The sequence below is a fragment of the Taudactylus pleione genome, unplaced genomic scaffold (assembly GCF_031769625.1).
Source record: "Taudactylus pleione unplaced genomic scaffold, aTauple2 ptg000176l, whole genome shotgun sequence".
Lineage (NCBI taxonomy): Eukaryota > Metazoa > Chordata > Amphibia > Anura > Myobatrachidae > Taudactylus > Taudactylus pleione.
The window spans coordinates 1,842,137-1,909,260 of NW_028284578.1; the positions used below are offsets into that span (position 1 = coordinate 1,842,137).

A 67,124-nucleotide genomic window follows, 5' to 3' on the forward strand; every position below is an offset into this window, starting at 1 on the left:
TCACCATAATATTCTGCTACTAATATCTCCCGTCACCATACTATTCTGCTAGAAACATCTGCTGTCACCATACTACTCTTCTACTAATATCTGCTCTCACCATACTACTTTGCTACTAATATCTGCCATCACCATTCTACTCTGCTACTAATATCTGCTCTTACCATACTACTCTGGTAGTAATATCTGCTCTCACCATACTATGCTACTAATATACGCCGGCACCATACTACTCTGCTACTGATATCTCCCATCACCATACTATTCTGCTATTAATATCTCCTGTCACCATACTACTCTGCTACTAATATCTGCTCGCACCATACTACTCTGCTACTAATATCTGCTCTCACCATACTACTCTGCTACTAATATCTGCTCTCGCCATACTTCTCTGCTACTAATATCTACCATCACCATACTACTCTGCTACTAATATCTGCCGTCACCATACTACTCTGCTATTAATATCTGCCCTCACCATACTACTCTGCTACTAATATCTGCCATCACCATACTACTCTGCTACTAATATCTGCCGTAACCATAGTATTCTGCTACTAAAATCTGTTTGCAGTCACCATACTACTCTGCTACTAATATCTGCTCTCACCATACTACTCTGATACTAATATCTGCCATCACCATACTACTCTGCTACTAATATCTGCTCTCACCATACTACTCTGCTAGTAATATCTGCTCTCACCATACTACTCTGCTACTAACATCTGCTCTCACCATACTACTCTGCTACTAATATCTGCTCTCCCCATACTACTCTGCTACTAATATCTGCCGTCACCATACTACTCTCCTACTAATATCTACTCTCACCATACTACTCTGCTACTGATATCTGCTCTCACTATAGTACTCTCCTACTAATAACTGCTGTCTTCATACTACTCTGATACTAATGTCTGCCGTCAGAATACTACTCTACTGCTAATATCTGCTCTCATCATACTACTCTGCTACTAATATCTACTCTCACCATACTACTCTGCTACTAATATGTGCTCTTACCATACTACTCTGCTACTAATATCTGCTCTCACCATACTACTCTGCTAATAATATCTGCCGTCACCATATACTCTGCTTCTAATATCTGCTCTCACCATACTACTCTGCTACTAATATGCTACTAATATCTACCGTCACCATTCTACTCTGCTACTAAAATCTGCCGTCACCATACTACTCTGCTACTAAAATCTCCCATCACCATACTACTCTGCTACTAATATCTTCCGTCACCATAATACTCTGCTACTAACATCTCCCGTCACCATTCTACTCTGCTACTGATATCTCCCGTCACCATACTACTCTGCTACTAAAATCTCCCATCACCATACTACTCTGCTACTAATATCTCCCGTCACCATACTACTCTGCTTCTAATATCTCCTGTCACCATAATACTCTGCCACTAATATCTCCCGTCACCATATTACTCTGCTACTGATATCTCCCGTCACCAAACTATTCTGCTACTAACATCTGCTGTCACCATACTACTCTGCTACTAATATCTGCTCTCACCATACTACTCTGCTACTAATATCTGCCATCACCATACTACTCTGCTACTAATATCTGCCATCACCATACTACTCTGCTACTAATATCTGCTGTCACCATACTACTCTGCTACTAATATCTGCCATCACCATACTACTCTGCTACTAATATCTCCCGTCACCATACTACTCTGCTACTACTATCGGCTGTCACCATACTACTCTGCTACTAATATCTGCTCTCACCATACTACTCTGCTACTAATATCTGCCATCACCATACTACTCTGCTACTAATATCTGCCATCACCATACTACTCTGCTACTAATATCTGCTGTCACCATACTACTCTGCTACTAAGATCTGCCATCACCATACTACTCTGCTACTAATATCTGCTCTCACCATACTACTCTGCTACTAATATCTGCCATCACCATACTACTCTGCAGCTACTGTCTGCTGTCACCATACTACTCTGCTACTAATATCTGCTCTCACCATACTACTTTACTACTACTATCTGCCGTCACCATACTACTCTGCTACTAATATCTGCTCTCACCATACTACTCTGCTACTGATATCTGCCGTCACCATACTACTCTGCTACTAATATCTGCTCTCACCATTCTACTCTGCTTCTAATATCTGCCGTCACCACACTACTCTGCTACTAATATCTGCCGTCACCATACTACTCTGCTACTAATATCTGCCGTCACCATACTACTCTCCTACTAATATCTGTTTTCACCATACTACTCTGCTACTAATATCTGCCCTCACCATACTACTCTGCTACTAATATCTGCTGTCACCATACTACTCTGCTACTAATATCTGCTCTCACCAAACTACTCTGCTACTAATATCTGCTCTCACCATACTACTCTGCTACTAATATCTGCCATCACTATACTACTCTGCTACTAATATCTGCTCTCACCATACTACTCTGCTACTAATATCTGCTCTCATATACTACTCTGCTACAAATATCTGCTCTCACCATACTACTCTGCTGCTAATATCTGCTCTCACCATACTTCTCTGCTACTAATATCTGCCGTCACCATACTACTCAGCTACTAATATCTGCCATCACCATACTACTCTGTTACTAATATCTGCTCTCACCATACTACTCTGCTACTAATATCTGCTGTCACCATACTACTCTGCTACTAATATCTGCCGTCACCATACTACTCAGCTATTAATATCTGCCGTCACCATACTTCTCTGCTACTAATATCTGCCGTCACCATACTACTCTGCTTCTAATATCTGCCGTCACCATACTACTCTCCTTCTAATATCTGTTGTCACCATACTACTCTGCTACTAATATCTGCCCTCACCATACTACTCTGCTACTAATATCTGCTATCACCATACTACTCTGCTACTAAAATCTCCCGTCACCATACTACTCTGCTACTAATATCTCCTGTCACCATAATACTCTGCTACTAATATCTCCCGTCACCATACTATTCTGCTAGAAACATCTGCTGTCACCATACTACTCTTCTACTAATATCTGCTCTCACCATACTACTCTGCTACTAATATCTGCCGTCACCATACTAATCTGCTACTAATATCTGCCGACACCATACTACTCTGCTACTAATATCTGGTCTCACCACACTACTCTGCTACTAATATCTGCTCTCACCATACTACTCTATTACTACTATCGGCTGTCACCATACTACTCTGCTACTAATATCTGCTCTCACCATTCTACACTACTACTACTATCTGCTGTCACCATACTACCCTACTACTACTATCTGCCGTCACCATACTACTCTGCTACTAATATCTGCCGTCACCATACTACTCTGCTAATAATATCTGCCGTAGCCATAGTACTCTGCTACTAATATCTGCTCTCACCATACTACTCTGCTACTAATTTCTGCCGTAACCATACTACTCTGCTACTAATATCTGCTGTCACCATACTACTCTGCTACTAAAATCTTCATCACCACACTACTCTACTACTAATTTCTGCTGTAACCATACTACTCTGCTACTAATATCTGCTGTCACCGAACTACTCTGCTACTAATATCTGCCGTCACCATACTATTCTGCTGCTAATATCTGCTCTCACCATACTACTTTACTACTACTATCTGCTGTCACCATACTACTCTACTACTACTATCTGCCGTCACCATACTACTCTGCTGCTAATATCTGCCATCACCATACTTCTCTGCTACTAATATCTCCCGTCACCATACTACTCTGCTACTACTATCGGCTGTCACCATACTACTCTGCTACTAATATCTGCTCTCACCATACTACTTAACTACTACTATCTGCCGTCACCATACTACTCTGCTACTAATATCTGCTCTCACCATACTACTCTGCTACTAATTTCTGCCATAACCATACTACTCTGCTACTAATATCTGCCGCCACAATACTACTCCGCTACTAATATCTGCTCTCACCATACCACTCTGCTTCTAATATCTACCGTCACCACACTACTCTGCTACTAATATCTGCCGTCTCCATACTACTCTGCTACTAATATCTGCCATCACCATACTACTCTGCTACTAATATCTGCTGTCACCATACGACTCTGCTACTAATATCTGCCCTCACCATACTACTCTGCTGCTAATATCTGCTCTCACCATACTACTCTGCTACTTATATCTGCCGTCACCGTACTACTCAGCTACTAATATCTGCCGTCACCATACTACTCTGTTACTAATATCTGCTCTCACCATACTACTCTGCTACTAATATCTGCCGTCACCATACTACTCTGCTACTAATATCTGCCGTTACCATACTACTCAGCTATTAATATCTGTCGCCACCATACTTCTCTGCTACTAATATCTGCTTTCACCATACTACTCTGCTACTAATATCTGCCGTCTTCACACTACTCTGCTACTAATATCTGCCGTCACCATACTACTCTGCTACAAATATCTGCCGTCACCATACTACTCTCCTACTAATATCTGCTGTCACCATACTACTCTGCTACTAATATCTGCCCTCACCATACTACTCTGCTACTAATATCTGCTGTCACCATACTACTCTGCTACTAATATCTGCTCTCACCAAACTACTCTGCTACTAATATCTGCTCTCACCATACTACTCTGCTACTAATATCTGCCATCACTATACTACTCTGCTACTAATATCTGCTCTCACCATACTACTCTGCTTCTAATATCTGCTCTCATATACTACTCTGCTACAAATATCTGCTCTCACCATACTTCTCTGCTGCTAATATCTGCTCTCACCATACTACTCTGCTACTAATATCTGCCGTCACCATACTACTCAGCTACTAATATCTGCCGTCACCATACTACTCTGCTACTAATATCTGCTCTCACCATACTACTCTGCTACTAATATCTGCCGTCACCATTCTACTCTGCTACTAATATCTGCCGCCACCATACTACTCAGCTACTAATATCTGCCGTCACCATACTTCTCTGCTACTAATATCTGCCGTCACCATACTACTCTGCTACTAATATCTGCCATCACCATACTACTCAGCTACTAATATCTGCCGTCACCATACTACTCTGCTACTAATATCTGCTCTCACCATACTACTCTGCTACTAATATCTGCCGTCACCATACTACTACTATCTGCTACTAATATCTGCCGTCTCCATACTACTCTGCTACTAATATCTGCCGTCACCACACTACTCAGCTACTAATATTTGCCGTCACCATACTACTCTGCTACTAATATCTACCATCACCATACTACTCTGCTACTAATATCTGCCGTCACCATACTACTCTGCTATTAATATCTGCCCTCACCATACTACTCTGCTACTAATATCTGCCATCACCATACTATTCTGCTACTAATATCTGTCTGCTGTCACCATACTACTCTGCTACTAATATCCGCTCTCACCATACGACTCTGCTACTAATATCTGCTCTCACCATACTACTCTGCTACTAATATCTGCTCTCACCATGCTACTCTGCTACTAATATCTGCTCTCACCATACTACTCTGCCACAAATATCTGCTCTCACCATACTACTCTGCTACTAATATCTGCTCTCACCATACTACTCTGCTACTAATATCTGCTCTCACCATACTACTCTGCTACTAATATCTGCCATCACCGTACTACTCTGCTACTAATATCTGCTCTCACCGTACTACTCTGCTACTAATATCTGCCGTCACCACACTACTCTGCTACAAAGATCTACCGTCACCATACTACTCTGCTACTAATATCTGCCCTCACCATACTACTCTGCTAATAATATCTGCTCTCACCATACTACTCTGCTACTAATATCTGCCATCACCATACTACTCTGCTACTAATATCTGCTCTCACCATACTACTCTGCTACTAATATCTGCTCTCACCATACTACTCTGCTACTTATATCTGCCGTCACTATACTACTCTGCTACTAATATCTGCTGTCACTATACTACTCTGCTACTAATATCTGCTCTCTCCGTACTACTATGCTACAAATATCTGGTCTCACCATACTACTCTGCTACTAATATCTGCCGTCACTGTACTACTCTGCTACTAATATCTGCTCTCACCATACTACTCTGCTTCTAATGTCTGCCGTCACTATACTACTCTGCTACTAATATCTGCTATCACCATACTTCTCTGCTACTACTATCGGATGTCACCAAACTACTCTGCTACTAATATCTGCTCTCACCATACTACTCTGCTACTAATATATGCCATCACCATACTACTCTGCTACTAATATCTGCCGTCACCATACTACTCTGCTACTAATATCTGCCATCACCATACTACTCTGCTACTAATATCTGCTCTCACCATACTACTCTGCTACTAATATCTACCGTCACCATACTACTCTGCTACTAATATCTCCCGTCACCATACTACTCTGCTACTAAAATCTCCCATCACCATACTACTCTGCTACTAATATCTCCTGTCACCATAATATTCTGCTACTAATATCTCCCGTCACCATACTATTCTGCTAGAAACAACTGCTGTCACCATACTACTCTTCTACTAATATCTGCTCTCACCATACTACTTTGCTACTAATATCTGCCATCACCATACTACTCTGCTACTAATATCTGCTCTCACCATACTACTCTGGTAGTAATATCTGCTCTCACCATACTACTCTGCTACTAATATACGCCGGCACCATACTACTCTGCTACTGATATCTCCCATCACCATACTATTCTGCTATTAATATCTCCTGTCACCATACTACTCTGCTACTAATATCTGCTCGAACCATACTACTCTGCTACTAATATCTGCTCTCACCATACTACTCTGCTACTAAAATCTCCCATCACCATACTACTCTGCTACTAATATCTCCCGTCACCATAATACTCTGCTACTAACATCTCCCGTCACCATTCTACTCTGCTACTGATATCTCCCGTCACCATACTACTCTGCTACTAAAATCTCCCATCACCATACTACTCTGCTACTAATATCTCCCGTCACCATACTACTCTGCTTCTAATATCTCCCGTCTCCATAATACTCTGCCACTAATATCTCCCGTCACCATATTACTCTGCTACTGATATCTCCCGTCACCAAACTATTCTGCTACTAACATCTGCTGTCACCATACTACTCTGCTACTAATATCTGCTCTCACCATACTACTCTGCTACTAATATCTGCCATCACCATACTACTCTGCTACTAATATCTGCCATCACCATACTACTCTGCTACTAATATCTGCTGTCACCATACTACTCTGCTACTAATATCTCCCGTCACCATACTACTCTGCTACTACTATAGGCTGTCACCATACTACTCTGCTACTAATATCTGCTCTCACCATACTACTCTGCTACTAATATCTGCCATCACCATACTACTCTGCTACTAATATCTGCCATCACCATACTACTCTGCTACTAATATCTGCTCTCGCCATACTTCTCTGCTACTAATATCTACCATCACCATACTACTCTGCTACTAATATCTGCCGTCACCATACTACTCTGCTATTAATATCTGCCCTCACCATACTACTCTGCTACTAATATCTGCCGTAACCATAGTATTCTGCTACTAAAATCTGTTTGCAGTCACCATACTACTCTGCTACTAATATCTGCTCTCACCATACTACTCTGATACTAATATCTGCCATCACCATACTACTCTGCTACTAATATCTGCTCTCACCATACTACTCTGCTAGTAATATCTGCTCTCACCATACTACTCTGCTACTAACATCTGCTCTCACCATACTACTCTGCTACTAATATCTGCTCTCCCCATACTACTCTGCTACTAATATCTGCCGTCACCATACTACTCTCCTACTAATATCTACTCTCAACATACTACTCTGCTACTGATATCTGCTCTCACTATAGTACTCTCCTACTAATAACTGCTGTCTTCATACTACTCTGATACTAATGTCTGCCGTCAGAATACTACTCTACTGCTAATATCTGCTCTCATCATACTACTCTGCTACTAATATCTACTCTCACCATACTACTCTGCTACTAATATGTGCTCTTACCATACTACTCTGCTACTAATATCTGCTCTCACCATACTACTCTGCTAATAATATCTGCCGTCACCATATACTCTGCTTCTAATATCTGCTCTCACCATACTACTCTGCTACTAATATGCTACTAATATCTGCCGTCACCATACTACTCTCCTTCTAATATCTGTTGTCACCATACTACTCTGCTACTAATATCTGCCCTCACCATACTACTCTGCTACTAATATCTGCTATCACCATACTACTCTGCTACTAAAATCTCCCGTCACCATACTACTCTGCTACTAATATCTCCTGTCACCATAATACTCTGCTACTAATATCTCCCGTCACCATACTATTCTGCTACTAACATCTGCTGTCACCATACTACTCTGCTACTAATATCTGCTCTCACCATACTACTCTGCTACTAATATCTGCCATCACCATACTACTCTGCTACTAATATCTGCTGTCACCATACTACTCTGCTACTAATATCTGCCATCACCATACTACTCTGCTACTAATATCTCCCGTCACCATACTACTCTGCTACTACTATCGGCTGTCACCATACTACTCTGCTACTAATATCTGCTCTCACCATACTACTCTGCTACTAATATCTGCCATCACCATACTACTCTGCTACTAATATCTGCCATCACCATACTACTCTGCTACTAATATTTGCTGTCACCATACTACTCTGCTACTAATATCTGCCATCACCATACTACTCTGCTACTAATATCTGCTCTCACCATACTACTCTGCTACTAATATCTGCCATCACCATACTACTCTGCAGCTACTGTCTGCTGTCACCATACTACTCTGCTACTAATATCTGCTCTCACCATACTACTTTACTACTACTATCTGCCGTCACCATACTACTCTGCTACTAATATCTGCTCTCACCATACTACTCTGCTACTAATATCTGCCGTCACCATACTACTCTGCTACTAATATCTGCTCTCACCAGTCTACTCTGCTTCTAATATCTGCCGTCACCACACTACTCTGCTACTAATATCTGCCGTCACCATACTACTCTGCTACTAATATCTGCCGTCACCATACTACTCTCCTACTAATATCTGTTGTCACCATACTACTCTGCTACTAATATCTGCCCTCACCATACTACTCTGCTACTAATATCTGCTGTCACCATACTACTCTGCTACTAATATCTGCTCTCACCAAACTACTCTGCTACTAATATCTGCTCTCACCATACTACTCTGCTACTAATATCTGCCATCACTATACTACTCTGCTACTAATATCTGCTCTCACCATACTACTCTGCTACTAATATCTGCTCTCATATACTACTCTGCTACAAATATCTGCTCTCACCATACTACTCTGCTGCTAATATCTGCTCTCACCATACTACTCTGCTACTAATATCTGCCGTCACCATACTACTCAGCTACTAATATCTGCCATCACCATACTACTCTGTTACTAATATCTGCTCTCACCATACTACTCTGCTACTAATATCTGCCGTCACCATACTACTCTGCTACTAATATCTGCCGTCACCATACTACTCAGCTATTAATATCTGCCGTCACCATACTTCTCTGCTACTAATATCTGCCGTAACCATACTACTCTGCTTCTAATATCTGCCGTCACCATACTACTCTCCTTCTAATATCTGTTGTCACCATACTACTCTGCTACTAATATCTGCCCTCACCATACTACTCTGCTACTAATATCTGCTATCACCATACTACTCTGCTACTAAAATCTCCCGTCACCATACTACTCTGCTACTAATATCTCCTGTCACCATAATACTCTGCTACTAATATCTCCCGTCACCATACTATTCTGCTAGAAACATCTGCTGTCACCATACTACTCTTCTACTAATATCTGCTCTCACCATACTACTCTGCTACTAATATCTGCCGTCACCATACTAATCTGCTACTAATATCTGCCGACACCATACTACTCTGCTACTAATATCTGGTCTCACCACACTACTCTGCTACTAATATCTGCTCTCACCATACTACTCTATTACTACTATCGGCTGTCACCATACAACTCTGCTACTAATATCTGCTCTCACCATTCTACACTACTACTACTATCTGCTGTCACCATACTACCCTACTACTACTATCTGCCGTCACCATACTACTCTGCTAATAATATCTGCCGTAACCATAGTACTCTGCTACTAATATCTGCTCTCACCATACTACTCTGCTACTAATTTCTGCCGTAACCATACTACTCTGCTACTAATATCTGCTGTCACCATACTACTCTGCTACTAAAATCTTCATCACCATACTACTCTACTACTAATTTCTGCTGTCACCGTACTACTCTGCTACTAATATCTGCCGTCACCATGCTACTCTGCTACTAATATCTCCCGTCACCATACTACTCTGCTGCTAATATCTGCTCTCACCATACTACTTTACTACTACTATCTGCTGTCACCATACTACTCTACTACTACTATCTGCCGTCACCATACTACTCTGCTGCTAATATCTGCCATCACCATACTTCTCTGCTACTAATATCTCCCGTAACCATACTACTCTGCTACTACTATCGGCTGTCACCATACTACTCTGCTACTAATATCTGCTCTCACCATACTACTCTGCTACTAAAATCTTCATCACCATACTACTCTGCTACTAATATCTGCTGTCACCGTACTACTCTGCTACTAATATCTGCCGTCACCATGCTACTCTGCTACTAATATCTCCCGTCACCATACTACTCTGCTGCTAATATCTGCTCTCACCATACTACTTTACTACTACTATCTGCTGTCACCATACTACTCTACTACTACTATCTGCCGTCACCATACTACTCTGCTGCTAATATCTGCCATCACCATACTTCTCTGCTACTAATATCTCCCGTCACCATACTACTCTGCTACTACTATCGGCTGTCACCATACTACTCTGCTACTAATATCTGCTCTCACCATACTACTCTGCTACTAAAATCTTCATCACCATACTACTCTGCTACTAATATCTGCTGTCACCGTACTACTCTGCTACTAATATCTGCCGTCACCATGCTACTCTGCTACTAATATCTCCCGTCACCATACTACTCTGCTGCTAATATCTGCTCTCACCATTCTACTTTACTACTACTATCTGCTGTCACCATACTACTCTACTACTACTATCTGCCGTCACCATAATACTCTGCTGCTAATATCTGCCATCACCATACTTCTCTGCTGCTAATATCTCCCGTCACCATACGACTCTGCTACTAATATCTGCTGTCACCATACTACTCTGCTACTAATATCTGCCCTCACCATACTACTCTGCTGCTAATATCTGCTCTCACCATACTACTCTGCTACTTATATCTGCCGTCACCATACTACTCAGCTACTAATATCTGCCGTCACCATACTACTCTGTTACTAATATCTGCTCTCACCATACTACTCTGCTACTAATATCTGCCGTCACCATACTACTCTGCTACTAATATCTGCCGTCACCATACTACTCAGCTATTAATATCTGCCGTCACCATACTTCTCTGCTACTAATATCTGCTTTCACCATACTACTCTGCTACTAATATCTGCCGTCTTCACACTACTCTGCTACTAATATCTGCCGTCACCATACTACTCTGCTACAAATATCTGCCGTCACCATACTACTCTCCTACTAATATCTGCTGTCACCATACTACTCTGCTACTAATATCTGCCCTCACCATACTACTCTGCTACTAATATCTGCTGTCACCATACTACTCTGCTACTAATATCTGCTCTCACCAAACTACTCTGCTACTAATATCTGCTCTCACCATACTACTCTGCTACTAATATCTGCCATCACTATACTACTCTGCTACTAATATCTGCTCTCACCATACTACTCTGCTACTAATATCTGCTCTCATATACTACTCTGCTACAAATATCTGCTCTCACCATACTACTCTGCTGCTAATATCTGCTCTCACCATACTACTCTGCTACTAATATCTGCCGTCACCATACTACTCAGCTACTAATATCTGCCGTCACCATACTACTCTGCTACTAATATCTGCTCTCACCATACTACTCTGCTACTAATATCTGCCGTCACCATACTACTCTGCTACTAATATCTGCCGCCACCATACTACTCAGCTACTAATATCTGCCGTCACCATACTTCTCTGCTACTAATATCTGCCGTCACCATACTACTCTGCTACTAATATCTGCCGTCACCATACTACTCTGCTACTAATATCTGCTCTCACCATACTACTCTGCTACTAATATCTGCCGTCACCATACTACTACTATCTGCTACTAATATCTGCCGTCTCCATACTACTCTGCAACTAATATCTGCCGTCACCACACTACTCAGCTACTAATATTTGCCGTCACCATACTACTCTGCTACTAATATCTGCCGTCACCATACTACTCTGCTAATAATATCTGCCGTCACCATACTACTCTGCTACTAATATCTGCTCTCACCATACTACTCTGCAACTAATATCTACCGTCACCATACTACTCTGCTACTAATATCTGCCGTCACCATACTACTCTGCTACTAATATCTGCTCTCACCATACTACTCTGCTACTAATATCTGCTCTAACCATACTACTCTGCTACTAATATCTGCCGTCACCATACTACTCTGCTACTAAAATCTCCCATCACCATACTACTCTGCTACTAAAATCTCCCATCACCATACTACTCTGCTACTAATATCTCCTGTCACCATAATACTCTGCTACTAATATCTCCCGTCACCATACTATTCTGCTAGAAACATCTGCTCTCACCATACTACTCTGCTACTAATATCTGCTCTAACCATACTACTCTGCTACTAATATCTGCTCTCACCATACTACTCTGCTACTAATATCTGCCATCACCATACTACTCTGCTACTAATATCTGCTCTCACCATACTACTGTGGTAGTAATATCTGCTCTCACCATATTACTCTGCTACTATTATTCGCCGGTACCATACTACTCTGCTACTGATATTTCCCATCACCATACTATTCTGTTATTAATATCTGCTGTCACCATACTACTGTGCTACTAATATCTGCTCTCACCATGCTACTCTGCTACTAATATCTGCTCTCACCATACTACTCTGCTACTAATATCTGCTCTCACCATACTACTCTGCTACTAATATCTGCTCTCGCCATACTTCTCTGCTACTAATATCTACCATCACCATACTACTCTGCTACTAATATCTGCCGTCACCATACTACTCTGCTATTAATATCTGCCCTCACCATACTACTCTGCTACTAATATCTGCCATCACCATACTATTCTGCTACTAATATCTGTCTGCTGTCACCATACTACTCTGCTACTAATATCCGCTCTCACCATACTACTCTGCTACTAATATCTGCTCTCACCATACTACTCTGCTACTAATATCTACTCTCACCATACTACTCTGTTACTAATATGTGCTCTTACCATACTACTCTGCTACTAATATCTGCCATCACCATACTACTCTGCTACTAAATCTGCTCTCACCATACTACTCTGCTACTAATATCTGCCGTCACCATACTACTCTGCTACTAATATCTGCCGTCACCATACTACTCTGCTACTAATATCTGCTCTCACCATACTACTCTGCTACTAATATCTGCTCTCACCATACTACTCTGCTACTAATATCTGCCGTCACCATACTACTCTGCTACTAATATCTGCCGTCACCATACTACTCTGCTACTAATATCTGCTCTCACCATACTACTCTGCTACTAATATCTGCTCTCACCATACTACTCTGCTACTAATATCTGCCGTCACCATACTACTCTGCTACTAAAATCTCCCATCACCATACTACTCTGCTACTAACATCTCCCGTCACCATAATACTCTGCTACTAACATCTCCCGTCACCATACTACTCTGCTACTGATATCTCCCGTCACCATACTACTCTGCTACTAAAATCTCCCATCACCATACTACTCTGCTACTAATATCTCCCGTCACCATACTACTCTGCTACTAATATCTCCCGTCACCATAATACTCTGCCACTAATATCTCCCGTCACCATATTACTCTGCTACTGATATCTCCCGTCACCATACTATTCTGCTACTAACATCTGCTGTCACCATACTACTCTTCTACTAATATCTGCTCTCACCATACTGCTCTGCTACTAATATCTGCCATCACCTTACTACTCTGCTACTAATATCTGCTGTCACCATACTACTCTGCTACTAATATCTGCTGTCACCATACTACTCTGCTACTAATATCTGCCATCACCATACTACTCTGCTACTAATATCTGCTGTCACCATACTACTCTGCTACTAATATCTGCCATCACCATACTACTCTGCTACTAATATCTGCTGTCACCATACTACTCTGCTACTAATATCTGCCATCACCATACTACTCTGCTACTAATATCTGCTCTCACCATACTACTCTGCTACTAATATCTGCCATCACCATACTACTCTGCAACTACTGTCTGCTGTCACCATACTACTCTGCTACTAATATCTACTGTTACCATACTACTCTGCTACTAATATCTGCCGTCACCATACTACTACTATCTGCTACTAATATCTGCCGTCTCCATACTACTCTGCAACTACTGTCTGCTGTCACCATACTACTCTGCTACTAATATCTGCCGTCTCCATACTACTCTGTTACTAATATCTGCCGTCACCATACTACTCTGCCAACAATCATTAACTACTACACCATATACAGAACATGGAAAAGCTCTTGTTCATAGATTTCAAGAAAGTCAATATAAAATCGAAAATTAGATAGGAAAGGTCCCCTCTCATACAGACTATGGGGTGAGAAAAAAATTGAAACCTTTAGTTTCATCACACATTACAGTAGTTTAGCTGAGGATTTTAAAAGGATTTTAAACAGACATTGGTCCAAACTTTTAATGGATGAAAATCTCAAAGAAATCCTTCCTTTATGTCAACGGATTATCTATGGAAAGGTCTCAAATCTAAAGCAGGAGTTAGTGTTGATTTATATCCCACAAAATAAAACGAGAGTAGGAAAAAGGACTTGGTTGAAATGAAAGGCAGACAAATTTTTACCATTGTCACAAAAATGGGAACGTCTGCTATGGCTTTGCTTCCAATTACAGTAAGCAAAAAAGTAAATAAAAACATTTGCTACGAGACACAGAGGGTAATCTGCTTACTTATATGAGCTTGTTGTCTCCACAATTGGCCAGGCAACAAGAACGTTAAAAATCGGAATCTGTTAGCCTATAACTTTCACAAATATGAAGCAAATTGGATTTTTTATTTGGAAACATTGGGCCTGATTCAGACCCACTCGCGAGCGGCTGTCCGCTCGCAAGTGGGTCGATGTTCTGGACTGAGCATGCGCACGACGGAGGGAGCTCCGTCGTGCGCATGCGCCAGACGCGACGAGCGAAGGAAAGTCCTTCGCTCGTTGTGTCCGATCAAAGGGGGCGTGCTGTCAATGTTGATGGTCACGACCATCACGGCCATCACAATGCACGCTCGTATAGCCTGTGGGTGGTGACCCACAGCTATACGAGCGTCCAGGAGGACGCTCCATTTTCATGGAGCCCGGCCCTCATTCAGAGCGTGCGCTCTGCTCAGAGCGTACGGCTCTGAATGAGGGCCATTGTCCTCATGATGTGTTAAATTGATTTGGAACTATCCTTCTGTAGCTCACAGGTTCTCAAACTCGGCCCTCAGGACCCCAAACAGTGCATGTTTTCCAGGTCTCTTCACAGAATCACAAGTGAAATAATTAGCTCCACCTGTGGAATTTTTTAAATGTGTCAGTGAGTAATGCATACACCTGTGCTCCTTCCAGAAGACCTGGAAAACATGACCTGTGTGAGGTCCTGAGGACCAAGTTTGAGAAACACTGCTTTAGCTGAAGTCCCTAGCAATTTGCCTTTCTAAATATAAAATATATATAGGTTTTATATACTAAAAAAACATTGTTATATATGTATTAATGTTATATAGATTGTTATATATAGATTTGTAATATTTATACATTCAGTACATTGCATATATTTTTATATCTTCCTAGTTCTAGATATTTTTTAAGATTGGAATGGATAGTTCTTCCTTAATTGACAGATATCACAGACTCTATACACAGTCTATCTATCGCAATATGCATACCTGTATCCTATACGGGATGCCAGCGTTCAGGATCCCGGCAGTCAGAATCCCGACGCCCGTGTCCAAAAAAGGGTTATGATACTTACACATGTCGGTAAGTATCCTAATCCTAGCCCTACCCCTAAAGCTAACCCTTCCCTCCCACAGCCTAAACGTAACCCTCCCCCCATAGCCTAAGCTAACTTCTCCCCGCAGCCTAAACCTAACCTCTCCCCTGCAGCCTAAACCTAACCCTCCCCCCGCAGCCTAAACCTAACCCTCCCTTCCTACAGCCTATACCTAACCTCTCCCTGCAGCCTAAACCTAACCATCACCCCACAGCCTAAACCTAACCCTCCCCCCGCAGCCTAAACCTTACCTCTCCCCTGCAGCCTAAACCTAACCCTCCCCCCACAGCCTAAACCTAACCCTCCCCTTCCACAGCCTAAACCTAACCCTCCCCTCCCACAGCCTAAACCTAACCCCCCCTCCCACAGCCTAAACCTAACCTCTCCGCGCAGCCTAACCCTCCCCATGCAGCCTAAACCTAACCATCCCCCCGCAGCCTAAACCTAACCCTCACCCCGCAGCCTAAACCTAACCTCTCCCCTGCAGCCTAGACCTGACCCCCCTCCCACAGCCTAAACCTAACTCTCCCCTTCCACAGCCTAAACCTAACCCCCCAGCATCCTAAACCTGACCCTCCCCTCGCAGCCTAAACCTAACCTCTCCCCTGCAGCCTAAACCTAACCCTCCCCTCCCGCAGCCTAAACCTAACCCTCTTCCCACAGCCTAAACCTAACCTTCCTCCTGCAGCCTAACCCTAACCCTCCCCCTGCAGCCTAAACCTAATCCACCCCCCGCAGCCTAAACCTAACCCTCACCCCGCAGCCAAAACCTAACCTCTCCCCTGCAGCCTAAACCTAGCCCACCCCCTGCAGCCTCATCCTAACCCTCAACCTGCAGCCTAAACCTAACCTCTCCCCTGCAGCCTAAACCTAACCCCCCTCCCATAGCCTAAACCTAACCCTCCCCTTCCACAGCCTAAACCTAACCCTCCCCCCGCAGCCTAAACCTAACCTCTCCTCTGCAGCCTAAATCTAACCCTCCCCCCGCAGCCTAAACCTAACTCTCCCCCACAGTCTAAACCTAACCGTCCCACAGCCTAAACCTGACCCTCCCCTCCCACAGCCTAAACCTAACCCTCCCCTCCCACAGCCTAAACCTAACTTCTCCCTGCAGCCTAAACCTAACCCTCACCCCGCAGCCTAAACCTAACCTCTCCCCTGCAGCCTAAACCTGACACCCCACCCACAGCCTAAATCTAACCCTCCCCTTCCACAGCCTAAACCTAACCCTCCCCTTGCAGCATAAATCTAACTCTCCCCCTGCAGCCTAAACCTAACCTCTCCCCTGCAGCCTAAACCTAACCCTCCCCCTGCAGCCTAATCCTAACCCTCCCCCCGCAGCCAAAACCTAACCCTCCCCCCACAGCCTAAACCTAACCCTCCCCCTGCAGCCTAAACCTAACCCTCCCCTCCCACAGCCTAAACCTAACCCCCCCTCCCACAGCCTAAACCTAACCTCTCCCCGCAGCCTAACCCTAACCCTCCCCCGCAGCCTAAACCTAACCTCTCCCCTGCAGCCTAAACCTAACCCTCTCCCTGCAGCCTAAATCTACCCCTCACCCCGCAGCCTAAACCTAACCTCTCCCCTGCAGCCTAAACCTGACCTCTCCCCTGCAGCCTAAACCTAACCTTCCCCTCCCACAGCCTAAACCTAACTCTCCCCTTCCACAGCCTAAACCTACCCCCCCTCACAGCCTAAACCTGACCCTCCCCTTGCAGCCTAAACCTAACCTCTACCCTGCAGCCTAAACCTAACCCTCCCCCGCAGCCTAAATCTAACCCTCCCCCTGCAGCCTAAGCCTAACCCTCCCCTCCCACAGCCTAAACCTAACCCTCTCACCGCAGCCTAAACCTAACCCTCCCCCCGCAGCCTAACCCTTCCCGTGCAGCCTAAACCTAATCCAACCCCGCAGCCTAAACCTAACCCTTGCCCCACAGCCTAAACCTAACCTCTACCCTGCAGCCTAAACCTAACCCTCCCCCCGCAGCCTGATCCTAACCCTCAACCTGCAGCCTAAACCTAACCTCTACCCTGCAGCCTAAACCTAACCCTCCCCCGCAGCCTAAATCTAACCCTCCCCCTGCAGCCTAAGCCTAACCCTCCCCTCCCACAGCCTAAACCTAACCCTCTCACCGCAGCCTAAACCTAACCCTCCCCCCGCAGCCTAACCCTTCCCGTGCAGCCTAAACCTAATCCAACCCCGCAGCCTAAACCTAACCCTTGCCCCACAGCCTAAACCTAACCTCTACCCTGCAGCCTAAACCTAACCCTCCCCCCGCAGCCTGATCCTAACCCTCAACCTGCAGCCTAAACCTAACCTCTCCCCTGCAGCCTAAACCTAACCCCCCTCCCACAGCCTAATCCTAACCCTCCCCTTCCACAGCCTAAACCTAACCTCTCCCTGCAGCCCAAACCTAACCCTCCCCCCGCAGCCTAAACCTAACCCTCCCCTCCCCATCCTAAACCTAACCCTCCCCTCCCACAGCCTAAACCTTACCTCTCCCTGCAGCCTCAACCTAACCCTCACCCCGCACCCTAAACCTAACCTCTCCCCTGCAGCCTAAACCTGACCCCCCTCCCACAGCCTAAACCTAACCCTCCCCTCCCACAGCCTAAACCTAACCCTCCACCTGCAGCCTAAACCTAACCCTCACCCTGCAGCCTAAGCCTAACCCTACCTCCGCAGCCTAAACTTAACTCTCCCCTCCCACAGCCTAAACCTAACCCTCCCCTCCTACAGCCTAAACCTACCTCTCCCCTCCCACAGCCTAAACCTAACCTTCCCCTTCCACAGCCTAAATCTAACCTCTCCCTGCAGCCTTAACCTAACCCTCCCCCCCAGCCTAAACCTAGCCTCTCCTCTGCAGCCTAAACCTAACCCTCCCCCTGCAGCCTAAGCCTAACCCTACCCCCGCAGTCTAAACCTAACTCTCCCCTCCCACAGCCTAAACCTAACCCTCCCCTCCTACAGCCTAAACCTAACTCTCCCCTCCCACAGCCTAAACATAACCCTCCCCTCCTACAGCCTAAACCTAACTCTCCCCTCCTACAGCCTAAACCTAACTCTCCCCTCCCACAGCCTAAACCTAACCCTCCCCTCCTACAGCCTAAACCTAACCCTCCCCCCGCAGCCTAAACCTAACCCTCGGTATTTTGGCGCCGGCATTCTGAGTGCCAGCATCCCGACAGACGGTGTTTCAACTGCCTCCCATATCTTCATATATAGTGGTGGGAATTATTTTCAGTGGAAAAGAGAACGATTCAAAGATGTCTGATAATTTCATAGTGGTGAATTTTTCTATTTTATTATCTCCAAACTAATGATGTCTTAGTCCGTCTCTGTCCTCATCCTTCTGTAAATAAGGGATATACACTATAAATTACTTTGCAGAACTGAGTTTAGCGGATTAATGATTTCCTGTCTTCCACTGATACAAAGAACACTCTGCTTATAGGGAAGACCTTGCATATAAAAAAAATGATGGTAAAGCAAAAGGCTATACTTTGTCAGAGCTATGTCAAATGTGAGAATGTGACAGAAGTGATATATCAGGGCTTTTAGTTTGGTAATTCGGTATTTGGCTTCCGTACTGGAAGTTCTAGTGTCCACAAAAGAGATAAAGGTAAGGAGTTTGGGGCAACGCCTTAGGTCATTGTACTTTGTATGATGATTATTGACAGCATAGGGGCAGAAGCAGTGTTGAACGAGTTTTGCACCAAGGATATAGGACTGGTGCAAGTGTGCAATAATAATGATGACGGTTATCCAACCAAGCTTGTGGATAGGGGCAGTTTTGCTGCAGAGATGTGTACAACCCTGAATAGGGGTGAATATATGCATTTAGTTCAGTGTACACAATGCTTTTGCAATGGCGACTAACTTGCATTCAATTCTACATCAGCCCCAACAGTCTTTCAAATTGCTTTGGAGTATGTGGGTGTGATAGAGAGTTTAGACAGATTAAAAGCACCTTTGTGGGTAATTTGATCTTGATGATTCTAAAATAATGATTCCTTATTAAAACCACTATGTGGAATATTACATCTGTCTAGAATAACTCTTGATTCTTGATAGAGGGGTTTGCCTGAAGAAGTCGGTTGAAGACTCATAAAAATGATGGATAGGTTGATGATGTAGCAGAGCTTCTGTACACACCAGCAGATGCCCTGAGAATATGAACTACCCCAGGGAGTATTTAGAGAGAAGGGGGCCCATGTACATTCCCTGTCCGGGGCGCACTCCTCTCTCCCGGCGGTTGGCAACATACTAACCACAGCAGTAGACTCTGGCCACTAGTCTGTGCCCAATGTCTACTGCGCATGCAAGATGTATGCAAGATCACCGGCGCCATTTTCCCAGCAATTTCCCTACTGGCTATGTGCAAAACGCCAAGGAAATGGTAATTTTCCAGGTGTTTTGTGAAGCACTGCTACAGCCCATGCGGGACTACGGAGTAGTAAGTATTAAAAAATATGGGTGCAGGGTGTGTTGTGTGGGCCCCCCCTAGGCCCAGGGGCCCGTGTGCACTGCACACTCTGCACTCATTATAGAAACGCCCCTGAACAGCCCAGTTACTTAACCAGTGTAGAGGTATTATTGAAGATACTGTAGGTACAGCTGTACTCACTGTTATACACACTGGTGAATGGAGCAGGTGTCATACAGCTCACTAGCCAGTGAGTGTATGAAGCTAGCGGGTAGTGGTGTAGGATCACTGGAAGGGGTCTTGGGTCACAGGTAATTGCAGATTTCCCACTGTAGTTCTCTAACATGGTGACAAGAAGGCTTCACGCATGCACTGTACTTACGCTGATGGCCATCTTGGAACAGGGAATGAAGCCTCCCTGGATGAGTAACATGGAGGCTGCGCAGTAGCACGCTCCACTTTCAACAAAATACACTACCATTTGATGGGTTGTTTGTCAAGAACTGACTTTCCTCAGCAACATATGTAGCTGTGGAAACTGTCAAGTTTTTCCAGAATTACAGATGATGTTAAGGGAGGTTAACTATTCCAACATCTAGTTATTCTGCAAAATGGTAGTAACAGTGTGTTTCTCAATTTTCAACATGTTATTTCTGGTGTTATATCAGTAAGTTGTAATAGCGAGCAGAGTGAGTATAATTAAGAAAATTCATTTTGGACTGGCATTAACTTTTATACTCATCAGGACACAAGGATAGATATTGCCATTGGAGTAGAATATATGATTTCAAACAGTACAGATAAGGGTAGTTTGGAAAGCTGGTAATACAATCTCCTGGAATTCATAGGTCCTAACACCGAAACTGCTAGTGATGTCTCTCATAAGCAACCTACTAAAGGTCTAATCCTGACATCAGAAAGGAGGAATAGCTGGGTTGATCGTCAATTTGGTCAATTCCACCTGCATTTGGCTTGCAGGGTGCCTGGAATAGCTGCAGCGTAGAGAACCGCAGTCCAAGCGCTCAAGCTGCTTCCTGGTCTCAGCGGCCCCATCCCTCATTGTATCATTATAACGCCCCTTTTTTACGGGGAGGCAGGGCCAGCACAAGGAGCTGTATGGCGCTGTATGGCGCTGTATGACACTGAATATAAATGATGAAATCTGGACTCACTGTTTACATAGATACTGTATCATTTACAGAAGTTGATACACATATTAACATTATGTATGTATTATACCAATATAATAAAAAAGTGATATTAAAAGTAAAACATGAAGCATCTTCTGTAAATGAGTTGTAGAAATATAATCTCTGCTATAACTTAAACATAATTTAGAGTATATTATCACCTATATAGAATGCTATACATTATAAAGCTATAATCGGTATACATGTATTATGTGGACATTATAACATCTCACCCTGATACTGCCAGTCTATGCCCGACATTTGTGTTGTAGGCTCTGTTCTCTACACATCAAAATTTAAACCACCGACAGCTAACTGAGGCCCCTGATGAAAACCATCACTGCAAGTAAGAGAGCAGAAGTTTTGGGGAAGTTATTTCCAGAAAGAATGGGTGTGCATTGGGTAATGTGAGAGAGAAGAGGGGAGCGCTGGGAAAGATTTAACGTTTTATATTTAACACAAGCAGTAGGGAGCCCACAATATTTCCAAGGTTTTAGTAATGAGGAACAAATGTAAACTCTGGATTTTGACTTTAATTTAACCATTTCTGTAGCAAACCAAAGTTTTGGATGATCACAATGAAAGAGAAAGGTATGCCATGAACATAGAAAAACGGACTTAGGTTTTAGTTCGCAATGAATCCTCAGCGTAAGTCATAGTTTAACTACTTTAGACAGTTCTTATATATTTTGAATGAGCTGTGGTAGTTTCACTGTGGTGCAGATGCAGCCAATCAGAATGCTAGGAAATCACATGGTTACATTCAGGAAGCAATAAGTCTGAAGAAGAAATGACATCATTGAATTTATATTTAGTAAGAGTTGGGGGACTGATTTAATGTACTTTGTTGATATTTTAATTATGCTGATTTAATGTACCCAATAGTAGTTGAAAGGTTAGTAGTAATAGTAAAGAACTACATTTATGACCAGATATCAGCCACAATATTTCACTTTGTCCTAAGGGTCAATGATTTCATTTAATTGCTTATCCATAGGTTATTTATAGCCTATATTGTATACAAGAGTAAGTATAGATCCAATGAGAGCACAAATGATCTGTCCACACACCATTCTCACTTCCATGCACAAGTTCAGCTCCCCCTCACACTATTTATTCTGACCCGGGCATATGTTAAGCCACCTATGACAGAATGCTAGGACCCCAAACCTTGGAGAACGCCATTGGATATCATGGCAGGAGATAAGATATTTACAGTAGCACTTTGTTATATGTTTTGCACAGTACCAGTCTGAGGTATGCAGGGTGTTTTAGTTAGTTGTCAATATTAAGGATCCCTGGGATTTAACACGTAGGGACAGCAGCAGATACTGTATCTGCTGCAGTCCCTCCATTTCCAACCACAAAGCAGTCACCATTTCTATGGAAACTGCTATGCAGTCGCATTTACCAAGCATCGGATTACAAAGCCTTCAGGAGCTTGGTCCTGGAAGATGATGTTATCTGAAGATGGCGTTAGTCTATATTAGGATACGGGCTCTTGCCTCTGGGATTTTTTTCATACGATGGCCGCCCATGTGCAGTACACACTGAGGACCCGAATCAGGGAGCAGAGTGATATCGTAAGCTGTCACTCTGCTTTCAGCTCTTCGCCAGGACGGACACTTATCGGACACACGTCTCCCGGCAAGAAATTAAATTTAAATTTGTGTGAAAGTTTACATTTTCTCTTTGCGAACTTAGGGCCTGATTCAGATTTGGGAATAGAGTAAGACAGAGCAAGTAACAGTGTACCTGGACAAACCATGTTGCAATGCTAGGGGTGCCAATACATACTATTTTTCCCATGTGGGGTAAATACCGACTGCTTTATATATACACTGCTGGACTGCTTTATATATACACTGCAATGTAGATCTCAGTTTGGACACAACTCTCCCAAATCTAAATCTCTCTGAACGTTTTGTGTCTGACCACCTCCCCCTGCAGTGCAGCATGGTTTTAGTATTGTTCTTATCTCAAACATGCTACAAGGGTTTACCAAGGCTCGGGATAACTGACCCTGCTCCTTGTATTTCCAAATGAAAATCTGGATGAATTGGACACTCCTCAGTTACGCCTTGGAAAAATAAAACTGTTAAGTGGTAAATGTAATGCCCAGCCTGAGTCTGACCTCACTGCAAACCTGGGCACCACAAGTGACTGAAGAAACTTGATCATCAGATTAGACACCCAGGGGCTGGCTGTACATGTTTTCTCTGTCAAGGGGGCTTCGTTTACAGCAGTTGTAGAACCACAGGTAGCCTAATGCTGGCCACATTCCCTATGACACCATCATCCATATCAGAAAACTGACCCAATATAACAGAGCAAAAATGGCCCTGATGCCCAATAACAATCAATAATTGAACGCACCCTATAGTATCAAGATAAGGCATGATGGTAAATGCAGTTTAAGGATGATCAGAAATGGCCCCTATTGACCCTTGTATGTGGTTCATCTAAAAGTCCCAAATAATACTGGGAGTATTTTGAAGCCGAGAGACCGGCCAGACGAATTTCATTCACTATGGCCACCAATGTGTAAATTTGCCATTAAGCTTATCTGCAAATTGCAAAGAAGTTGATGTAGAGAGCTAAATAATGTAATAATAATAATTATAATAATAATAATAACCATAAAACTTAAATTTAAATAATTTACATATAATACATTATAGAAAGAGAAGAGATTTTTGTTGCCGTAAGTGATCAAAAGTCAAACCACTTAGAAGTGAATGCCAGGGAAAAAGAAAAAGGTAGCACATTCTCTAACGGCCTCTAAAGCCAGATTGTAACAAATCAGTATGGGAAATACTAAGGCATTTAAGTGGCCACCGATCCCCGCGGGACTGTCCCCTAACTCTGATTGAAATCAGTCAAATCAAATTTGTCATCTTTAAAAAGTTAGGAGACATTAATGAGCTGTTATACTGAATGATTAATACAGGGGATAGAAAGTAACTGAAGGGGGAAAACATGTGCAGCTTCAATTCTAAGATTAATCAGATGAAAGGGGGCTTAATGCTAGCCTGCCCGCAGACCGTAGTACAATTCTGCTAAGCAAAGTCTCACCTCGGTCTCTCTCTCTCCTGCACACACTTAGGAAATGTTATGGGATAACGATACACTTCTGTACTTGGCTGAAAGTCATTACAGGGTCATTTATGAACTGGTAGTACAGCACGAGTGTCACATTAGGACAATGATGGGCAACAGGCAGCCTTAGGGCCACTTGTGGCCCTTTGAGCCCACACCTGCAGATCCCAACTCCTTCCTGTTTTATTGTCAGATCTATTTGTGGTAGCATGTAATACTTGTTTTAAACACCTAAGGGCATATTTACTCATTTTTGTGGCCAGCCACTGATATCATAAAATCCTTATCGACGCAATGCACTGCAATAAGGAATCTTAATTTGCATGAATGTATCATTCCTGAGTCGCTGGGATGGGAGCTCCAAAAAGACACCATCCAGACGATCAGTAAGAAGTGATAAATAAAGTGATCACATACTGTCTCCAATCACGTTACTGTACTTACTGCTTCTGCCCCCCCATGCCAGACTGCGCATGTGCACACAGAGGCCACCACAATAGGGGTAGCCAGCCCATAGGCTACAGTGGCTGACGTCATCTGAAGATGGAGTTAGCTACTGGGGCCAAGCTCCGGAATGCAACATATTCCATAGCTTGGTAAATTCGCCATTGAAACTGCCCCCATAGAATCCTAAGGGGACTGCAATTGCGAACAAAAATGGGGGATCGCGTTCCCCCTTTGATACGCATTTATTTATTTATAATGTGTCTTCCTAGGAGGAAATACAATGAGAATTATCTCTCTGCTTGTGTGTGTGCTGGATATGAATGTGATTCTGATTTTACATACTGAACACAGAACATTCGCAGAAACTCACGCTACCTACACAGTGGAAGAAAGCAGAGCTATAGTATATTCCTGTCTGATTTATTATCCTATAAATATTCAATAAACCATAAGGAAACAGGATAGTTAGTACATAGAACTTCATTCAAACAACTTATGTGGGCTCCAATTGAACAGCAATTGTTATCTACATTATCTATTTCATATCAATCAATCAATCTCATATCTATCTACATATCTATATATCGATCACTCTCATATCAATATATCAATCTAATCTCTATCTATCTATCTATCTATCTATCTATCTATCTATCTATCTATCTATCTATCTATCTATCTATCTATCTAATATCTATCTATCTATATCTATCTGTCAATCTATCACTCTCATATCAATCTATCTCCTATGGGTTGGCTATACTTACGATCGGGATGCCGGCTGTCAGGATTCCGTCGCCGGTCTTCTCATGCTGATCAGGATTCCGGCGTCGGGATTTCGGCAGCCGGCATCCCAGCCATTAGTAAATTAACCGCATCCCTCTCATATCTATCTCATATATCTATCTCAAATAAATCTACACACAAATATATATATATAGATATCAGTCTGTCATCCATGGTCGTAACATTACTATGAGCACCCTGTGCTAGCCCCGCCCCCTTTGCGCATGACATCACTACCTTGCGCATAAGGGGACGGGGACGCTGTCACTCGAAACTGCTGCAGTGTCTGGAGTGTCTTCAGGACGCTCCGGACAGCTGTAATTATGGCAGGGTTTCTATCTGTAGCATCCAATGAATGCTGCAGGCAGCACTACCGCAGTGATACTTGTGATGGCACCTATCTATCTCATATCTATCTATTTATATATCTATCTATTTATCTATCTATCTCATATCTATCTATCTCATATCTATCTATGTATCTATTTATCTATCTATCTATCTATCTATCTATCTATCTATCTATGTCATATCTATCTATGTCATATCTATCTATCTATCTATCTATCTATCTATCTATCTATCTATCTATCTATCTCTCATATCTATCTATTTATCTATCTATCTATCTATCTATCTGACATCTATCTATCTATCTCATATTTATTTATCTATTTATTTATCTATCTATCTTATATCTATCTATCTATCTATTTCATATCTATCTATATATCTATCTATCTATACATCTATCTATCAACTATCTATTTATATATCTATCTATTTATCTATCTATCTCATATCTATCTATCTATCTATCTATCTCATATCTATGTATCTATCTATCTCATATCTATCTATGTCATATATATCTATCTGTCTATCTATCTATCTCTCATATCTATCTATTTATCTATCTATCTATCTCATATCTATCTATCTATCTATCTATCTATCGCATATCTATTTATCTGTCTATTTATTTATCTATCTATCTATCCATCTATCTTATATCTATCTATCTATTTCATATTTATCTATCTATCTATCTATCTATCTATCTATCTATATTTTTCTCATATCTAATTATGTATTCTATAATTATCTCTCTCTCACTAGCTCTATCTCTCATATCTATCTATTTATCTATCTATCTGATATCTATCTATCTCATATCTATTTATCTATCTATTTATTTATCTATCTATCCATCTATCTTATATCTGTCTATCTATTTCATATCTATATATCTATCTATCCCATATCTCTCTCTCTCTCTCTCTCTCTCTCTCTCTCTCTCTCTCTCTCTCTCTCTCTCTCTATCTATCAATCTATATATCTATCCCATATCTATCTGCACAAGATATTCAAGAGATGATAAAAAATAGGAGTCACTAGACTTCAAACATAGATCATGCTTTAATCGATATCAGCTATGGTAATATCCATAATTCATACAAATCTCTCTCTCCATCATGCTCATATTAATCTATGTTTTTCATAAGTAGCTATCCATCTATTCATCTCTCTCTCTCTCTCTCTCTCTCTCTCTCTCCCTCTCACTCACTCTCTCTCTCTCTCTCTCTCTCTCACTCTGTCTCTCTATTATATATAGATGCAATGTAATATGTCTATGTAATATAAAGTGTAATAATAATAGACTGGACAATGAGCACATTTTCTAAATTTGTATTCATATTCACATTAAATGATTAAATTGTGCAATTTCTTTACAAAATGATACTTTTTTAATGGTCACTTCAGAGCTCTCAATTTATAAAAAGTTACATTGTAATCCTGTGACATCCATGTGTAAACCAGACTATTCATGTACCACACTGTAGTACACGTCTGACTGTATAGAAATGTACCTTCTACCTGTGTTACATCTGTATTCTCAACAACCTGGTCATGATGAACATTTGCTGATCGTTCTGGTTTAAAATGAAGATAGAACACGTGATGCCTTTTCCTAATCACATCCACGTCAAAATGGTTATTGCTAGATCCAAATGGACACTATGCAAACCACGTGATATGTCAGTGGGAGCACTCTGCAGTCACGTGTCCACATTGCATTATATACAGTATCAGTACCATCCAAACTAATAGTCTATACAAACACATACATACATACATACTGTTCCTAAGAGTTCCTAAGTTCCTAAGAGGACCAATTGCAACAAATAAATTAAATTTATATAGATTAAATAATCCAAATATGACTCAGTTTTATGTCATATTCCAGATTTTATATGTGCAGTTAGAACACTTAATTATTATCACCAATCAAAATACTGATTTAAAGCTGTAGTTAAAAACCTTAAATATAGAGCAAAGCAGATGGGTTAAAAAACCATCAGCCAATACCAGCCAGATATGAAAAGGTACTGAACGAATAATTGGATTGCTGATGTGCATTAATTGCGCAGAATAAGTAGCTTTATTAGTAAATAGTAAATGCCCCTCATTTCGGTTTATTTCATGTGTTCTTGTACCACAATTTACCAGTGAGAAATGCTTCTAGGAAAAGAAACAGCACAAAAGCGTAACCCGAGGAGGATGTCCCTGAGAATGACTGTCTGGTACAGTGTATAGTGTGAGGTGGCCTGGGCTGGGCTGTGCCCTCTGATACAACAAAGAGGTGCACCCTTCCTCTAACTCCTGTACTCTGAGACATCACACAATGAGCCTAATACGTCCCAGATGTCAGAGGAAGATTAGAGCATGTAACCAACATCCACAGCTACAGATATGCAAAACCTCTACTTTTATTTTTACTCATATTTTCCACTGCTGACATATAGAGACCTCAGTGTTTTTATGTGATTATAAAGAGACAGCAGGACTGACTTCAAATACAGTATGGTAATCACGTAGTAGTAGACCTCCATTCAATACACAGCAGTGCTTAATGTCATTTAGGAAAGGACCCATAGGGCAACCACCACTGTGGTGTACATCATGTGAGTGCCAATAGGTACAATCTCATAATACAGCCTGAAGAAAGATTAAATAAAAGTAATCTGAAACGTTGGAAACTACGATCATAGTGACGTATTACTTTCTATAGAGGTCCATGCAGCACTGTCTGATTGTACTATATATATATATATATATATATATATATATGCTGCAATTCATCTAAGGAGAGAAAGAGATAAAAGTAGTATATAGATAGATAGATAGATAGATAGATAGATAGATAGATAGATAGATAGATAGATAGATAGATAGATAGATAGAAAAGATATACATAATGTTATGACATCTCTATATTACGCAGTCACTTTATCCAGTAAATAAATACTAATTAGCTGATAGTGTTTGAAGAGATGTCATTAGAATCTGTAAATGCTGATTTAAACTGCTCATGTTACTAGAAATATAATAATTTCTGACAATGTACTCTATAGAAGAGATGACAGAGACATGTTACTGTAAGTAATTAGACACACAGTATAACTGTTACTTATAGTAGCACATTACATGCTGGGTAAAATCAGTGCACTAGGGGATTATCCCCCAGGTCCCCTCAGTGATGCCCCTGAGAGCAGAATTAAGCAGAGATAGCCTTGTCTGATCTTTATGGCTATCTTATCACCTGTTTATGCCGTGGCTGCTTTCCCTCCCCAGTCCCTCATGTCCTTTCATTTATTGAGGGGGGCTTGGCTGCAAATAAGTACAAAGGCATTTAAGGGACATTATAGCAGTTAACTTCAACACGATTGCCATGATGACATAAATAGGAGACTCCGCTTAACTGCATGATCCCTGGCAATGGTCACTGATGTCACAAGTATTAGGCACAATGTCTATTATGTACTATGGTGAGGGACGCTTTCTGCCATTCACATAGACACATACGATATATATATATATATATATATATATATATATATATACACAGTATATACACATTAAACAGCAAGTATTTGTGGTATGCTGCAGACAGCCTATTGCACGGCAAAGCAGCACTACATCCAACAGGACATGTATAAAGTGTGTGTATATGTATAAATATGTATATATATATATATATATATATATATATATATATACATATACACACATACAATTTCCACTCACTCGTGTATATAAACAATGAATTTGCACACACAAACACACACACTATATATATATATATTGCACTCACGACAAATCTCAAGAAGAAATTAGATAGATAGATAGATAGATAGATAGATAGATAGATAGATAGATAGATAGATAGATAGATAGATAGATAGATATTACACAGATAGACAGACAGATAGATAGATAGATAGATAGATAGATAGATAGATAGATAGATAGATATTACACAGATAGACAGACAGATAGATAGATAGATAGATAGATAGATAGATAGATAGATAGATAGATAGATAGATAGATAGAAATGAAGGCAACATTTTTTACTTACAATTATATTGTTGAATGTTATTATAGATAATACAGAATGACAGTACCTTGTAAAGAGCAATGGGAAGTTTTATAAATTCTGCCTTTCTTTTCACTTCATTATAAATGACCATCTCGGAAATGTAAGGACTGCCTGACAGCTATATGATTAACTATAATATCTATACTAAGAGCAAGCAGGGCCCTCTTACCTCTATGTCTGTCTGTTATTATTGTTTTGTTCTATAAATGTTTCCAATTGTAAAGCGCCATGGAATATGCTGCGCTATATAAGAAACTGTTAATAAATAACTAATAAATAAAGGGGTTTTCAGTATAAATATGAACTGTGTTGTTGAATCTCTATGTAAAGAAGTCATAGCATCGAATGCAGCGACTTCTCTTAGTTACATAACCCCTATTACATTCTAAATTATAATGTGTTCTATTTTGAATGTATGATATACATTAAATATATATATATATATATATATATATATATATATATACAAACAAACACAATCACGCACACACACACACACACAACCTTTATCTATCTATATCAGAAATTGTAAGGATCAATTTAGGACAAACTTAAATAATTAATTGTTGTTGTTAGAATAAAGAGTCCTGCATTCTCAAGAGTTGCTACATTTGATGCCTTTTGATTTATTCAGTATACAGTATCTCAGTAATAGTTCATGCGCAGACACTGGAAGAAGCCTCTCCCTTATGAGATACAGTAAGCGTTGATGTCACTGAAGGTCACAGAGCAATAACATTGTATATCAAAACTAAAATCACCTGCGGTAATTCTGAAATGATAGCAAGAAACAAGACTTCTGACACTACTTTTTCTATATGCACAGTAATATATCGGAGATTACTGCTCACATTTATCCTTTCTTCCATAGATGGAGAGGTGATATGTATATAAATACTTCCCAGATATGTGCATCCGTGGCTTAAGGAATGGAGTTTGGTTAAAATAGACTGTACATTTGCACAGAAATAGATACCCAGTAAAGGAAGGTGTTGTAGTAGTAGTAGTAGTAGTAGTAGTAGTAGTAGTAGTAGTAGTAGTAGTAGTAGTACTAGTAATAATAATATTAATAATAATAATAACATCAGTTACAACAGTAATAATAATAATAATAATAATAATAATAATAATAATAATAACAAGCAGTTACATCAATAACAACATTAATAATAATAATAATAATAATAATAATAATAATAATAATAATAATAATAATAATAGTATCAGTAAGTAGTAGCAATGCATGATAATAAAATACAGTGTATAAGTGTCACATAACAGCTAGGGACATTATTTCCAAACTACAACGATATAACTAATGCTCATCTGGCCGCCAGCTTATGGGAAGGAATAGAAGGAAATAACTTTATTTAATGATTGTGTTTTTTGTTTCATGTAATCGCTCTGTTATTTCGATCATATTTTTTTCTGTTACAAATGTCATATTCATTGTACTTCATTACCTTATACAATTTTAAAAAATAGTTATTAATGTTAGTGATACATTACAGTTCTGGGTGTCTTAAATACGACAAATAAATACAATTCTGTCTACAGAGATTTATTTAAATCGATTTGTTTTTATTAATATTAATATGGTTATACATATAATCCAATTCATGTACCTTGCATATCTAATTCTGTCGGCTTTTATTGAACATCCCTACTTAAAAATATACAGCTAGTGTATAAATAGCGGCATATGTGTTATAGGATATGATAATGCACGCATTGGGTAATGCATTAATGGTTATAAAGAGGGTCCCATTCACTGTCAGGTCTCTTGTTAATAATGCATGGTCATAGGATAAGGCAGGGAAATGACTTAGGATAATGCAGGGAAATTACTTTGAAAAGCAAAATATCATCAATACTATACCTGTATTTATTTAGCTTTATGATGTTCACATGGGGAAAAAAACCAAAACAATAAGGTAGTTGTGTTTAATCATTTAATAGTCGGTGGTTCTTATCCGATACGAAATTTGCGTTGCATAACAAAACCAAACAAACAAAACAAAACAAACCGTGAGAAATAATACTAAAAAAATAAATTAATAAAAACATGATTTCTGTATATTGCTGTTGTGATTGGATATGATTGTAGCTGTGACCATCCTGCAAATAGGGGACAGACCATTAGGTGTGTGTCCAACAGGCTTTTAGGATTCCAGGTGAATGAGCCGTATCCCAGCCCCCTACTCCTCTCTCTCTGCTTCTCATTGGCTCCCGGAAGAGTTTGACATCAGGAGCTGAGGTCTTTATAAAGCTGCCTGTGCATTGGCAGAAGGGTTAAACTGCAGAGAGGTGCAGAGCTGGAGCCTGGATAAAATCTGTTATTGTATCCCAGACTCTCTTTTATCCTTTGTAATCTTAAATGTATATATTTTGGATTAGCAACTGAGCCCAGAGCACTGCTGGAGACTGGAAGCTACATCCAGCTGCCTTCCTGGTGAGTTCCCTTCTCAGGGAGTTGAGTAGACACTTGACTGCGGGTATTTTGGATCCAGAGACCAATGGGGTCCAGCTGAGGAGCTCCTACAAGGCAGATTTTAGGACAGGAGAGCAGTGACGGGTCCTGGCTGTGGAGGGTATTGGAGATCATCAGACTACACTGACAATGAACATCATTGGGAGTTACCAGCACCACCACATGATGCCAGAGCCTTTCATCTTCACCCCGGGTTCCAGGTGCCACCAGGAGAGACCCTTCTTCCAAGGCTGGGTGCTGAACCCAGGAGAAGTGTCCCCGGAGTTTGCCACCCAGCCCCCCTACAGCCCTGAGTATGGAGCGGTGGGAGCTGCCCAGAGCAGCAGCCGCTTGGAGGCTCTGGGGGGTAGGCTGGGCAGAAGGAAAGGAGTGCCCCCCAAAAAGGAGAGGAGAAGGACGGAGAGCATTAATAGCGCCTTTGCTGAGCTGAGAGAGTGTATCCCCAATGTACCTGCTGACACCAAGCTCTCCAAGATCAAGACCCTCAGGCTGGCCACCAGCTACATAGGCTACCTGATGGATGTCCTGGCTAAGGACAGTGAGCCTGGGGGCACAGAGGGCTTCAAGGCTGAGCTGAAGAAGGTGGACAGCAGGGACTGCAAGCGGAAAAGGGACCCGGTGAGTATGGGTCCTCTCACATGTCTACGTTATTAACTATGGTTAGAAATTACATTATAGTTTTTCATAGTAATACTTTTAATTTCGTTTTGCTTTGCAGTGACTTATTTATGTTCTTTATCTCATTCTCCGTCTTCCCCATATATACAGATCTATCTATCTATCTATCTATCTATCTATCTATCTATCTATCTATCTATCTATCTATCTATCTATCTATCTATCTAGTATATGGACCCTATGTTCAGAACAACATAATTATATTTTACATGTTAAAAAACTAGTAGTTTAGTGGTTAGCGTATAGTGTGTGTGTACACTAAATTCAGCTGCTCCTCCTGTATGATCCCAAACCAGTGGGAAATCTAATAAATGGAAACAAACATATGTGACAGGAAAAACTTTTTAATTGCATAAATATGTGTGTGTGTGTATATATATATATATATATATATATATATATATATAAACATGCATATATATTTATGTGTGTATATCTATCTATTTATATATGTGTGTGTTTATATATATATATATTTATATACATTTATGTATGTATGTATATATATATATATATATATGTGTATGTATATAAATGTGTCTATATATATATATATATATATATATATATATTTATATGTATGTATGTGTATATAAATATATGTATGTGTGTGTGTGTAGGTGTGAAAGTCAGGCTGTTAATGATACAGTGGTGGGAATGTTATATGCTAATACTGCTCTATGATTCTTCTATCATTACTGTAGACGTGTCCAGTATTTTGCTGTTTCAGTTAGATGTTGCTCTCATATGAGAGTGAGAGTTTAAAGTCCTGGATATATAAAGTACATTTATGATCCCTAAGGGTCCTGCATATGAAAACATTATCCTCAAATATTGCTGGACGTGTAGTGTACACACATCTATGAATAATTTAGATTATTTGGTTTTTATTTACCATAAATATGAAACATAACACTAACAGCAGACAAATAGTTGAAGAGGATGTTTATGGTTCATGTCAAGTGGCTGAGCAAAGCTGTTATAAAATATATGTATTTTTAACAGAAAAAAAAAATAGTTTTTGAAAAGTGTTTCAGACTTTTACAGTATATGAATAATGTACTAAGTTGCTAAGGATTCATTTTAATGACTTTGCTCCCCCCCTGAAATTTAGACTATAATAAATCTTATATATTAATTAATCATGGTTCCCTTGTTTCTTACAGCAAAGTGAAGGATTTTGGGGAGCTGCCACCTCAGGAGAGAAGAAATTAAAGGGAAGGACAGGGTGGCCTCAACAGGTCTGGGCCTTAGAACTGAACCCTTAAACCCACCTTAAGTCAGAATGCACAGTAAATGTCCTGCAAAATGCGGGACAGAAGGAATTTGTTCACTGAGCACTCTTCATCAGGCTATATAGGCAAAGTAATTCCTTATATTTATGTACATTTTTTTTTTACAAAAATTATATATATTTTTTGGACGATAAAAGGATTTCAAAAATCTTTTTTTTTTGAAGACAGTATTGTGCACAAATGATTGCCATGTGTTTGCGTGAGAAGACTGCAAATTATAAACTGCCCTCAATGGATATATATATATATATATATATATATATATGGCTAGAAAGTGTATATAAAAATATATAAAGTTGGACCATTTGCATATTGCCACAAGGACTCAGGGATTTTTTTTTTATTATTATTAATGAGAAACAGCAGTTTTTTTTTTCTTTTACAGCCAACTTTTACATTTCGCAAAGTGACTTTAAAATTAAAAGAATATTAATAGCAGCAAAAAAGCACACATCTCAGTATTATTACAGAACAGACAGCAGACGTGATAATTAACTTGTTATTTTGAATTAAAATGTGCACATTTTGTAATGATATTGAGAAATTTCTGCACTGTGAGCTACTTTTTTTTGTCTTAGATTATATATTGTGCAATTTATATAACAAATATATATATATATATATGTAGAGGTTACTGAAATACTGTTGCTTTTTTGATCTTTAACAATGTGCCTCCAGACTCCCCCAAATTTGTGAATCCATAAATCATATTTTTATTCTAGTAAAAATAAGTCTGCTCTTTTCCGCATCTTCAAATGTCAGCTAAATGGCTCTGCAGTCTGCCGTAGGCACATAAAATGGTCTGTAAATTAGAAGCAGAGTGTTGATAATTTTTAGGTGCGCAGATTTCCTGTGGAGGGGGTGGCACCTTCCATAAATTGTACCCTTCCTGGTTTTGTGTAATGAGTGATTTGTTATTTGATGTTTCCATCCAAATTTAGCAGAATTTTTGTTCCCATTTTGTACATAATAAAACTACTTTTTAAATCTAAGAAAAAAAAATGAATGCTTTTAACTACCTATGTGTGTGAATTGACTGTAATATTTGTTTGCTACCTCATGTTTCCATCACTTTCTTAGAGTGTAAACTCATCAAAATTAATGTTCATGTTGTTTGAGACGTAAAGTAGAAAAAAAAATTAAATTACGAAAAATACCCAAGATGCCTGTGTTTAGTTTCCTAATTTGATCTTTCATGAGTATATATATATATATATATATATATATATATATATATGTATATATATATATATAGATAAATAATGTTCTTAGACATAAATAGAGAGTAATGCACCATAATATGAAAATATATATAAAATATTATGATGATGCATTCATTCTAATCGATTTTAATAAAATCCGAGCTTTCATGTAGTAGAAACTTTAATTGCATTTATTTAAAATCTTTGTTTAAAATAAGTCTGCTATTCTGTATCCCAAAGCAACCAATCAGCTGCTACCTCACACAGTTGTGAGCTGACCTAAAGAAATTAATATCTCATTGGCTGCTGCTAGTTTCAGCAGATATGTCGTATATGAACTGTCATTAGAATACTAATTATATATGATGTTCATGATCCTTGTTCATTAGCGTATATTAGTATCAGTACGTAAATACAAACACTATGAGACTAGATTATTAACATGAATGCTGGTGGTGGGGTATAACAGGGATTGCTGTAGGGTACAAGCTTTTCCAACTGTTGGAACATGCTGACATGAAGCAGCAGTGCTCTTTGTGTGGTGGTTCTCAGGGGTACATAACACCTTGTTTTTTTTTGTCTAATTTTGAAGTCTTATAACTAGTTCCAAAAACTGGAAGAAATCAGTGAAATAATTTCAGAAGTGAGTATAATAACCATCTGCACACTTATCTAGAGTGTGGGCACTACTATAAATCTTGTATCAACTTGTAACTTTAGCTGTGTACCGGCACCTTGTTTCTGAGGACCTGCATCATTTTTCATGGAATAAAAAGCGCTGTTAAGAAGCAAAATCTGAGGCGCGCACAATGGCATGATACAGTATATGTGTATTTGTATATTTATGATAATAATATACCATGAGAGCCAATCACTGTCACTCTCTGTCTTATAATGTTTAATTTTGTACTCTATTCAGGGACCTACTAATTTGCTATATGGAAAGCAATTTTGAGATGACCAGTTACATTTGCTTTATTTAATGAAATATAAGAAACAACATGTGTTTGCATCTTAAAAGAGGATGTTCCAATAAACAAACAAAAGTAAAAATAATCTGTTTTTCAGTGGGATTTTCTGGTCGGCCAATATAAAATGCTGAGGGGGTAGCCCACCAAAATATCAGTGTTGACTATATAATCAATTTGCAACATTTAAATCAAGTTACGGTGTACATAATCCATTGTTTGGCCAATCATTTATCAGTCCAAAAAATGCTGTATAAATATATATGTGTATAGATAAATACTGGGTCGAGGGAGGCTCATTCCTCACCCAAAGTGTCAGATATTTTGAAAGGTGCATCACCATTATGATGAATGTTACAAAGTGGAAACAATACTAACAATTAATTTAATTTAATTTATTTCATGAATCATTAGTAGATGTACCTATTTGAATGAGACCATCGATTTGGAAGACATGTACAAGACCTATGAGTGGCGCAGCCATCCACACCCATATTGCAATTTTATTGCTGGAGGCACCGGGGCATCCATTGTTTGATTGGAAAGAGTGTCAACCCTGGACTATATATATATATATATATATATATATATATATATATATATATATATATATATATATATATATAGGATAAGTTGTTCCAAAGTTATACGATCGACTTCTAGCTGTCCTTTGTCTAACACAGTTTTTTAAATGACTATTGGAAGCTGATTAGTTGTTTTGGGCAACTACTTTATCTCTCTCCAAGGCTTGACACAGCGGTAAGTCCCAGTGAGAGAAGCATACTGGGAATAGGAAATAACAATTTAGAAGTACATTCTTCAACCTTATTGGGGCTCTCCAGTGCAGGTTATGAGTTTGTACTGACAGCATCACACACTGAAAAGAGTAAGGGAAGTTGGTCAGCTACATGGTAGAGACGATAGGCATGTAAACTGTGTATGGAGAGGTGGGAACTGTGTCTTGGCTATATCCTGTGCCATGATCTGGATTTATAGTGGGTAACGTGTTCATGAATTTGGGCTGCCATGTTAATGGGAGTCTCCCAGAAGTCTATTTTTCTGAATAACAGTGGGTAGTTGCATATTGCTCCTAGGGAGTAGCTTAAACTCTTCCCTTCATTTGTATCATTGTAGCTGGTATAAACAGTGGCAGAATTCCATCTCTGGCACCCAGAGTTAAGGTCTCCTATGAGGCAAATATCCTCAGTGCAGGAGGGGACGGGGATGGTCAATGTACATCGCTTCCATTGCTCCTGGGAGTTACGCCACTGGTTATAAACCAAAAGTCCACAACTTAAAGCTATGGAGGTGACAGACTTCTTTCTATTTAGCAACCTAAGATTCCTTACTAAATCTGTTTATACTCTGTGTCATTGCCATAGGGTGCATTGTGTGGAGCAGCAACATAGAGTTATAGGTACAGTATGTGTAATAGTCTTACCTCTCTGAGGTCCCACGTCGGGTGTCTCTGCCCTGCACAAAACACCGGAAAGTGGCCGCGTTTTACTCAGGCGCAGTGAGGAAATCGCCAGGAAAATGGCGGCCGCGCCATTTCCTCAGTGACCTGCGCATGCGCAGTAGACTCTGGGCACAGACTAGTGGGAGTCTACTGATGCTGCGGTCGCCAGCCGTCAGCCTTCAGTCTGCTGGTGGCCGCTGGGGAGAGATGAGGAGGCCTCGGATGGGGATTGCACATGGGCCCCCTCCTTTCTTAATATGCCCCTGGCTGTAACCCCCGTGTTTTGACTTTGGTAAAACAACCCTCAAGTATTTTGGTTTGGATTTGGTTTTGGATTTCTTGATAAAAACAACTATAATCATGTAACTTGGACCTGTTTACATGCTATCCAAAACCGAAATTTGTTTTTTAAATCTGAGTTCCGAACTTACAGCAGACCTGAGCCAGGACTCAGTTCTACTCGAGACCCCAAAACTGACCTGAGCCGGGGGGCTCGATTTGACTCAGAACCCCTTCGTTCCGGTGAGTTAGTTTTTCAGGAAAACCGAACCGCATGTCTCTAATTTAAAGCTGCATTTTTTTGAAAAGACAAAAACATTTTTTTTTTTTTTTTTTACATAGAAACGATTGCTGCTTTAAATCCATCAGCTAAATCGCTAACATCTCGCGACTGCCTACAGCTAACAGGCTATTACATACACCCCTAAGGAAGATCGTAAATATTAGTTCAGCCCACAATAATGGCTGTATTTTAAGAACTGCAGAAAATCCATGGACATTTTATACGATTTACCATTATCTGCTGCTCTGCAATAACCAGGGTGGTAATAGAAACCTGTCACTAGAGACCTTTAGAAAATCTTTTCGGAGCAGCTATTTGGAGTAAAACCATTACCGTTACTCTGTAATTTCTTCTTTAGTATCTGTGCCAGCAGCCTGGTGATATTTCAATAATTGTTTCACACTTCACATAAAGTTCAAAGCAATTGCTTAAGCAAAACTGAGCCAAGAGGATCTGCGTACGCTGTAGCGAAGGCCGTGAGGGGTTAACATCTGGAACAACGGGCTCAGAATGTGCTTGATGTCATCCAGGGAAGGGACATGGCCCGTGATTTGGTCAGGGTTGTGGAGTTTTCATCTCTCTGGCCACCTCTAGAAGTGTCAGGACAGGGGGATGATAGGAAGTGATCCAAACAGGCAGGCACCCTATTAATGCATTCAGACCTAATCCAGATTTCAAGCAAATAAAAGCAAAACTTGTAAATCCATCAATTAACTTTTATGCTTTGCTGCCTGTTTTTATCTGACACAGAACACAGGCGGCTGGAGGAGAGAGAGAGGGGGGAGAAAATTCATTTAAGGAGGAACAGTGTGTAGGCTGAGAATGGGAAGCTGGGGTGTGAAACAAAGGGTCATTTATAAACTGCAAAATCTGTGTATCTGTAATGTCTTTTTATATGATGAAGATCACCTACATGTCCGCCAAATGCATCTCTACGTGCATTCAACTGTCTTTGGAACCCGTAAAAGCAATGTGCGCCCAACATTAAAGGTTGGTGGCTGACCTGATACAGGATCTCAGTGGTGGTTGGGTGCTGAAGGCATTGTCTGAGGGAATAAAGACTTGGAGCCCTGAGGTAATGCATGCAACATGCCTGTAATGTGCACTCTCCACACCTTTATTTGATTTAAATAATCATGCCCCACAACATCACACTTTTCTTCTGTACTTTCTGTACTTTGTGCACCTAATCTGGATTTGACAATGAACACTCTCAATCCGCCGCCCATTTACTCCCATCAGCCAGTGCAAACTTTTCCACCCACATAGATGCCACCAAATCAGTACCAAGGGGTAATAGGCAACATCATTATATTTCTAGCTCTATTCATAACAATATAAATATTGTGTAATGAGAATTTGCAAATAATGGTACGGAATAAAATTACATGGAATGGGGAAATTTTCACTTATGTGATGCTGCTTGGGGCACCAAGTACTATATTCCTGGGTCTGGGCATAACCTGGGGCACAGTAGGGATGGACATCAGAAGCCAATGGTTAGCAACCATGGTTCATCGATGCTCCTGATTCGATGGAAGTACTTTTTCAATCAAATTGTGAATATTCAATGGTTGCCAGCCATCAGATGCAGGATTCTGATGCCCCTCCAAGGGCTAGCTGTTTTTGTGCAGATGTGGGTGCCTACTAATTTGCGCATACGCAAAGCTTTCGCATATGCACACAGTAAAACAATCGATGGTTATAGAATCGAATGGTTGTAATGCAATGGCTAGTAGCCATCGTATTGCTGGATTTGAGGTCGGAAGCTCAGTAACCATTCAATGTCGGGCTTTCGATGTTCATTACTAGGGGCCCAGATAGGTAAAGAGATGTAGCCACATACAATTTTGTATGGAAATGGGCCCTTCAGCACTACTGCATAGCATCACTCCAGGGGCCCGATATGCATGACAGGGCTTGGCCATTGTCCTTACTGGTTGGCCTCGCCCCTTTAAAATACCCGGGGGGGAGAGAATATCTTGAAACTTGATTTGGGTGATTTCACTATACTAATCCCCATGTTATATATTATAGCGTTAGTAATCATCATGTGTATTACATTACCCACCATACCCCAGACGTGATATAATGATCGTTTATGTAGAGACGAGTAGTTATATTTAGCAATGCCCATTATGCATATTATAACATTCAGCCAAATATCTCATTATTTTACAAAATGCATATCCTATTAAAATGAAACAGAGTGCAAATGATTATGAAGCCTCTTTATTAATGATTGCAGAATGGCCCAAAAATGAACTGTCCTTATCTCATTCTCTACATATCATGGCAATAAGGAATGTTTATTTCCCAGGGGCTATTAAATGCAGCCATGTTGATAAGCAGATGCCGTGCAAAAGAAAAACCTTTTGTCACTAAACAAAGTGGTGAAAGTTTACGAGTATATTGCAATATCGTCTGATATAAATAGCCTAGATTTGAGAAATTCATGCGAAAACTATTGTTTCCCGCGATCATCTGGGCCGACGACCTTGATAGGTAATAGTCCAGTTTTGTGCACTAATACTGCTAAAATTAGGATTTGTATTTAGAATCCTGTGGATCCTGTAAAACCTGTATCTTGCTATAAAAAAAAACTAGGAATGGACAAAGCGCAGTTTGCCATTTGGTTGAATTATAAGGATATTTAGTAACGGGGCCCATGCATAGGCTGACCCAATCGCTCAGCTTAAGTTAAGAACATCAGAATCTGTGGCCAATTTAACCACAAACATGTGAGCCCAATGTGTACAGAGATGCTCATTTGTCGTGCAGCTGAATAGCTGAATTTCATGGGCCGCAACCAGTGTCGTGGGAAGTGAAACTGTGGCCAGCGTCATTTTCCATCATTCCTGAATGAATGATCCCAATCAGGATTTGATTGGGATCAGCAGTTGTTTTGTTCCGCTGCAGGCTTTTTGTGACTAAGGTCTATGTACTAAGCCTTGGATAGAGATAAAGTACCAGCCAATCAGCTCCTAACTACCATGTTGCAGGCTGTGTTTGAAAAATGACAGTTAGGAGCTGGTTGGCTGGCACTTTATGGCTTAATAAATAGACCCCTAGTATTCCTAAATACCCACACGTCTGTGAGTCCCCAGGTGATAAAACAACCTGTATTCAGCCATCAGAACATTTCCAGCAGCAGAAGATTGTATCGCACAGTGAAATGAGTTATATATAAACCTTATTTCACATTTTTCAGACAATTTTAATAAACGTACAGTTGGGTTTCCAAAGTCTTTATTTACTCATACATTTATGGCCCATGTTCTTCTTTTTCACTTCCCAGTAGGAATGGGATATCGATGACTTAACTATTTATATTTTTTGTTTTAACCATTGCTACCATGAAAAACATCAGCTAATGTACATAAATGTTTTTGACCTAAAAACATCAATGTTTGGGTATTTATCAAAGCATGGAGAGTGCTAAAATTGTGAGAGATAAAGTACCAACCAATCAGCTCCTAACTATAACTTTTCAAACACAGCCTGTAAAATGTAAGTTAGAAGCTGATTGGTTGGTACTTTATCCAACACAATTTTCTCTCTCTCCAAGGTTTGATAAATACCCTAGTAGGATGAAAACATTGGCTTCTGTTAATATACCATATACCATACTTGCCGACTCTGACAAGTTCCTGTCCAGGAGTTCCATGGAGAGCATGGGGCAGGTGTCCACATTCCATCCTTATTTCACAGTTCACTTACATGAATGTCATTTTAAAGCAGCACTAGCATTAAGGGGGAGATGTACTAATCTCTGCAAAGTGATAAATTGGAAAGTGATAAACTACCAGCCACTTAGCTCCTAACTGTCATGATACATGCTGTGTTTGAAAAATGACAGTTAGGTGCTGATTGGTTGGTAGAATATCACTTTCCAAACTATCACTTTCCAGAGCTTAGTACATTTCCCCCTAAGTGTTTAAAAAAACACACTGTAATTAGAGTTCTTACCAAAGCCTTGTGTTCTTCTCCATGCAGCCATTTTTCCAGAGTTCCATTGTTCATTTCAAAGATCCACCTGAAAGCTGGGTGCTGTGTGATTCTGGGGATGTCTGATCACACTTGGACCAATAAGAAGCTGCAGTTATTGAGATGTCGCCTCCTATTGGTCATCCTGCGCACACACAACTCTGCAGCCATTTTAAAGTTCACCAAGGTGGGTTACATATTAGGCGATATATTGGTCGATATATTGTTCCGTCACGGTACAGAACGATATATCATCCATATCGCTCAGTGTGTACGCTCAATTGCACTTTCACGTGCGTCGTCAGCGACGTTGTCCCATCTGATGTGCTGCACGGCAGATGGGATGACCCGGCTACTGACAGCATGCAGGTGAATGGAAGGTTTATCGCACAGTCGTACTCTGGATCATGCAGTGTGTACGCCCGCCCGATATATCCTTCCACGGGCAACATCACCACTGGTACACTTCTCCACTCTTTTCACTGCTTGAAACTTACAGTGAAAAAGAATTAATACAATTTACATTTACATTACATTTACTATATATTATATAGTATATATATATATATATATATATATAAGTGTTCTCATACTTTGACTGAATGTGAGAGTTCTGACCTTGTTGTTGCTGTGCAGATATGTACATGCCTTGTGTTACTGGCCACTTCAGAGTATAATTCTGTTATGCCCTGGAAAACTAATATCCCTCTACAATCACAACTTCTTCTGTGCATAGTAGTCTTAATAGTTATATGTGCAGGCAAATATACATTTTATCTCTGATGGGTGAGAGATGTACTAAACCTTAAGGCACACATCCACTTGCCGATAATACTGAGCGATCGAACAATTACGACATCGTAATCGTGCAATCGCTCAGTAATCGTGCACTTTTATGTCGGAAACAACCAGCAATGCATGCTCCCGCTGGTCGTCTCTGACATCAATCATCAGCCGAACATGCTGTACAACCTGACGATAACGTAATTGTGCAGTACAATGTCGTAATCGTGCAGCTGATTTTTGGTCTACAAGTGGATGTGTGCCTTTAGAGAGAGATAAAGTGGAGAGAGATAAACAAATTTAAATGCAGAGAGTGGCAATTTCAGTGGGCGTTTCAGGGTGGTAACCAGTATCGTAACTAGCGGCAGTGGAGCTGGTGGCTTGCTCCGGGACCCGCTGTGGTTCAGGGGCCCTGCCGCTGCACCCACTGCTAGTGTCCCCCAGGCCCCACAAGTGTACTGCAGACCGCAGTGAGAGCGGTCAGCACTACATAGTAACAAACACACAGCCGGCGTCGGCGGCTGTGTGTTTGTTATAGCAGCCAATAAGAGTCAGACAGACCCTCATTGGCTGTTGCGTCCACGGAGGGTGCTGGTTGGAGCTCACTCATGAGCTCTGCTTTCCAGCTCCCCCCGCAGCGGGTGATGGGAGAGACGTCATGACGTCTCTCCCATAATGCAGAAGAGCGGCCCGGGAGGAGCGCACAGTTTCATCATGGCAGGAGCGGGGATTCAGGTAAGTTGTGTTTTTTTTTTTTTTGTGTGTGTGTGTGTATAAGGGGGCATGGGAACTGACACTGGCACATAGGGGGGGGCACTACTGGGGACATTGTATAGGGGGGCCGCTACTGGGAGCAATGTAGGGTAAGGGCACTACTGGGGGCATTGTATAGGGGGTATGGCCGCTACTAGGGGCACTGCATAGGGGGGATTACTACTGGGGGCAATGCATAGGGGGGACTACTACTGGGGGCAATGCACAGGAGGGATTACTACTGGGGGCAATGCATAGGGGGGACTACTACTGGGGGCAATGCATAGGGGGGATTACTACTGGGGGCACCGCATGGGGGTAATACTACTGGGGGCAATGCATAGGGGGGACTAATACTGGAGGCAATGTATGGGGGGGCGCTACTGGGGGCACTGAATAGGGGGGACTACTGGGGGCAATGCATAGGGGGAACTACTACTTGGGGCAATGCATAGGGGGGGACTACTACTGGGAGCTCTGCATAGGAGGGATTACTACTGGGGGTAATGTATAGGGGGATTACTACTGGGGGCAATGCATAGGGTGGACTACTACTGGGGGCAATGCATAGGGGGGACTACTACGGAAACGGTATGATTTACCGCCGGACGCAAGTTGGAATCCCGACAGCGATTGCCCGACATGGGTGAAAATCCCGATCATCCCTAAGGTAAGTATTCACTAACCTAATTCCCTTCCCTAACCCTAATCCTCCTTAGGGGTGCCTAACCCTAACCTTCCCCCTAGTGCCTAACCTAAATCCCCCCTCTAAGTGCCTAAACCTAACCCCCCCTTTCCTGCCGCCTAAACCTGTCCCCCAGGGGAGGTGCCTAACCCTGTCCCCCCCAGGGGTGCCTGACCCTGTCCCCCCCAGGGATGCCTAACCCTAACCCTCCCCCCCTAGCCTAACCCAAACCTCCTGGGGGGTGCCTAACCCTAAGTCCCCCAGGGAGCCCTAAACCTAACCCCCCCCAGCGGCTGTCCGCGCTTGGCGCCCAGCATCATTTCGATCGGGATGCCGGGCGCCGGTCTCCCAGCGTCGGTAAAATGACAGGCATCTAGATTTAGATGACTGTCATTTAACCCTCGTCGGGATAAAGCAGTCCAGAAGCCGGCTGTCGGGATTAGGTCCACCGGCATCCGCACTGCATACTACTACTACTGGGGGCAATGTATGGGTCAACGCTACTGAGGGCACTGAATAAGGGGGACTACTACTGGGGGCAATGCATAGGGGGAATTACTACTGGGGGCACTGCATAGGGGGGACTACTACTGGGGGCACTGCATAGGGGGGACTACTACTGGGGGCACTGCATAGGGGGGACTACTACTGGGGGCACTGCATAGGGGGGACTACTACTGGGGGCAATGCATGGGGGGCTGCTGGGGGCACTGCATTGGGGGGACTACTACTGGGGGCACTGCATAGGGGGGACCACTTCTGGGGGCAATACTGGGGGCACTGCATAGGGGGACCACTACTAGGGGCACTATTCTTGCACCTGGGGCCACCACTCTCTAGTTCTGCCTCTGGTGGTAACAGAGGGCAGCTAGCCAGACGATATTCTGTGCCTCCATAGGGCTAGTACAATCTTTCATGGTGCGACCGATGTGTAGCTGATGGTAAGTCTTTATGCGCACAGTGTTAGAATAGCACCGCACCCGGTGGGCATCTTTGTGCAAATCCCATTGGTTTGCAGCATTAGCATAAAGACGCAGTCGGGCTATGGCACAAGACATAGTTGCAGCTGCAATAGTGTGTACATCTGAATCAGGCCCAATTTGTACCCAGCTTTAGTTTCGTGGTGGTCTATGTCAGTGGTTCTCAAACTTGGTCCTCAGGACCCCACACAGGTCACGTTTTCCAGGTCACCCAGCAGGTGCACAGGTATATTCATTACTCACTGACACATTTTGAAAGATCCACAGGTGAAGCTAATTATTTTATTTGTGATTGTGAGGAGGCTTGGAAAATATGCACTGTGTGGGGTCCTGAGGACCGAGTTTGAGAACCTGTGGTCTATGTCATACTTGCAGTGAGACGCCCTGAAATAGTAATAGTCTCCCTGACTCCCTGAACAGTCTCTGAGCCTGATTCAGAGCCGGACGCTATTTGCACTCGCTCGTTCAGAAAAAGGGGCCGGCTATTTAAATTGAGCGCTCACTCTTTGCGGTCTGTTGATGCCTCTATGTCTGAGCGAGCTATTTTGTAAAGACGCCCCCTGGCCGCTCGCATCCTACGTTATCTCCGCTATTTATTTGATTAATCGAGTACATCGAAAGGCATCTGAACTGCTCGCAGTGCTTGTGGTTGGATTTTCCTACCGCAATCATGCGAACAGTTCAGGCTAAGAAACAACCAAGTGACGTGGTCGATGACGCTGCTTTGTTAATTATGCACACCCTTAAAAGGCCCGTTTTGACCGTTTGGCACGCCTGCGTTCGGATCACCACTCCCCATTTTTAAGCACCTTCCCGTTACCACCCACAAACGCCTCATCCTGTCACTCAAATTAGCAGGCACTCGCTATTTTGCGAGCGCTCGATTTTCGACCGCAATGTCTGGTTGGCGCATGCGCAGATGTGCGAACATCGCTCGGAGCGAACGAGCGGCCGCTTACGAGCGGCTCTGAATCAGGCCCTGAGTCCACAACAGAAATTTCTCTGCATTTTATTCAGCACTGACTGTGTCAATAGGGCTGAATAAGTGCTGCGACAAGTGCTATAGCAGCTCCTCCTGTCGGCCACCGTGGAGCTCATACATGAGGTGCGGCGCTCAGAGGTAAGTGCCAATTTTGTGCTGTGGCCTGTGATGGTCTGGAAAGCTGCTGGCTTGGGCTGATGTATTGAAAGTTGTAAATGAACAAAATTAAGAATATTAGTATGACTGTTGAATTTACTGGTCAGTTAATGGAGCTTGTAGTCCTCTTTTGACAAGCACAATATACCCTCTATAGCGCTGGTTACGTCTTATAACAATTGGCCCTTGAGCATTTTTAGATCCATGTAGCCCTTAATTTGGCTCTGGAGAACATACAAAAACCACACAGATAGGGTTCTTGTTGGAAATGGACCTGTGAAAAAAAGCACAAGAAAGATATTGGGGGGAGGAGGGCTCCAAAGGGGGTAAATTCTGGCACCAGATGCTGGTTTTAGTTTATAAGGTTCAGATTTCTTTATACATGTGACACTGCAAACAAATATCTCCCTCCATCTCCTTCCAGGGGTCAGGGTCTGGCATTCCCCACAGACCATGATATTCTGTGACTGTCCAGCCAAATAGTACGGCCAGGGCGTCCTGTGATCCACAACATGGAGATGCAGCCAGATGAGGACTAAGTAATAATAGTCACAATGCTGAGCTCCTATCAGGGTGAGAAAGTTTATTGAGTCGGCCCTACCACAAGCCCACGTAAAACAGCTGTCAGCCAGCATTCAGGCAAGAGAGCAGATTTTATGTTACATTACACAATAGTAGAAATTCTCTTGTAGTCTCTATAATAGGCTCAGAGACAAGTAAGGAGTGTCAAAGGGTTGACTTTGTAACATAACAGTCCATTCCGCAGCGCGTTTTAATGCTTGAGGTGGAAGGCCCATTAGTGTTAATGTGGCAAACTCAAAGGCACCTTTATACTGATCCCAACTGCAGCTTGTAGAAAACAATCTGGCCTTTATAAAGCCCCCTTTCTAGCGAGGGTGGAGAATAAATAACAGACGCAAAGAAAAGCCAAGGAAAATTAGATCAAAAAAACCAAACCATTTTAATGAGGAAAAACACCTCGGCAGTAATGATCACACTGGGACTGCAAAAAGCCCGGCTGAGAAACCCAGAGGGGCTACAAAGTACTTTGTATTGTGTGGGGAGCGAAGGGGCAACTGCCAAAAGTTGAATTATAGTGTTGAGGTTCAAATGTGACAAAATGGAAGTAGCAGCGTGATTGAAAAATATGACATTGTGCTGACTGTTATTATGACACAGATTATCTCCACTGTGGGAATATATTCTATGCATATAATAAATAATATAATTTCCCATAAAACGGATGATATGGATGGAATTACAGTGATGGTAATAAAGGGTAACCGTAGAACATAGCCATCTTAAGGGCACCCATAGTTTAAAGAAAAACCTGATGGTTTACGTACGTATCCGATGGTGGGGCGTCTGCGCATGACCCATTGTGCACATGTGCAGAACGTGTCCTGCAATCACGGTTGCTGTACACCAGAGCCGCAGCCTTATTGACATGCTAAGGCCGTTTGGGGGCCGGGAGGGGGCGGTGCCGTGCCGCGTTCCTGGAAATGGGGGTGTTGCCCCGTTTCCTGGGAGTGCAAGGCCAGGGTCTGTGTCGTAGCATACAGATTTCCTGGCCTCGCAAGCGGTCAGGAGCCGGCCAGGCTGAGAAAGCTTCCGTTTTTATGCAGCTTGGCCAAAGCAGCAACCAGCGCGATCATCGGACTATCAGTCTACAGGTGCTGCACTGGGATCGCAGATGCATGCAGGAGCTGTCTATTTCCTACAGACACCTCCGGCTGCATTAGTATAATAGTTGGACGGTATTGCACAGACACTTGCTTGCAGCTGTGCAATATCGTCCACATCTCAATCAGGCCCTATGTCTGATAGTGACGTATTATAAAGCCCCCTTCTGATTGCTTGGGACATCAAATAGACCTTGAAAGATCACTAAAAATAATGTACAGACTAATGCTGGGTACAGACTACTAGATATAACGTTTGACTGAACGACGAATGATATTGGTGGGTGTGGACACCTGAATTGTCTGTGAACGACATTGAACACAGACATATAAGGTCGGCCCTGCCACACAGCCGATGCTAATATATCTTGCAGATATATCGATATGTCTGGTTGTGTGTACGGGTGATCCGCCGACCACCCTTATGCTGGCTGCAGGGAACGCCGACACTCACATCACAACTGTGCAGGAAAATTGAAATGCCCGCCCAGTTGTGATGTCTGGACAGACATATTGAGCGGCAATTGGGAAGTGTGTATAGATAACCAAATTGGCCGCTCAGTCGGCGAGACAGCAGGCCGTCCGCTTCATCGGGTAAGTGTGTACCCAGCTTAAGGGCCTGATTCTGAGAATAAAGCAAGAAAGAGCAAGTAACTGGGCATCTGGACAAACCATTTATTTTTATTTATTTATTAACAGTCTCTCATATAGTACAGCATATTCCGTTGCGCTTTACAATTGTAAACATTAATTGAACAAAACTGGGTAATAACAGACAGATATATAGGTAGGAAGGCCCTGCTCGCAAGCTTACAAACCATGTTCCAATATAAGGGGTGCAAATACATAAAAATGTTTGCATGCAGGGAAAATACTGGCTGCTGTTGCATGTAGCCCACAAATGCTGGACAGCTTTATTATTATGCTATAGGGGGTGGGGCACATTCATGTTGGAATAGAATAGGGCGTTCTCCAAACTGTTGCCACAAAGTTGGAAGCATAGCATTGTCCAAATTGTCTTGGTATGCTGAAGCATTAAGATTTCCCTTCACTGGAGATAAGGGGCCTAGCCCAAACCCTGAAAAACAGCCCTATACCATTATCCCTCCTCCAACAAACTTCACAGTTGGCACAATGCGGTCAGGCAGGTAACGTTCTCCCGGCATCCGCCAAACCCAGACTCACCCATCTGACTGCCAAACACAGACGCGTGATTCGTCACTCTACATAACACGTTTCCACTGCTCCACAGTCCAGTGTCGGTGTGCTTTACACCACTCCATCCAATGTTGGCATTGGACTTGGTGATGTAAGGTTTGCATGCAGCTGCTCGCCCATGGAAACCCATTCCATTATGCTCCTGCCGCACAGTTTTTGTGCTTATATCAATGTCAGTGGAAGTTTGGAACTCTTCAGCTATGGAATGAGCAGAGCCTTTGCAAACTTTGCAGTTGTTGACCACGCTCTGTGATTTTACATGGTCTTTCGCTTCATAACTGAGTTGCTGTTGTTCCTAAATGCTTCCACTTTCTAATAATATCACTTACAGTTGACCATTGAATATCCAGCAGGATTGACATTTCACGAACTGTCTTATTGCATTCTATCACAGTACCACGCCTGACGTCACTGAGCTCTTCAGAACAACCCATTTTGTATCACAAATGTTTGCAAATGGAGACTGCATGGCTAGGTGCTTGATTTTATACACCTGTGGCAGCGGGTCTGATTGAAACGGAATCAGTATGTAATACCGGCGGCTGTTTAGGTTGAAATCCTGACCCGAGAAGGCTGAAAGCAGGAGATCCCGATGCCGGCTGGTAAGTACCCTAACCCTCTGCTCTCCCACCCTACCCCTAACCCTCCCTTAGGGGTGCTTAACCCTAAGTCCCCCCCCGGGAGGTGCCTAAACCTAACCCCCCATCCCGCACCCTGAACCCAACCCTCCCGGGGGGTGCCTAATCCTAATGTACCCCCGGCGGTGCCTAAGCCTAACCTTCTCCCCCAAAACCTAACCCTAACCCCAATGCACTCCATGTCTAAACCTAAGGCGGCTAACGCTAAGGACGCCCTGGACTTACCTCGTTCGGGCTGTCGTCCTTCGGCGTTCCAGCGTCGGGATTCAGATAGGCGTCGGTATTTGAAGTCCCTCGTCGGGCTTCTCGTGTCGGCATATAGACCGGCGGCATTTAGTCCGCCGGTCTATAAACTGCATCCCGATTGAAACACCTTAATTCAATAATTAACAGGTGTGGCCAAATACTTTCGTCCGGGTGTGAGATGTATTACCGCCGACCGCATGGCCCGCTACCTAAATCTAAGTCCCCTGGGGGGGTGTCTAACCCTAACCCTCCTTCCCCCTAGCCTAACCAAAACCTCCCGGGGGAGTGCCTAACCCTAAGTCCCCCCCGGGAGCCCTAAATCTAACCTCTCCCCCACGACTGTCCGCTGCGGCGCCCGGCATCCGCTCGATCGGGATGCCAGGTGCCAGTCTCTCGACGTCGGTCAAATGACAGGCGTATAGATTTAGACGCCTGTCATTCGTCCCTAGTCAGGATTAGTGTCTGGAAGCCGGCGGTCGGCATTTAGACCGTCGGCTTCCGGACTACATCCCCTTTCATCCATATAGTGGATATAGATAGACAGATAGATAGACAGATAGATAGATAGATAGATAGATAGATAGATAGATAGATAGATAGATAGATAGATAGATATGAGATAGACAGATATTTTTTGTTTTTTAGATTATCACAGTTTTTGGCATCAGCGAGGCTCAAGTCATAGTATGCTTTTTGTGGTTTCCCTATCAGGAAGGGTGCTAACAGACCTGAACAACTTTCTCTCTCAACAGTTTTTTCTAAGGTTTCATAAATAGGCTTCAATGTCATCACTTTTTGTCAGCTTTTGCAGAAAATGACTGACCAGTATGGAGCTGGAGCTAGTTGGGACATCCGTGGAAGCATTTCCAGATAGTGCTGCCAGATGCTGTACCACCTCTTTTAAGGCCTTGCGGTGTTGATGCTGTTGCCACCTCCTTAATAGTCAATTGCTGCACCCTAGTGGCTTTCTGCTGATCCAATGTAGCCTGTAGCAAGGTCTTAACTATGTCCTCCATGTTAGCTCTGAGTGTAGGAGGGAAGCAAAATCTGGCTTCCCTAAACATCTGACGATGGCACCACCATAGATATCACAGTATAACAGTCTTTTCCAATGGTCCCATAAAAAATTTGCACATGGATTTTTATGGGTATAAAGTAAATGCATGTGCTTGCATTCTCCACTATGCTTGGCAACATCAGGGCAAAGATGCCGTCTCCTGGTGTAGACGGGTGCACTTTCATACAGCAGCCAATTAGTAGCCACCAATCCAGGGTCTTGGTACTAGTTTTATTTTGCAGCATAAAGATAAATAAAACATGAAAGAAAAGTTTAGCCTGTCCAGCTCTAACTAAACAAATTACTCCATCTCTCAGAGTGGAGGACCTTAACGTCCCTCTCACAAAACAACAGTATTAGCACAGTACTTACTTTCAGATTGAGCTGCATGTAGGGCCGACCTGATGATGCGGCTGACGACCTAATGGGAGCACGCATGGCCCAACATAGAGCATACACATTAGACAATATTGACAATATGTATTGGACCGATCCGTCAGATCAGCCAAAATATTGTCTAATGTGTACCCAGCTCAAGTTTCAGACATTCATTTCAAGGGAGCATGAATTGTAATAAACCTGAATTTTCACCCAAAAGGTAGTAGCTGTAGCTTATTTTTCAATAGTGACATAGTTTCTCTCATGTACATTTAATTGTCTACTTAAATAAATAAGAGGATGCTCTTCAACCTTTTTGTTCTGAGACAAAACCGCACCTATCCCTACATCCGATGCATCACAAATTCACGTATTAAGTCAGATGTCATCAAGACTGGTTGAGTGCACAATGATACCTTCAGTTCTTGAAAAGCTTTTTCTGTCTCAGAATTCCACTTAACCATAACTGACTGTTTCCCCATGGTAAGGTAATTCAAAGGGACAGCAATAGTGGCAACATTGGGTATAAACTAGAGATGAGTGGGTCCGGTTCCCTAAGAACCGGACCCACCCGAACTTCCATATCTGAGGCGAGATCCGAGTCCAACTCAGATTTTCCTGCCTGACTCGGATCTCAAAGTGAGGCAAAATGCCATCATCGGCATCACACACACCCTCGCCGTCCACTTGGCCGCGCCATGCCCCCGCTTCGCCAACCTGGCTGCAATCATAAAGTTGACAAGTTTTTTCATAATATCTGATTTTTTAACCCTTTAATGACCTAGAGGCATTTTATTCATTCATGATCAGATCAAGATTGTTTTTGCTCTTTTTTAACTAGAGATGAGCGGGTCCGGTTCTCGGAGAACCGGACCCACCCGCACTTCCAGATCCGAGGCGAGATACGAGTCCGGCTCGGGATTTCCCTCCTGACTCGGATCTCAAAGTGAGGCAAAACGTCATCATCCTGCTGTCGAATTCTCATGGGTTTTGGATTGTATAAAAATCCCTCCCCACGGTGATCGCCGCCATTTGCTTACTGAGTCCCGGGCTGTCAGGGCTGTGCTTCATCCAAGAGGGGTTGCTGTGTCCATCAAGGGGCAGTGGCTGCTGTGTCCATCCAGGGGCTGCTGTGTTCATCCAGGGGTTGTTGTGTCCATCTAGTGCAGGGGGCTGCTGTGTCTATCCAAGGGCTGCTGTATCCATCCAGGGCAGGGGCTGCTGTGTCCATCCAGAGCTTTTTGTGTCCATCCAGGGGCAGGGGCTGCTGTGTCCAACCAGGGGTGCTCTGTCCATCCAAGGGTGCCCAGTGTATAAAAAAATAAAAGCTAATAATAATATAATTAATAAAAAAATAATATATATTTTTTTTGTGCTGTACCCCAGAGTACTATATTAGTTTTTTATTTACTGTGATGCTTCCTGCCAGACCGCAGTGTAATATTCATACACATATTGTTTGTGACATTGTAAGTGGTAGCGCAGTGTATAATAAATATTGTGACACTGCAAGTGGAAAACGCAGTGTATTAGTAAAAAATATTGTCACACTAAGTGGAAAACGCAGTGTACTCATAAAAAATATTGTCACACTGTAAGTGGAAATGCAGTGTATTCGTAAAAAATATTGTAACACTCTAAGTGGAGAACGCAGTGTATTCGTAAACAATATTGAAACTGTTAGTGGAAACACAGTGTATTCGTAAAAAATATTGTCACACTGTTAGTGGAAACGCAGTATATTCGTAAAAAATATTGTGACACTGTAAGTGGAAAATGCAGTGTATTTGTAAAAAATATTGACACTGTTAGTGGAAACGCAGTGTATTAGTAAAAAATATTGTCACACTGTAAGTAGAAAATGCAGTGTATTTGCAAAAAATATTGTCACACTATAAGTGGAAGCACAGTGTATTCGTAAAAAATATTGTGACACTGTAAGTGTAAAATGCAGTGTATTCGTAAAAAATATTGTCACACTGTAAGTGGAAACGCAGTGCATTCGTAAAAATATTGTGACACTGTAAGCGGAAACGCAGTGTGTTTGTAAAAAATATTGTGACACTGTTAATGGTAGCGCAGTGTGTTATTCTTTTCTTATACATAAAAAATCTTGTGACACTAAGTGGAAACATCACAATTTTACAATTTAATAACACAAAGTTAGCAATAAAAAAAATGCAACTTTTCACTTCTTTCCTCAATCATGAATAAATGATTAGTCTATGCACCGCAATCATGAATAAGTGATTAGTCTACATGACAACTACAACACCACAACAAAGTTCTAAATAATGTGCATAATATATTAAACATAATGACATCACAAACGCCTCAGCTGAGAGTCACATAAACAGATTTTCAAAAGGTGAAATTAGAGGATATGGTTTAAAAAATTGAATAAAGCAGCTAAAGCTGCATTCTCTGATATAGTGTTCCTACTCCCTACCCATGGCCCCTCTACCTGAATTTCAGCGAGTCAGAGGGGCAACTCCATGCAACCGTATTTTAGAGTGCAGCTGCTCCTCCTGTAGCCCAGGTCAGAAGATGTGTAGGGGTGTGGTGATATGGACTAAAATGGAGCTCACATCCACTAAAATGGACAATGAATCCCCAATCTAACAGGGAGTGCTGCTGTAATTTATACACAACACAGGATGGGATGACAATATACGCTTGGGTGCTGGTATAATCTGGGGTGATGGTATAGGCTGGGTTAATAATATAAACTGAGGTAATAGGCTGGGGTGATGCCTGGGCATAAGACCAGAAAAGCCACATCTTGGGTGTGGAATTATTTTAACCCAAATCCTGACAACAGTTGTTAAGGCATCTGTACCATTTGTAAAGCCAAAATTAGTAGAGATAGGGACCTTAACCATCTAGGAACCTCCACCCTGTTATGACATCTGCAAAGATGTACATTATGATCATGTATTATGATCATCAATGATCTACATCATAACGTCCTCTGTAATTTTTGCACGTAATTGACGGTAAAGGTCTTTCTCATAGAATTTGTAGTTCATTTTGATGGACATCATCTTTTCCACATTTTGGGGAAGAAGCCTCATAGGCTAATCACTGACAAGGTTCCTGGCTGTGCTGAAAACTCTTTCTGAGTACACACTGGAGGGTGGGCAGCTCAAGTAATGCAAAGCAAGTTTGTGCAAGGGCCTCCAAATTACTTTTTTTTCCTGCCAGTAGTCAAATGGACTGTCTGAAATTCCTTTTTGGATGCTATCATTAAATTTTTTTAAATAGTCCTCAACCATTCTTTGAATGGCGACCTTATCAGATGGAGTCACGGTAGAGGTGTCATTAATTGTAGACAATTCTGACCCAACCAGATGTCAAAAGTTAAAACTTGGTTGTGTTGACAAATCTGCATCACCAGTGGGTGTTTTGAAAGTTTTTTTTTTTCTCGGCAGATGCACTTGCTGTAGAAAAAGGAGAAGCCATTGCTGCATCACGTGCCACTTGAGCTGACAATTTGCTTAAAAACAGCTCTTTACATCTCTTCAGATCTGCGTCCTTTGGGAAGAAAGAAACAATGTCTTCATCCCTTCTGGGATTAAAATCCACTCCCAGCAGCAGCAGCAGGTATTGCGCTCAAGGATTCTCAAGAAAGACATAAGACTTAAACCTTAAATCATAATCTTGCATTTGCTCTGTTCCGCTTATCCATATATCTGTGCTCATTACGAGGCAGTTTGAAGGCCACTAACTATGTTTTTTTAATGTCCCTGTTCAGGTAGTAAAATGCTTTTCAAGAATCTTTGCAAAGGACTATTTAACAGTCAATTGTTTTGGAAAGCACTCTTCCTCGTCCCCTTCTGGGATGAAAATCCACTCCCAGCAGCAGAAGCAGGCATGGCGCTCAGGGATTCTTCTTGGGCAAGGACTGTTGTGAATGAGTAAAACATTTTTTGTAAATACAGGTTGAGTCTCCCATATCCAAATATTCCGAAATACGGAATATTCCAAAATACGGAATTTTTTTGGCATGACTGAGAAAATGAAACCTTTGATTTTTGATGGTTCAATGTACACAAACTTTGTCTAAGGCACAAATTATTAAGAATATTGTATAAAATTACATTCAGGCTGTGTGTATAAGGTGTATATGAAACATAAATGAATTTCATGTATTTGTGGTTCAAACAAAGTTTGTGTACTTTTATTGAATATATTGTATAAAATTACCTGCAGACTGTGTGTATAAGTTGTATATAACACATAAATGCATTCTGTGTGTATATTTGGGTCCTATTCCCAAGATATCTCATTATGGTATGCAATTATTCCAAAATACGGAATATTCCGTTATCCAAAATACCCCTGGTCCCAAGCATTTTGGATATGGGAGACTCAACCTGTACCTCCCTTCCTCCTTCCTCCCTCATAAATTTAAAAAAAATTAAATTAAATTTACTACCAATCAACCTTTCCTGTCCCTGCCTTCAACTACATACATACTCCAACTCCTTCAGGCCTCTAGAATAATAAAGACATTTGTTTCCTGATGTGCCATGCTGGAAGTTGCCATGCTGGAAGTTGAACTGCCACGTGTTTGTGCCACCCACTGCTGCCGCTTAGCTTAGTCAGCCAGCCAGCTAGCTTGGTGCAAATTTTGTGCCTAAACTGAATGAAAACAATATTGTGATGTGGTCAAAATTGACTGGAAACGAGTGGAAATTAATGTTATTGAGGTTAATAATAATGTAGGAACAAACAAAAGCCCAAATTATGTGATTTTAGCTGTTTTTATAATTTTTTGATAAAAACTACAGATCCAAAACCAAACCCCAAAACCAAACCATGGAAGGGGAGGTTTTGGCAAAACCAATCCAGATCCAAAACACGAAGAGATACAGATCCAAGACCAAAACACGGGGGTCAGCGCACATCTCTAGTATAAACCCTCATTAAAACCCAGTGATTCCTAAGAAAGCCCTCACCTGCTTCTTATTTAGAGTTCGTGGCCAATTTTGCATTGCCTCAATTTAATAAGTTGGGGCTTTCTTAATCACTGCCTATGGTGTATCCGAGGTACTGCACCTCTTCTGTCCCTAACTTTTTTGGGTTGGCTGTCAATCCTGCCTCACGGATGGAGTACAACACTGCCTGTATGAGACTGCCAATCAGGACTATGGTTGTATGACCTGGGTGAGACTGCCAATCAGGACTATGGTTGACTACATAATTTAAATAAGCATTAGCATATTGTCTATGGGGCCTTAGAATTTTATTCATCATCTTCTGAAAGGAGGCGGGTGCCCCATGTAACCCAAATGGCAACATCTTGTATTGGAACAGACCCTCCGGTACCAGGGACCAGTCTGTGTGCAGGGTCGGCTCCCTCACTGTGTAATGCTACAGTGCAGCATCTGTCTCCTGTCACTGAGTAGGTGCAGGCACCTTGTTGTCATCCCTCGGTGGGTGACACCCGGGTGTGGCCAGCACCCCCCTTGTGACGCCACTGCACGGTATTACACACCTCAGCACCTTCCACCTGGGTCTAAAAACTGGAGTATGATGAAATTATATTGCCCATAGCCATCACATTCTGTAATCTCTCATGCAGATCAGGAAAGGAAACAACTGTTTTGTTGTTAGGGACAACACCACCTTTTTTCTTTGCACTCATTTTCATAAATGTGCCCATCATAGTGTAGCTCCAATTCTTTATTTAACATGCGCAACTGTGTCCAGAACCTATTCTTAGCCGCCTTTTGGCATATCCTGTTTGATCGAACAAATTGCCAACTTGCACGTTTAGAAACACGCCAAGAAACAAATTTGCTTTTCATTCATACATATGTAAGAATTGCTTTAGTAATTAGAACAAATATTATCACACACACACACCACTCAATGAATATGCATAAGCAGTGCTGTAACATGGCGACAGTGTAACCTGTACCAGCCCCGCTCCAAAAAAACGTGACATCATGACATCACACCTAAAGGGCAGGGCCAATGGCTCTAGAGCATTGCCCGGCATATCCACATCTCCACAGGCTGCAGGGTGCCTGTCCAGGCAAGCCACATGTGGGTGCTGTGGGTTAGCGTTGATGCCGCTCCCAGGGCCCTGCGCCAATCTTGTCTACTCTCCCAGAATGGCCAGGAGGCTCCTGAAAATCAGGTGGCACTCCCGGCCACTTGCAAAATGGGAAAGTCTCCTGCAGCCCCCTCCTTTATTAATATCAATGACAAGTCAACTGTGACCACCTCACAGCTCACAATACTGTTTTCTCCCATATTGGTCAAAGGGTGCAACGCGCTGGCTGGCTAAACTAAGCTACAAACCAGCAGCACAATCACATGGCAACTTAAAAGAATCTCGCACATCTATGATAAACAACTGCAAGTGCATCTCACTTCAAGTTCACTTCTAACAAACAAACACAAGAGCCTGTATGCACTGGATTGCAGGGGCTAGCTAGTGACTGACAAACATACTTACATAGGGCCTGAAATAGAGAAAGATAAAGTAAGTAACTGTGACTGATTCAATACGCATCGCTATACTGCGCACGCATGCAGTTCAACTGCGATAGCAAGCCAAACCACTGCGATCGCAATGCAAACTCAGCACCACATATGGACGCCCACTTTACCATACGCACATCTGTAATACTTAGCAGAATATCAAAACCATCGGTACAATCGAGTACCATCGGACCCATACGCACACTTGCACAAGCCCTGACCTTACTCAGGAATTGCTAACAGCCATGGATGTTATAAGACCTCACACTGCATATGGCTCCGCAGTGGATAATTTATGCACGCCCCTGAAACGGCTGGCACACCTGCATTCAACTGACCACCCCTCCATCACCACCCACAAACGGCACTTCCTGTCAATCACTCTGCCATGGGTCTGCGTAGCAGCTGCGATCGCACTTCTAATCTCATCGGCTAGTTCACGCACGCTAACTGGGATGCATACGCATGTGAAGTGCGAAACAATCAGCCGACTGCGTGCGTATTAGCAACTGCTGTCCAAGTTGAATCAGGCCCTGTGTACAAACCATGCAAGGGGTGCAAATACATACTTTTTTTTTGGATGCAGGGTAAATACTGACTGCTTTTGCATGTAGCCCACATATGCTGGACAGCTTTATTATTAGAATGCAATCTAGATGTCAGTTTGGACACGCCCCTCCCAAATCTAAATCTCTCTGCACATTTAAATCTTCCTCACCTGCAGTGCTACATGGTTTCACCAAGATGATCAGATCAGGGGCCTATCCATTAGAAGATTTTTTTTGTCAAAGACCAAAGACTTTTCCTGCCAACAAAAAGTCTTTCATGCAAAAAATGATGGCCCTCATTCAGAGCCGTACGCTCTGAGCAGAGCGCACGCTCTGAATGAGGGCCGGCCTCCATGAAAATGGAGCGTCCTCCTGGACGCTCGTATAGCTGTGGGTCACCACCCACAGACTATACGAGCGTGCATTTTGATGGGCGCGATGGTCGTGACCATCGCGACCATCAAAACTGCAAGCCGGAGCCTGCGGTTGAGGTTTTCAACCGCAAGCTCCGGAGTGATTTTGGCTCTAACAGAGCCAAAATCACTCCCACTGACATCACTAGTGACGTCAGTGGGCAGGCTTCTGACGGGAGGCGTTCCCGTGGGAACGCCCCCGTCAGGGAGGCACGCCCCCGGCACGCCTACCAAAGGGGGCATGCTGTCAATCAACATCGACAGCACGCCCCCTTTGATCAGGCACAACGAGCCTCCGTCGTGCGCATGCTCAGTCCAGAACATCGACCCACTTGCGAGCGGACAGCCGCTCGCGAGTGGGTCTGAATCAGGCCCTATATCTTTAAAGGCCAAGGACCAAGGATTGTCGCTGAAGAGACAAGGGAGTGGAAATTTTTAATGAATGGAGTGAATATTCATTAAAGAAGGTGTATCCTTGGTGGGTTACAAAAAGTTACATTGGTGGGTCCGTGGGTCAGTGGGACTCCCCTCCCGCATGGCCACTGACCACCGCCGCCGACCCCCCCCAGTGCATATACATTGATGGTCAGTGGGTCCCCATCTCCGTAGCCCCCTGTACCCCCCCCACCCCAATACTTACCTTAAAAACTTGAAATACAGTGTGGTCCCCCAGCGTCAGCTTGCTGCTACCTCAGGGCACAGGAGATGACTGGCAGCTGCTGGCAGTGTCCAGGGAGTGGCTTCGTGGCAAAAAGTCGTTTGCCATTCGCCGTTGGTTGTTCACTGCATATCCACTGAATGACTTTTCTAAAGTCGTTCAGCAATATGCAGAAATTGTCCAGCGTGTTCGAATGGCAAAAGACTTCTTTTGTTGTTCGCGGGAATGCGCGGCACAGAACGTTTGCAGCCTATCCTTTACACAATTTTTTTAATGATCTGACCAAAAAGGATTTGGTCGGATAGGTCCCTTTACTTGCTCTTTCTTAAGCTTCCTACACCATACTTGCCTACTCTCCCAGGACTGCCCGAAGCCTCCTGAAATTGGGTGCCGCTCCCATCACCCCGCAAGAGTAGGCAAGTCCCCCGGAATGGTGGCCGGCCCACCGCGACCCCCCCCGCGATCGCTGCAAAAGTGGGCGGTCCAAGGGTGCGGTGACAGCATTATAAAGCAGGGGGTGGGGCTGCGATGCCCAAATGTCGGTAATTATGACCTACACACTATGCAATTATTGGGCCAATTTGTGAATGATTGGGCGATCGGCCTGATTTATTGTATAATGTGCATGAACGATCGTTTCAGCGTTTCACCGATACAATGGTAAGAAAACATCCACAAACGCACATCTTCCATTATCTGATCTGGCGGTCAAGAACGAAAATCTCTACCTTAATTCCCAATATGGAACAGTGTGTGTGCATTCTCAATAATCTGCCCATGTTCTCCTGTCACTGTGCCATCCTCCTTGTGGGTGGACATATGCAAAATCAGTGTGGTGTGGTGACAAATTGCTAGCTTCTGTGGAAAAATTGCATAATGTGTAGCACAGATATTGGGGCAGGCAAATTGCTGAGAAATCGCCCCGTTTCTCACCCCGATCAAAAAAATCTGACAGTGTGTAACTCTGGGCCTGATTCAGACGCGCTCGCTCGTTCAGAAAAAGGGGTCGGCTATTTAAATTGAGTGCTCGCTCTTTGCGGTCTGTTGATGCCTCTATGTCTGAGCGAGCGAAAGAGACATGCGCTCGCTATTTTGTAAAGACGCCCCCTGGCCGCTTGCATCCTACGTCATCTCCGCTATTTATTTGATTAATCGAGTACATCGAAAGGCATCTGAACTGCTCGCAGTGCTTGTGGTAGGTTTATCCTACCGCAATCATGCGAACAGTTCAGGCTAAGAGACAACCAAGTGACGTGGTCGATGACGCTGCTTTGTTAATTATGCACACCCTTAAAACGCCCGTTTTGACCGTTTGGCACGTCTGCGTTCGGATCACCACTCCCCGTTTTCAAGCACCTTCCCCTGTTACCACCCACAAACGCCTCATCCTGTCACTCAAATTAGCAGGCACTCGCTATTTTGCGAGCGCTCGATTTCCGACTGCAATGACTGGTTGGCGCATGCGCATTACGACCCATACGCATGCGCAGATGTGCGAACATCGCTCGGAGCGAACGAGTGGCCGCTTACGAGCGGCTCTGAATCAGGCCCACTATTCCCAACTCTTAATCAGTCCCACAGTGACATAGATGCCTGTAGTCTTTTACACGCTCACTCACGCCATCTACCTACAACTCTCTCTAATATAAACTAGTATGTAGTATTGCAGCATGAACTACAGCACACACTTTCCCTATACACTGTCCTGTATGACATAACACCTGAAAACAGGAGGGAGAGACTTACATGCAATCCAAAACACGTGAGATCTATTTTTTAAATTTGTGATCTGAACTTGGTGAGAAGACCAGTGTCAGGACTCGGGTCTACACAGAATCCCAAAGTGATCCGAGGTGGGACTCGGTTCTACTCAGAACCTCAAAGTTTGGGTGTGTTCGGTTTTCAGCAAAACTGAACTGCTTATTTCTAGTTATAAATAATAACCAGTCCTGAGAACGTGAGCAAAATTAAGGTTTTTGGGGTCTTTTTGTTTTTTCTGCATAGTATAGGGCAGATGCAAGTGCACGCTGATTATGGTGACTAGTAGGTGAGCAGACGCATAGGCTACAGACGTGGCAGCAGTCACATTTTGAGATTCGTGCCAGTCTGCATTAGAGATGAGCAGGTACGGTTCTCTGAGAACCGAACCCACCCGAACTTACAGATCCGAGGTGAGATCCGAGTCTGGCTCGGGTTTTCCCGCCTGACTCAGACCTCAAGGCGAGGCAAAACATCATCATCCCGTTGTCGGATTCTCGCGGGTTTTGGATTGTATAAAGGTTCCCGCACACGCCGCCATTTTCATTCCAGCTGTGTAGAGTGAAGAGGAAGCAGGGACTGTGCTGTTGCTGTCCATAGCAGCTGTGCTGTTGCTGTGCATAGGGGCTGGCTGCTGTTGTCATATGGGCAGCTGTTGTTGTCCATAGAGGCTGGCTGCTGTTGTCATATGGGCAGCTGTTGTTGTCCATAGGGGCTGGCTGTTGTTGTCCATAGGGGCTGGCTGCTGTTGTCCATAGGGGCTGGCTGGGCTGTGCTGTTGTCCATAAGGGCTGTGTTGTCTATAGGAGCTGTGCTGCAGGCCGAAGAGGGGGGATTCAGTGGCTCCAGTGTCACTGCAGTCCATAAAGGGGTGCTGCTGTGTTGTCCAGGGGGTGCTCTACCCCTCAGTGTAAATAAAATAAAAATAAAAAAAGTTTTTTTTAAGTGTGTGCGCGCTTTAGCCGCACTTATCAACAGCGTAGCTGTGCCAAATGTGCTGCCTGTGTCGTTTATCAAGTTATTAAAAGTTTTTTTTCTGTATGTGTGTGCGCATTGGCCACACTTATCAGCAATGTAGCTGTACAGCGGTGCTGCCTGTGTCGTTTATCAAGGGGCTGCTGCCTCATTCAGGGGTGCTCTCCCCCCAAGTGCAACAAAAAAATATATTGTGTTTTTTTTCTGTGTGTGTGCGCGTTAGCCACACTTGTCAGCAACGTAGCTGTGCCAAGCGTGCTGCCTGTGTCGTTAATCAAGGGGCTGCTGTGTCCATCCAATGGTTGCTGTGTCCATCAAGGGCAGGGGCTTCTGTGCCTATCCAGGGTCTGCTGTGTCCATTCAGGGGTTGCTGTGTCCATCCAGGGCAGGGACTGCTGTGTCCATCCAGGGACAGGGGCTGCAAGAGTGTATTCGTAAAAATATTGTCACACTGTAAGTGGTAGCGCAGTGTGTTATTCTTTTCTTATTCATAAAAACATCTCGTGACACTGTAAGTGGAAACTACACAATTTTACAAATTAATAACACAAAGTTAGCAATAAAAAAATGCAACTTTTCACTTCCTTCCTCAATCATGAATAAATGATTAGTCTACATGCCGACTACAAGTGCTAAATAACGTGCGTAATATATTACACATAATGACATCACAAACGCCTCAGCTGAGATTCACATAAACATATTTTCAAAAGGAGAAAATAGAGGATATGGTATAAAAAATGGAATGCGTTCTCTGATTATAGTGTCACTACCCGCTACCCATGGCCCACCTACCTGAATTTCAGCGAGTCACAGGGGCAACTCCATGCAACCGTATTCCAGAGTGCAGCTGCTCCTCCTGTAGCCCAGGTCAGAAGATGTGTAGGGGGTGTGGTGATATGGACTAAAATGGAGCTCACATCCACTAAAGTGGACAATGAATCCCCAATCTAACAGGGAGCGCAGCTGTAATTTATACACAACACAGGATGGGATGACGATATAGGCTTGGGTGATGGTATAATCTGGGGTGATGTATACATCATCTTCTTCACACAATATTAATTTGTCCCCGCTGGAATCCACCATTACAGGTGCCTCTGTAATTTTTGCACGTAATTGACGGTAAATGTCTTTCTCGTAGAATTTGTATTTCATTTTGATGGACATCATCTTTTCCACATTTTGGGGAAGTAGTCTCAGACCGATCACTGACAAGGTTCCCGCCTGTGCTGAAAACTCTTCCTGAGTACAGACTGGAGGGTGGGCAGCTCAAGTAAAGCAAAGCCAGTTTGTGCAAGGGGTTTGCTTTTTCCGTGCTAATTTTCAGTGGTCAAAAGGGGATATTCTATCAGAATTATGGCACTCCACAGCAAACTGCAAACATAGTATGGTGGATTGTATTCATAGAGACCATAGATTGGGCATAGCCATGGTGGATTAGGGGCAGGGACAATTTTATCCGGGTAGTGAATACAGCTTTGTATTCACAGAATTGTGTCTACCTGCAGTGTTCCCTTTGGGCATGATGCAGAGTTGACGTAAATCTGGCATATATTGCTACTAGGGGTGTGCACCGGCCACTTTTCGTGTTTTGTGTTTTGGTTTTGGATCTGGATCTTTCTTCGTGTTTTGGATCTGGATTGGTTTTGCCAAAACCACCCTTCCGTGTTTTGGGTTCTGGGTTTTGTGTTTTGGATCTGTATTTTTTTTAAAAAAAGCATAAAAACAGCTTAAATCACAGAATTTGTAGGTTTTTCTGCTCCTATGCTATTATTAACATCAATAACCTTAATTTCCACTCATTTCCAGTCTATTCTGAACACCTCACACCTCACAATAGTGTTTTTATGTCCAAAAGGTTGCACCGAGGTAGCTGGATGACTATGCTAAGCGACACGAGTGGGCGGCACAAACACGTGACCCATCTAGGAGTGACACTGCAGTGGCAGACAGGATGGCAGTTAGAAAAACTAGGCCCCAAACTGTACATAATGCAAAGAAAAAAAAGAAGTGCAAGATGGAATTGTCCTTGGGTCCTCCCACCCACCCTTATGTTGTATAAACAGGACATGCACACTTTAACAAATCAATCATTTCAGCGCCAGGGTCTGCCACACAACTGTGGCTGAAATGATTGGTTCGTTTGGGCCCCCACAAAACAAGCTGGCAATTAATGTGTCCCTGCACAAACTGGCTCTACGGAGGCAAGATGTCATCCTCATCCTCCTCATCCACCGATTCCTCACCCTCTTCAGTGTGTACATCCTCATCCTCACAAAGTATTAACTCGTCCCCACTTGAATCCACCACCACAGGTCCCTCTGTACCTTCTGGAGGCTGGTCTCCCTGGAAGAGCTGATAATTCATTTTGATGAACATCATCTTCTCCACATTCTGTGGAAGCAACCTCCTACGCCTTTCGCTGACAAGGTTCCCGGCTGCACTAAACACTCTTTCGGAGTACACACTGGAGGGGGGGCAACTCAGGTAAAATAGAGCCAGTTTGTACAGGGGCCTCCAAATTGCCTCTTTTTCCTGCCAGTACAGGTATGGACTGTCTGACATGCCTACTTGGATGCTGTCACCGATGTAATCCTCCACCATTCTGTCAATGGTGACAGTATCATATGCAGTGACAGTAGACATGTCAGAAATTGTTGCCAGGTCCTTCAGTCCGGACCAGATGTCCAAACTTGGTCCTGCCTGCCCTGCATCACCGCCAGCGGGTTGCTTAGGATACCTAAGTTTTTTCCTGGCAGCCCCAGTTGCGGGAGAAAATGAAGAAGGAGCCGTTGACGTGTCACGTTCCGCTTCAGCTGACAGTGCGTTCACCAGCAGGTCTTTGCACCTCTGCAGGCTTGTGTCGGCCGGAAAGAGAGACACCACATAGGCTTTAAACCTAGGATCAAGCACGGTGGCCAAAATGTAGTGGTCTGATTTCAACAGATTGACCACCCTGGAATCCTGGCAAAGCGAATGAAGGGCTTCATCCACAAGTCCCACATGCCGAGCGGAATCGCTCCATCTTAGCTCCTCCTTCACTTTCTCCAGCTGCTTCTGCAAAAGCCTGATGAGGGGAATGACCTGACTCAAGCTGGCAGTGTCTGAACTGACTTCACGTGTGGCAAGTTCGAAGGGCTGGAGAACCTTGCACAACACGGAAATCATTCTCCACTGCG

The 67,124-nt window shown here is 42.6% G+C and overlaps 1 protein-coding gene across 1 annotated transcript; it reads left to right on the top strand.

Moving 5' to 3' along the window:
- The first annotated feature begins 33,199 nt into the window (after nt 1-33,199).
- On the top strand, nt 33,200-36,448 carry HAND1 (heart and neural crest derivatives expressed 1). Its single transcript, XM_088475698.1, has 2 exons — nt 33,200-34,004; nt 35,231-36,448. The coding sequence occupies exons 1-2, from the start codon at nt 33,516-33,518 to the stop codon at nt 35,330-35,332; spliced, it is 591 nt and encodes a 196-aa protein (XP_088331824.1). The 5' UTR covers nt 33,200-33,515; the 3' UTR covers nt 35,333-36,448.
- The last annotated feature ends 30,676 nt before the right edge of the window (nt 36,449-67,124 follow it).

Bases quoted from the DNA above. Each gene is read 5' to 3' on its own strand.
- HAND1 (XM_088475698.1), top strand. From the start codon at position 33,516: ATGAACATCATTGGGAGTTACCAGCACCACCACATGATGCCAGAGCCT. The intron at 34,005-35,230 runs GTGAGTATGGGT...TGTTTCTTACAG, and splicing joins GCAAGCGGAAAAGGGACCCG to CAAAGTGAAGGATTTTGGGG.